A 72,089-nucleotide genomic window follows, 5' to 3' on the forward strand; every position below is an offset into this window, starting at 1 on the left:
CAACCTCCCTCTCATATCCCGCCACCGGAAGTCCAACTATAGGCCAGTTGCTTAACATCTGTCATTGGGAAAATGTCAGAGTCCATTATAAAGGATGCAATAGCAGCACATTTAGATCATAGATCATAGAATTTAGTGCAGAAGGAGGCCATTCGGCCCATCGAGTCTGCACCGGCTCTTGGAAAGAGCACCCTACCCAAGTTCAACACCTTCACCCTATCCCAATATCCCAGTAACCCCACCCAACACTAAGGGCAATTTTGCTCACTAAGGGCAATTTATCATGGCCAATCCACCTAACCTGCACATCTTTGGACTGTGGGAGGAAACCGGAGCAGCCGGAGGAAACCCACGCACACACGGGGAGGGTGTGCAGACTCCGCACAGACAGTGACCCAAGCCGGAATCGAACCTGGGACCCTGGAGCTGTGAAGCCATTGTACTATCCACAATGCTACCGTGCTGCCCACTGCCCATGTATTTAGAAATACATAGGGGTAAATATTCCGTCTGGCAACTGCGGGAACCATTGAGGAAAGGACGGACAGATTGGTGGACCGTTTAAAGGTCCGTTGACCTCGGGTGGGTATTTCCGGTCTTTAATCCTGCCTGATATAATCAAGCACTGTCAGCATGGCTTCCTGAAGGGGGAATCATACCTGACAAATCAGCTACACTTCTTGCTGCTGGAACAATTCTATTCAATTGAACTTGTCAGGGGTTGCTCAGTAAAATTCCAATCTTGGGTGGGGTTAGTCCAGGGGTGGGCAAACTTTTCCGTGCAAGGGCCGCATTCAGAAATTCACAATTCACAAAGGGCCGCATAGTATATTAAGTAAAATAATTACTTCACCCGGTTATGATTCTGGGCGCCTCATATAGAACATAGAACAGTACAGCACAGAACAGGCCCTTCGGCCCTCGACGTTGTGCCAAGCAATGATCACCCTACTCAAGTCAACGTATCCACCCTATGCCAGAAAGTAATCCAACAGCCCCCCCACCCATTAACCTTTAAAAAAAAAATTTAAAAAAAAAAAAAATTTTTTTTTTTAGAAAAAAAATTTTTTTTTTTTTTAATGACTTGGTGGGCCGCAGAAATACCTTTGGCGGGCCGCATGCGGCCCGCGGGCCGTAGTTTGCCCACCCCTGGGTTAGTCAATTTGACTGAAAAGTGATACTTGAAACACAGCAGTCTGTGGGGAGAGGAGATTTCATCCTGAGCTGAAAACCTGAATCTACTTTCAATATTTGTTAGCCAGTTTGTGTAAAAAAAAAAGCTACGGCCAAAAATATGAGTCGGACAGTACAATGGTGTGGAGATAGAACATAGAAACATACAGTGCAGAAGGAGGCAGTTCGGCCCATCGAGTCTGCACCAACCCACTTAAGCTCTCACTTCCACCCTATCCCCCTAACCCAATAACCCCTCCTAAACGTTTTGGACACTAAGGGCCAGTCAGCATGGCCAATCCACCTAACCTGCACATCTTTGGACTGTGGGAGGAAACCAGAGCACCCGGAGGAAACCCACGCAGAATTGGGGAGAACATGCAGACTCCACACAGGCAGTGACCCAGTAGGGAATTGAACCTGGGACCCTGGCGCTGTGAATCCACAGTGCTAACCACTGTGCTACCGTGCTGCCCCGCTGAGTGCAGGGTGATGAGTTCAGTTCCTTTTTAACATATTGATGAAATGACGCGACTGCAATAAGCAAGTTTTCATTATAATGAGTAATTTGCATTAAGACGTTCTTTGAAGTAAAGGAGCTTATCAATTTTTCTGTGACCTCGGCTCACCAAGTATTCTGTCAGTCCACCTTCAAAGAAATTGAAGAAGCATATGTGTGAAAAATACAAAGACCTGGTTCAATCCACAAGTCACTTTCCTGGGGTCTCTTCAGCTGTTCTGCTGAAGTTTAAGCAGCTAAATGGGAGAACCTCTTGGGAAATTGGGCAACTTTGATCATGTTCCCAGATAAACTACAGTTTCCATAAGAATTCATTCCATAATGACCAAAACTCTGTGGCCTTGGTTTCTGTATGGATTAGCAAAGCCAATGTCTGGAAATGACTTCTGAATGGTGGTATATTACCTACTCTGAGAATCGGAGTTTTCTATCGCATTCTCCCATTATCTCAGAAACTGGAAAGATGATACTCTGCTGATCAATTCCTTACTGCCTAAAACTTGCTCAGATCTAATTACAGTTAAAGAATATGTCGAAGCAAAAAGTGAGAGAAAGATATCAGCAGAATGTGTCATGAGAAATGGTTAGCTGCTCATGTTACTGAAGTGATGTCAGAGTGTGGGTGGAGCTGAGCTCCGGTTCTGCTTTTTAGTTTCACTTTGAGAAAAGTTTGGGTGTGTCTCTGTCTTTTTGGTTTCGTTTCTCAGTGTGTTGCAGCTGAAGTCAGCCAAAGCAGCTATACTGCTGTTCTCTCTGCCATGAAGGACTATCTCTTGATCATTTGGTGAATTCAGAAGAATTATAAATGTTTTCAGTCGTGAATGTAAACTCTGATGTGCTTATGTTTAAAGGTTTGTTAAGTCTTCTGGGTGTTAAAAGAACAGCTTAAAGGATTCCTTAGTGTTGTATTCTTTGGGGGTTATCTTTGAATTAATGGTTGCTAAAATGTTCACTGTATGTTTCAAAAGGGTTAACTTGAGTTCATAGAATAAACATTGTTTTGCTTTAAAAAATACTTTTCCATTTCTGCTGTACCACACCTGTAGAGTGGGCCGTGTGCTCCTCATACCACAATCTATTAAAAGTTGTGGGTCAGGTGAACTCCATGATACACTTTGGTGTTCTCTAAAGCCTGGCCCATAACAAATGCAACAGGACAAACATAGGTAATGATAAACTGGTTTGACTATTTGAAACAAGAAGACACATACCCATACACATACGCAGACACATGGGTGGGCAGCACAGTAGCACAAGTGGATAGCACTGTGGCTTCACAGCGCCAGGGTCCCAGGTTCGATTCCCCACTAGGTCACTGTCTGTGCGGAGTCTGCACGTTCTCCCCGTGTCTGCGTGTGTTTTCCCCGGGTGCTCTGGTTTCCTCCCACGGTCCAAAGTCATGCAGGTTAGATGGATTGGCCATGATAAATTGCCTTTAGTGACAAAGATGGGGTTATTGGGTTAGCGGGACAGGGCGGAAGTGAGGGATTAAGTGGGTCGGTGCAGACTCAATGGGCCAAATGGCCTCCTTCTGCACTGAATGTTCTAATTGGACAATTGTTTGTATCTAATTGGATATACCCAATTTTAACTCAAAGCATTGATCGGGTGGTGTTTCGATGCTGGCAGTAGCGGAGGAGGTGCAGGTGGAGAGGATGGAGGCAGCAGGTGTCTGAGGGGAGGGATGGAGCTCGAGGTGAATGTCAAAGCCCACTATTCTTGTAGTTTGAGATCCAGGAAATTTAAACTCCCGGGCCTCATCTGCATACTCTCTTCTTACTGAAAACTGGCACAAGTGGCAGCTGACAGGTGAATAAACTTGGCGGAGGCCACCAGCGAGGGCCACCACTAAGGTAAAATGAGGGGAGAAGGTGAGCAGATTAAAATAGAAGATAGTAGGAATGGAGCTAAGTCTCCCAGCTGATTTAAAGTCTGCCTGTCTGTTTTATTCCAGGCAGTTAGGGTTAAATTCACCCCTGGAATGTGAAATTAGTGAAATTTTTCTGCGCCCCGGCATATAAAATGGAGTGGCAAATACAGAACTGAACAGAGGGTCTCAGGAGATTGGATGTGTTCTTCTGAATATAAATGCAAATTGCAAAGGAACTTGCAAATAGTTTTAAACCCGTTCCTCATCTGTCATGAAAAATAGTTTTATCAGCTGGCTATTTTTCTGCAGGCTGAGTGTCTGTCTTCTGTTTTGTAATTTATTGATGAATTTACTGTTTCCATTTTAAATCTGTTTTTCCGTAAGATCCTCATAAAGCAATTAAAACAGAAATCCCTGTTTCCTCATAGATGTGATCTCACTTTCTCTTTTTCTAATCCTTTCAGAGCAACATCTGAACTCCCAACCTCTTCGACCAGTTTTGCTTCAATCTCCACCCATAGCATATCACTTTTTTACAAAAAGGTAGTAGTGTTCTTAGTTCCTTAATGATACGTTCAATAGATCTGCTGCTCATAAGTAGGTCTTCCAAATTTAAGATTATTCATCCACTATTACATCCTGTTTTATTAATCCTTGACATGAATTTTCCAGATTTCAATTTCCACACATCTTTTAAACATCTACATTTATAAGTATAACCTCTACTTTCATTCGTTACCAAATCTTATCCATCCTTTCACTCCTGACGTAACTGATTGATCCTGGGAGTCAAGCTGTGAAACATTTTGACAAAGATTGCAGCAATAGTTACCAATTGGTATATATAGAGCTGTGGGTGTAAGTCACTTGCATTTCTCTTGGTCAGGACTTTATAAGTGAAATAAAAGGTAAGTAAAATTAAAACATTTAAAAACTGAAAATGCAAACGATTAAATGTTGGGTGATGCAGCATTAAACAAAATGTCTCAGCTTTGGTCCTGCATGCAGAAGTTGCAGTTTAACATGAGTTCTGACATGTTTTTTTCTGGACACCAGGTGATCCATTTTATGCCTCATGGCTGTCCCAGGCAATTACTGCTAAGGGCTCTGGTTCCTGTCCAGCACTCTGCTTCAGCATGCACATTTTGTGAGTTTAAGCTTGGAAAATGCCTGCTGATAGAGATCTGGGCTGCCAGAGCACCCAGCCATGTGTTGCACATGCTCTCTGACACTACAGTGCTTTAGGAGAATTAGGGTGAAGGGGCAGAGGTCTATTAATGTGGAAAGAACATTGCAACTCCATAATTTCCACTGGATCTTTTCAAGCAGAGGAAACTTTAAGACATGTACACACATACACACACACACACGCGCAAAGGATTCGGCTTCACAACCCATGAAACCGTGAATCAGTCATCAAGCTCAACTTGCAGTCTAGTGATGCCAAACCTAACAAAGTTTAATAGGACAAAGACTTTTAGCACTTGCTTACTGCCCCTCATATAATTACTGTACTGAACCTGTGACCTTATGTTCACTGAAATGAGTTGGTAAGATAATGATTTGAAAATACATTGAAGACTGGACAGATAAATCAAAATGAAAGCTTGGCCCCCAAATTCCTGGGCTGCAGAAGGGCATAATTCAGTCCTTTTGACAGAAATTCAGTTCCGTGCCGGGGGACAGAGAAAGAAACGGCCACCTTCACAGCAGCAGTCAGATGGAGTTAGGACGGGATTATGTCACCTCTCCAAATTCCTAAAAAGGGAATTTCACTTTACATGATATATACACTGGAGAAAGAGGGGCAGCAGGAGGCTGTAAAGGAAGCCAGATTAATTAGGAAGCATCAGAAGAGAGCCAGACTATCCCAACATTATCCATCCAGCAGGATTTATCGACCTTTCAGAGGAGCTGCATTTCAGAAGGCTGCACTTTAGCCAGGAAGCTTTGTTCCATGTGTTGCCACAGCCGATTGCAACCATCTGAACCTCTGAAATCATAGCTTACCTTGAATTAGAAAGTTTGCGGTTGGTGGGGGGGCGGGGGAGGGGGAGGGGGAGGGGGGGAGGGGGAGGGGGAGGGGGGCGGAGGGGGGGGGGGGGTGGAATGCAGAAGAATGGTCATCTCCTGAGTCTGAGACAAATATTTTTTGAAATATATGTAGTGAGTCCCAAGACGGAGAGTCTCCACAAGAATTGCAGCCAAGGCCCACGAACATCTCTGAATTGCCCACTGCTCTCAAATCTTGGGCCCCGGCTCATTTTAGGGAGCCACCAGGAAACAGATTTGCCAATTTTCCGTAAAGCATAAGGCAAGTCATCAATGCCTGCTTTGCCAAGATAACTCAAATTGCACAATTTGACAGTATTCTCAGACAGAAATTGTAAGACTTCCCCTGCTTTTCTGAGGCCATTATTGCACCCCCGAGGCAGTATAGTCCCAAATGTAATCCGCCATAGTTCTATAATTTAAAAAGATTTCTATTCCCTAAATAAACAGCTTCTTACTTGTGAAATCAGGATACAGTTGGTGTTGTAAATACAAGGCTTTATAAGATGGTTATACTTTAAACTATCTCTTTTAATTTCAGGTCAAACAGAATGGTCTGGAATGGAGGGGCTGGTGTCAAGTTGTACTGAATTCTGCCTGGCGATACGACAACATGACCTGGTTGCCATAGAGACAGGGGTTCAGGTCAAAACCTATTCAAAGTCAGATGCAATTTTTAAAACCTGTACACTGTCATGTGAGTGTCCCTTTAAGAAACGTTTGGTCTTACCACATGACTTGTAGCATGGCTTCAGTGATGTCATTTGTGGGTGGAGCTGGGCTGTGGCTGTCAGGTGAGAGGGGTTTTTAGTGTTTGGGTTTCAGATTCGGTTTGTTGCTTTGGACTGCAGAAGAGAAGCAGTTTTTCCAGGTTTTCATTTTAAAGCTGTTCCAGGGAACTCAAAGCACATTGGGTGTGGCAAACTGCCTTGGTAACTTTAAAGATAGAGCTGCTTTCCGGAAGGAGTTTGGAATGTGCTGGTTGGAACTGGATCAGAATCTCAGGGAAAGGACCAGTCCCATTCAAGTGAGATTACAGCGTGCTGGGCCATACCCTTTGGTTTATTGGATTTTGTATTAGAACATAGAACAGTACAGCACAGAACAGGCCCTTTGGCCCAAGGTGTTGTGCCGAGCTTAGTCCGAAACCAAGATCAAGCTATCCCACTCCCTGTCATTCTGGGGTGCTCCACGTGCCTATCCAATAACTGCTTGAAAGTTCCTAAAGTGTCCAACTCCACTATCACAGCAGGCAGTCCATTCCACACCCTAACCACTCTCTGAGTAAAGAACCTACCTCGGACATCATTCCTATATCTCCCACCCTGAACCTTATAGTTATGCCCCCTTATAACAGCTACATCCACCCGAGGAAATAATCTCTGACCGTCCACTCTATCTATACCCCTCATCATCTTATAAACTTCTATTAAGTCGACTCTCATTCTCCTTCGCTCCAATGATAAAAGCCCTAGCTCCCGCAACCTTTCCTCATAAGACCTACCCTCCAATCCAGGCAGCATCCTGGTAAATCTCCTTTGCACCCTTTCCAATGCTTCCACATCCTTCCTATAGTGAGGTGACCAGAACTGCGCACAATACTCCAAATGTGGTCTCATCAGGGTCATGTACAGTTGCAGCATAACCCTGCGGTTCTTAAACTCAAGCCCCCTGTTAATAAACGCGAACAAACTATAGGCCTTCTTCACGGCTCTATCCACTTGAGTGGCAACCTTGAGAGATCTGTGGACATGAACCCCCAAGATCTCTCTGTTCCTCCACATTCCTCAGAACCCTGCCATTGACCCTGTAATCCGCATTCAAATTTGTCCTACCAAAATGAATCACCTCGCACTTATCAGGGTTAAACTCCATCTGCCATTTTTCAGACCAGCTCTGCATCCTATCAATGTTTCTTTGCAACCTACAACAGCCCTCCACCTCATCCACTACTCCACCAATCTTGGTGTCATCAGCAAATTTACTGACCCACCCTTCAGCCCCCTCCTCCAAGTCATTGATAAAAACCACAAATTGCAGAGGACCCAGCACTGATCCTTATGGTACACCACTGGTAACTGGTCTCCAGTCTGAAAATTTTCCACCCACCACCATCCTCTGTCTTCTATGTGATAGCCAGTTACTTATCCAATTGGCCAAATTTCCCTCTATCCCACACCTCCTTACTTTCTTCATGAGCCGACCATGGGGAACCTTATCAAACGACTTACTGAAATCCATGTATACGACATCAACTGCTCTACCTTCATCCACACACTTAGTTACCTCCTCAAAGAATTCAATCAAATTTGTGAGGCAAGATTTACCCTTCACGAATCCGTGTTGACTATCCTGGATTAAGCTGCATCTTTCCAAATGGTCATAAAGCCTATCCTTCAGGACCTTTTCCATTAACTTACCGACCACCGAAGTAAGACTAACCGGCCTATAATTACCAGGATTATTCCTATTCCCTTTCTTGAACAGAGGAACAACATTCACCACTCTCCAGTCCTCTGGCACTATCCCCGTGGACAGTGAGGACCCAAAGATCAAAGCCAAAGACTCTGCAATTTCATCCCTTGCCTCCCAAAGAATCCTAGGATATATCCCATCTGGCCCAGGGGACTTGTCGACCCTCAGGTTTTTCAAAATTGCTAATACATCTTCCCTCAGAACATCTACCTCCTCCAGCCTACCCGCCTGTATCGCACTCTCATCCTCAAAAACATATCCCCTCTCCTTGGTGAGCACTGAAGAAAAGTATTAATTCAACACCTCTCCTATCTCTTCTGATTCCATGCACAAGTTCCCACTATTGTCCTTGACTGGCCCTAACCTCACCCTGGTCATTCTTTTATTTCTCACGTAAGAGTAAAAAGCCTTGGGGTTTTCCTTGATCCAATCCACCAAGGACTTCTCATGTATTGAATTGGAACAGCTACTAAGGGGGATTCATTAAGAGTTATATACATAGATTACTGTAGCTGTTTGTAATTGATACCAAATGTTGTTTTATATATGTTAACTACATTCTTATAATAAACTTTGTTTTGATAAAAGTGTCTAGGAAGTCTAATGAACCACAACTGAAGGGAAGGCTCTTGTGCTCATCCTAGCCAAATTCAACATAAAGGTTATAGGTCAGGTGAACTTCATCATACACTTTGTAGTTTCTAAGCCCTGGCCCATTACAACACAAAGTATCAACAGTTGTTGCTGCGGCAGACCGATAGGCGGAATTCTCCCGAAAAATGACTAAGGCCAGAATTCTCCAATCATTCGTTGGCAGCAGGATTCCCATGTCCAGCCGGCACTGCAGCCCCGCCCATGGGTTTCCTGGCATAAAGGGACGGTTTCAATGAGAATTCCCAGTGACAGCGACGGGAACAGAGAATTCTGCCACCAGCGAATGACACGCCGCCTGCCTCCGATGGGAAATATGTGGCTGGGAGGCTGGAGAATGCCATTTTGTACGAGGAAATCAGTGCAAATCACGTTGGTTGTTCCAGAGTGATTCCTATTGTGATCTTCCCGCACGGAGTCATTTTTTTGGAGGGGGTGTGATTTGGACCGGCACAGAAAGGGGTGGGGCATAGCTATGCCGGCAAGCCCGGCTTCACAGAGATCAGGGCATCGTGAATAAAGGGCACCCCAATCTCAAAGGGACATTAAAGGCTCCTCCAGCATTCTTGCCAGCTTCGGGGCTTCAACACCCCCTCCACCATCCTCACCGGTATCAATCCCCTCTGTCTCACCCTCAATAATAGCTGGTTTTGAGGCTCTCCCTATGCGTCCACCTTCAGACCCCTTCCTTGAGGATTCAAGTTCCCCCCACAGGTGAGTGACACCCCGCTATGTGGTCGCCAAATTACCTCTCCTATTTCATGACCCCCCTTCAGATCCTGTCCTTGGCAGTGCCAACTTGGCACTGCCCTGCTATGTCCCTGACTCTGGGGCTCCAATATCTTCAGAGCCACCCAGCATGGTCATGACGTCTGGCCTCCGGTGGTGGAGACCAGGGCCGAAATTCTCCAATTGTTCATTGGCAGCGGGATTCATTCAGTGTTACATTTCTGCTAAGGGCTTCAACTGATGATTTAAGCTCTCTTGAAAAAAATCAAGAGGTTTGTCCTCTTAGTCTTCAAATGTTTTTGACGTTTTGAGGGTTTAATCTTCAATTTGACAGTACTTCCCTGCACATAATGCACATGGGCATTGCAACCTGAATTGCATTGGCACAATTAATAAAGCTGTACCTCAAGAAATAATCGTTATACTGCTTTGTTTCTGATTTCAGCTTCTTTTTAATGGGTTGTTCATCAGAGGCCCTGGAGCTCACACCAGCACTGCCTTGTGGCGTGGAGTCTTCTGTGAAGCTCTCTCCAGAATGGTTCAGTTGTGAATTCCTGCCCTATTTGGGTCTCTGGCCCTCTCTTCCTTCTTACAAACTGATCCATCTTTAGTTCTTTTCACAACCCTGGTGCTTGCTTGCTGGCAGACACAAATGGAGGAATCTCTCCTTCAGGATTTTGAGGTCAAAACATGGATCACATGACATCAGTGTACGTGCCGGGAGAGTGACCTGCTCTGTCGCATTAAGACTGCCATTTTTAATAAGAAATTTGGTCCTGGAACGACACACTGACATCAGGAGGAGGCGGTACAGGGACAACACGCTTACCTGAGGTGGTGGCATTCTGCCCCGGTGGGCCCCAGGCCTGCATACTGCCAGATCTGCTTGACGGGGCATGCATGTGGACAGCATTCTCTTTAATTTTAAACAGTACATGGTGTTCCATGAGTTTTATTTGTGACAACCGATAACTTTTAATGCACCGTTATAGTGACACGATTGCAGAGGTTTCAAACATTCACACAGATTTCACATGCTGGACCTTAAATTCCACTTTTCCACTTGGCCTGTCCCAGAAGAGAACCACACATCATTTCTTTTCTGGTTGCTGCTGGTGCCTTTTTCATGGATCTCAGTGTAGTGATCTGCATATCTGTATATATACAAGGGGTCAATGTAAATGCACTACAACTAAGCAATCACTAGAGGGAGCACGGGAAATTAAAAAATACAGACAGACAGGAAGTCAAGGGCACACTTCACAGGAACGGCAGCAGGTGAGCAGCACACAGAGGCAGTTCAGATGCAACATAGTATAAACGCTGGAGAGAGAACAAACTCATACAAATAAAGCATCTACTTCAACTGTAAGACTATGAGCTTTATTCAGACACAAGGAATAACACCCTCAGTTTGAAGAACAAATAAATGACTGCAATCCTGGTTTATGTAGCTATCACATATTTCCTCCTCCCTGTGATAGTGTCGGCATTGAAGTACTTGTGGAAGCCAGTGAACTGGTGCTGACTGCCAATATGGTGACCCGCCATTCGCACCCCTCACACAAACTTCACTCAACCTGTCCTTTAAGGTCCCGAACTCCAACAGTCCACCGCCGGAAATACTGCATACCCTCCTCCTATTGGTTAACGGAACAATTGGACGTCGGATGTGACGTTGGAAAGCTAACCACCCACCGGATAACCTCTGTGTCAATCGGGTGGAGCAAGGCAAAATGATGAGGCTGACGGCAGATACGGCCAGCATTCTCAACCTAAAAGTCGGTCGCAGCTGTCGGGTGCTTCTCCCCAGATTGGGAGCGTCACAATCAATCCCTCCCGAAACTCGCCCATGACCCACCCGCAGGTCGCAACCCTTAAAATCCCTGGTTTAAAGCCTTGTGATGTGATTTTGGATTTCTATTATGTTACAGTTACTGCTTTCCAGACCATCTGTCTGAGGTAGCAGGTGTAAGGCACTGGTTATTGAAAAAGAAGTGATTCCTTTTCACTGTTTCTGCCTCGACTGCTCTTTAGCTTCAGGCAGGGGTGACTCATGGGGTGGGGGGGAACAATGTTCTCTGCTATGGGGGGGGGGGGGGGTTCTCTGCTGTGAGGGATTCTCTGCTATGTGGGGGTTCTCTGCTATGGGTGGGTTCTCTGCTATGGGGGGACGGGTTCAATGCCATGGGGTGGTTCTCTACTATGGGGAGTTCTCTGCTATGAGGAGGGTTCTCTACTAAAGGGGAGTTCTCCGCTAGGGGGGGCGGGGGCGGGGGGGGGGGTTCTCTGCTTTGGGGGAGTTCTCTGCTATGGGGGGGGGGGGGTTCTCTGCTATGGGGAGTTCACTGCTATGAGGAGGGCTCTCTGCTATGGGGAGTTCTCTGCTATGGGGGGGGGGGTTCTCTGCTATGGGGGAGTTCTCTACTATGGGAGGGTTCTCTACTATGGGGGGGGTTCTCTGCTATGGGGGAGTTCTATGCTATGGGTGGGTTCTCTGCTATGGGGTGGGGGGTCTCTGCTATGGTGTGATGGTTCTTTGCTATGTGGGGGTTCACTGGAATTGGTGAGGTTTTCTATTATGTTATGTGGGGTGAGTTCTCTGCTATCGCAGGGTTCTCTTCTCTGGGAGGGGTTCTCTGCTCTGGGAAGGGTTCTCTGCTATGGGGGATTCTCTGCTATGGGAGGTTCTCTGCTATGGGGGGGTTCTCTGCTATGGGGAGTTCTCTGCTATGGGGGGGTTCTCTGCTATGAGGGAGTTCTCTGCTATGGGGGGGGTTCTCTGCTATGGGAGGGATTCTCTGCTATGGGGGGGGTTCTCTGCTTGGGGGGTCTCTGCTATGGGGGGTTCTCTGCTATGGGGGGTTCTCTGCTATGGGGGGTTCTCTGCTATGGGGGAGTTCTCTGCTATGGGGGTTCTCTGCTATGGGGGGTTCTCTGCTATGGGGAATTCTCTGCTATGGGGGGTTCTCTGCTATGGGGGGTTCTCTGCTATGGGGGGGGGGGTTCTCTGCTATGGGGAGTTCTCCGCTATGGGGGGGGGGGGTTCTCTGCTATGGGGGGTTCTCTGCTATGGGAAGGGTTATCTGCTATGGGGGAGTTCTCTGCTATGGGGGAGTTCTCTGCTATGGGGAGTTCTCTGCTATGGGGGGAGTTCTCTGCTATGGGGGAGTTCTCTGCTATGGGGAGTTCTCTGCTATGGGGGGGTTCTCTGCTATGGGGGGGTTCTCTGCTATGGGGGTTCTATGCTATGGGGAGGGTTCTCAGCTATGGGGGCGTTCTCTGCTATGGGGGGTTCTCTGCTATGGGTGGGTTCTCTGCTATGGGGGGAGGGGTTCAATGCCATGGGGTGGTTCTCTACTATGGGGAGTTCTCTGCTATGAGGAGGGTTCTCTACTAAAGGGAAGTTCTCCGCTATGGGGGGGGGGGTTCTCTGCTATGGGGGGGTTCTCTGCTATTGGGGGTTCTCTGCTATGGGGAGTTCTCTGCTATGAGGAGGGTTCTCTACTAAAGGGGAGTTCTCCGCTATGGGGGGGTTCTCTGCCATGGGGGGGTTCTCTGCTATGGGGGGGTTCTCTGCTATGAGGGGGGGGTTCTCTGCTATGGGGGGGGGTTCTCTGCTATGGGGGGGTTCTCTGCTATGGGGGTGTTCTCTGCTATGGCTGCGAGGAAGATGGCATCCAAGATGGCGGCCCCTATGAGCCCCACGTGGCGGGCCACGTGGGGGAGGATGGCCAAGATGGCGGCCCCCGTGAGTCGCACACATTGTGCGGGCTTTAAGGTGGCTGCCCGCATGGACAACACAAGGCCGATGACGCGTCCGGGGGGAGGGGGGGGGGGGGGGGGTGGCGGAGCCGGCAGGCAAGCTGCTACACTGCGGGATCTGCGGGCCTGTGAGTCCGAGAGTCGGGCCTGTGATTTTGAGGGTTTGGACCTGGCCAGGCAAACCTTAGCGAAATGTTGTTTTTTCCCCGCAGTCGCTGCAGTTCACGTTCCGGGCCGTGCAGCGCTGCCTGGGGTGCTGATGCTGGCCGCAGAAATAGTTGTGTAGCCCCCCATGTTGGGCGGGCAGCCGCGCGGCACAGGCCTGGGGTACTCTTCGGTCGGGGGTCCACGAGGGGGTCGCGCGATCAGACGGGATCTAGTTGAGGCTTTGGAACGCTGCATCTAGGGAGGAGGCTAGTTTTACCGTCTCTTCCAGATCCAGGGCACCCTTCTCGAGTAGGCGCTGTCTCACGTAGTTGGATCTGACTCCAGCCACGTTGGCGTCCCGGATGGCGTGGTCAATATGTTGAGTGGCCACAACGGCCTTGTAGTTGCAACTTGCAGCAAGGACTTAGAGGCCACGTAGGTATTCCTCCAGCAATTCCCCAGGGCATTGGTGGCAAGTAGTGAGGAGATGCCGCGCAACATCTCGTTCACTGGCCTTATGTGTAGACGCTTCAGCATCGCAAGGGCGTCTGCATAGGTGGAAGCTTCCTCGAGTTGTACAGAGATTCGATGGCTCACCCGGGCGTGGAGGAGGCTCAGTTTCTGATCGTCGAAGATGGAAGGCGAGGAGGAGGCGGCGAGGTAGGCCTTGAAACAGCGGAGCCAGTGCGAAAAAAATCACTTTCGCCTCCGCGGCTTGTGGGTCGACTTCCAGTCGGTCAGGTTTGAGGGCCGATTCCATTGTGGTGTTGTAGTCAATTAAACTGATGCAACCATCAATTCACGTGAATCAAGGAGTAGAAGTAAACTGTGGCTTTAATCGACTAGAACAGTGCCTGCCTGCGACTGCTCTGCTACTGAGAGCCGCCTACAGGGCTACTGCTCTTTATACCTCCCCTCAAGGGGTGGAGCCAGGGGCTGAGCCCACAAAGGCACCAACATGATACATTACAGATAATACCTTACAATGGTCCATAGGTGGAGCCCTCATGGGTACCAGCGTGGTACAGTTACATACATGGTGAATGGTTAATGCAATACGTTCACCACACCATGCTTTACCAGTGCTGTCAAGTGACACCACCATAAAATTCAGGCTCCTTCCAAGAAAATGTAAGAGTTATTTGTAGGATTTCACATGTTGCCTACTTATGCGTGAACTGGTGACTGATGCAGACTTGTCAGGCCAGGCAGTTATGTACACTTGGCCACCGATGATCCTCTCAGATTGATTGCAGGTCGAGTTTGCGCCTCTGACTGGCTTTCCGCAGGGGCAGTGTGACGGCAAAGATGTGGCAAGCAAGGCATCTTCAGACCACTCGCGACTGTATCACAACAGCTAGTCTGTCACCAAATTAGATGATTATGCAAGCATCTGCATGATTCCAGAGGAACTGCCATGATACATTCACCGTGTGCCTGTCCACCCTTCCTGAGCTCAATACACAATAACCCGGGTCTCCTGAATTATCACAGTCTCCCGAATCCAAAGGTGGTTTGAATTTTCTGCTTCAAGTTATGAAACTGAGCTGAGTGAACGTTGGAAAAGAGAATGGAAGTTCAGTGCAATGAACCAGGAGCACAATAGAGCATGCAACAGGAAAAGGTTATTCACCCTATCATGAGCTTTTGTTCAGTCCAGTTGTAATTTAACTAATCCCAGTCATTCAGATTCCTGAGAGAACCAAACAACCACATCTAAATGACAATCATGTTAACCAACAGGTGTCTCCCCTTTACAAACCCTACTGATCCTCCCCTATTACCCCCGGCACTCAATATGTGAGGCCATGATCTTGCCAGCAACTTAGCATCCACATTTAGTAATGAAATTGGCCTGTAAGACCCACACTGCTCTGGATCCTTATCCCTCTTTAAAATTAAGGAGATTGAGGCCTGCGATAACATTTCCCTTGCCTCATTGAACTCCCTTACCAGCAGGGGTCCCAGGTCCACCGAAAACCTTGTATAAAATTCCACCGGGCCCGGGGCCTTTCCCGCTGCATCGCCCCCATACTCTCCAACACCTCCAGCAGCCCAATGGTGGCTCCCAGCCACGCCACCAGATTCTCCTCCACCTTAGGGAACTCTAGCCCATCCAAGAAACGCCTCATTCCCTTCACCCCGGCCGTACGTTCCAACTCATACAATCTCTTATAAAAGTTCTCAGATACCCCATTTACCCCCATCAGGTCCAAGACCGCATTCCCCCTCCTATTCTTCACCTTTCCGATCTCCCACGCCGCCTCCTGCTTCCTCAATTGGTGTGTCAACATCATACTCATCTTTTCCCTGTATTCATAGACCGCCCCTCCAGCCCTCCCCAACAGCCCTACCGCCTTTCCCGTACATATCTGTCCAAACTCCATCTGGAGTTTCTACCGCTCCCTCAACAACCCCACCTCTGGGGCCTCCAAATACCTCCTATTCACCTGCAGGATCTTATCCACTAACCTTGCCATTGCTGCCGGTACCGTCTTGTCGCTATGCGCCCCCTCACCACTGCTTTCAGTGCCTCCCGTAGCGTGGTGGTCGAAACCTCCCCGTGTCAGTCAACTCCACAAGTCCCCGAAAGCAGTCCTCAGCCGCTCAGAAACCTCCTCATCTGCCAATAGTCCCACATCCAACCTCCACTGGGGGAAATACCCACCCCACCCCCCCCCCCCCCCGATTCACCTGCAAGTCCACACAATGCGGTGCATGGTCTGAATCCACAATCACTGAGTACTCCGAACCGACCACCCTAACAACGTCCTGTCCATCACAAAATAGTCGATCTGGGACTACACCGTATGTACATGGGAGAAAAATGAAAATTCTTTCACCCTCAACCTCCAAACCTCCATTGGTCCACCCCTCCCATACGCTCCATAAACCCTTTCGATTCCCTTGCCACCGCTGCTTTCCTCCCCGACCTCGGACTCGACTGATCCAATTTCAGCTCAATAACCTTAGTAAAATCCCCCCCCTCCCCCCCCATTATGAGCTGGTGGGAGTCCAGGTCCGGGATCTTCCCCAGTGCCCACCTCATAAACTCAACATCATCCCAGGGGCGTAAACATTCACCATATCACTGGCAGCCCCTCCAATTTCCCACTTACCATAATGAACCTCCCCCCCAGAATCTGTAGCTATGTTCCCACTTCAAACGCTATCCGCTTATTAATCAAGACCGCCACCCGCCTCGTCTTCAAATCTAACCCTGAATGAAAGGCTTGACCTAGCCACCCTTTCCTTAGCCTGGTTTGATCCATGATCTTCAGGTGCGTTTCCTGCAAGAATGCCATATCCGCCCTTAAGCTCCTCAAATGCTCGAATATACGAGACCTCTTCATCGGCTCATTCAACCCTCTGATATTCCATGTGATCAGCCTGGTTGGGAGACCCACCCACCCACCCGTTGATCAACCATAGCACCTCCTGCAATCCCGCAATCCACCAGGCCCACTCCTGGATGTCCACCTCATACCATATTTCCAAAGTCCCTCTCCTGTCAGCGGTTCCCCCCCCCCCCCCCCCCCCCCCCCCCCCCCGCTCTCACTCTCCACACAAAACAATCCCACCTCCATTAACACATTAACCACCTGCTCACCCCCCACTGCGCTTCTGTGAACTAGCCTGCCCAGCTAGCCTGGCAGCCCCCGCTCATGGCCCCTAGCATCCTACCTCCCACTGATTCCCCTCCCCCCTGCTCACACACTACCTTGGTGCAAATAACAATATCAACAATCAAAGACAGAGAGAAAGAAAACCCTGAAGAACAAAGGACAATAGCCCCCAGAGAATAAACAGAGCCCAATGCACTCACCCACGACCCTCCCCCATCCTCTCAAAACAGCCCTGAGAGCAGTCCACAAACAAACCCCCCCCCAATGAAGGTTCCCCCAAATGCCCCACCCATTGAGATAACACGTTACAGCCATAACACTCACATCAGAAAAAACAAACAATCCCCCTGCTCCCCAAGGGAAAAGATAAAGAAAAGAGCAAAAAAACCCCAAACCCCGACCTCCCCGGCAAGGGCGACCAAGAGAACCAATCTCCCCAAACATCTACTGCAAAGTTCAATGTCCTCCCTCTCCTGCCAGTCCAGTGTCTCTCGCAAACTTCATCGCTACCTCTAGTGTCCCAAAATAATATTCCCGATCATTGTCGGTCACCCAAAGACAGGTCGGGTACAACATCCTGAACTTCACCCCCTTCTTAAAGATTACAGCCTTCACTCTGTTAAAGCTCGCTCTCCTCTTGGCCAGCTCCACACCCAGGTCCTGGTACACCCAAAGCTCACTGCCCTCCCAGGTACATCGCCTGGTCTGTCTGGACCACCTCAAGATCCTTTCTTTATCAAGGAACCGGTGCAACCACACCACCATCGCCCTCAGCGGCTCCTTACCCTGCGGCTTCCTCATCAGCGCCATGTGCGCCCGATCCACCTCCAGGGGCCGTTCAAAGACCCCCTTCTGGCTCATATGCATTTTGGCTGCATATGAGCCAGCGTCCGCTCCCTCAATGCCTTCCGGCTACCCCACAATCCTCAGATTCTATTTTTGGGAGTGATTCTCAAGATCTTCCATCTTCTCTTAAAGCCGCTTCTGGGTGTCTTTCAAGATCCCCATCTCGGCTGCTTATGAAGCAAGCTGCTTCTCAAGCTCGCCGACAATCCCTTCCACCTTCTGGATCATCTGGCTTTGAGACTCCAGCCTCAGGTCCATGGTGTCAATCCCCTTCTGAAGTGGATCCACCGTCTTCGCCAGGTCCTCCATAGACTCCTTTCTCTGCTGGCTGAATTTCTCATTCAAGTAGTCCACCAGCTGCTCCATCGACCACTGAAATAGTAGGGCAGACCCCTTGTCCTCCGCATTTTTCCCTGTGTCACAGGAAATGTTTCTTGCTCCGACAACTCTTTTTTGCCTAAAACCACTTCTGGTCCAGGGATCCATCCACCAGTGGATTAAACTCTTCCTTCACCACTCCTGCACCCTTTTCCACCAAAAAATACGCCCGTTAATTGGCGGCCCAGTTAACAGTAGTGAGCATTGTTGCTTCACAGCGCCAGGCACCTGTGTTTGATTCCTGACTTGGGTCTCTGTGCGGAGTCGGCATATTTTCCCCTGTGACTGCGTGGGTTTCCTCCGGGTGCTCCGGTTTCCTCCCACAGTCCAAAGATGTGCAGATTAGGTGGATTGACCATGCAAAATTGCCCCTTAGTATCCAAAAAGGTTAGGTGGGATTACTGGCTTATGGGGATAGTATGGAAGTGTGAGCTAAAGTAGGGTGCTCTTTCCAAAGGCCGGAAAGGCCCCAAAACACCGCCACAGCAAAAGCTGCCAAATATTTAACCACTCACACTATGACCACCACCAGAACTCTGGTGTGCCATTTTTAAATGGCACCCTGATCTCTTCCTGCACTGGCGAGTGGAGCTCGTTAGTGCAATAAATGGGACTGAGTTCGGCCTCGATGGGGCATTCCTTGCCGAGACCTCGAAATGAAGCAGAGTTCCGTTCGATAGTGGGGTTGTTTTTGATGTTCCTGGTTAAACACGCTTGACACAGGTCTCTGTTTCATTTCCATTAAATTGCGCCTGTTAACTCTGTTTCTCCCTCCACTCATGCTACCAGATCTGCTGAGCTTTCCCCAATGTCTTCTGTTGTTATTTCAGATTAGCAGCGTCTGCAGTAATTTCCTTATATTCATATGTCTGCACTTACTGGTTACATCATATATTTTCGTGTCGAGCATTAGGGTTGTTCCCTGTGCCCATTTCATACTGGTCACACTTTTAAGTGGTAATAATATAAGTGTTGAAAGATGACTACACGAGCGGCGCAATTTTCAAGTATCAAACCAAACTCTACGCCTACAATGACATGGGTTTTCATTCACATCTTTTTGATCCTTTTGTAGTTTACAGACTGGGAAAGAACAACACAAAAATCTTTGGGAATTTTGATATTCGCAATCAAAGGTAGGTTTTGTTTGTCATGTTTCAGGTATGGTTCCCTGCCCAGCAAATGTGTTGATAAAAGCGAACACTCTGGATGCAGATTGTTAAAAATATGGTCCATTCCCGTTGAATTAAGGATAACTTCGGGACGATAGTGAGACAGCATTTCAGGAATGTTATCATGAACCCAGTTCTGATGCTTTCTGTGGGAACGATGCTTGCTGTTTTCCGTGGGAACGTTACTTGCCGCTCCATGTGTGGATCTGGACTTAATTGTGGGGCAATTTTTGAAGTGGCTAATCCACAACACAGAAACAGGGCTGGTTCAAAATTCCTTCACAAAATAATTTGCTTATTTTAGGAAAACAAGGTTCGATTGCCCAGGAAGATTAATCGCTAGAAGCAGTTCAGCAAGAACACTGAGACAGTTGAAGAACATACGTGTTTTCCTTTGGTTCCACAGCAGTGATTCTCTTTTTCTTTCAGGTAGGGAGACAGGGTGGGAGGAGGGATGTGGAATTTCTGAATGTTTCCTGCATTTCTCCAGAATATTCCCCCACATGTTTGAGTGATCTTGTGGTTTTGTTTCACCGTTAGGAGTCTTGCCCTTGTGGCTAGTCATGTTTTCCATCCACATTTTGAGCCCTTTGCATTAAATGATCTTCCAGGTTCAACTACGCTGATCACATGTTGCATGCATTCTCTTGTCTTTGACAAAAGGCAGTCGAGAGAGATGCGGCCTGAATGCCGCTGAATACATGGCAATGTTCCGGCTGAGTTACGCTCTCGCTCAAGTGAAACGAGGCCGGTGTTTGCGATGCAACCGGACCCCTTCTGTAGGCGAAATTGGATTCTCGCTGAAGTGTGGCGAGAAACCAATTATCACTACTTAAGCCCAATTGCCATACAATTGACGAGAGCCACACCATATCCAACAGACTCCTGTCATTCAGCGGCCTCCTCAGCAAGTGCTCACTCTGGCGCCGATTAGTACTCCTATTGAAAAACGTGAACCTGGTGGAAGTGCTCCTATGGGGAGTCAAGGAAGTGAGTAGCCATCTTTGCTCGCAGGCAAAGAGGCCGGGAGTGCTGGGTTGGCGCCCCTGTGCTTGGTGGGGTACCCTCGGCTGGGGGTGGGAGACCCTCTGCAGGGGTGGGCCACTACCGGAGGGTGGGGGGGAGGCACTGGGGGGAAACCGGTGGGGGGGGGGGAGGGTGGGGGGGGCAAACATTCGCGACACCGCCATGACAACCCCTGGGTCGTGTTTACCCGTTCCGGCGGCAACCCTTGTCTCTGCCCGTCTGCCCCATCGATCACCCATAACCCCCACAGACTGCCGAGGCCTCTGGCTGTGCGGGTGACAGCTGTCGCTAATTAGGAATTAGCAATCGTGGTTCAGTGAGCACTTCACACATCGCATGTGGATTCCCGTGCATAGGCGGGCCATGTAGCATGTGGGTGTCATTGCCTAGCATCCCAATCAGACCATGATGCCTGGACACTGTGTTTGAACACTGCGGGAGCAGCCAACACATGCAGCAGTCAACATCCAAACACCCAGGGGATGGGACACGCTCCTGGGACATGTCCATGGCCAGAGGATGGGTGGGTGCCCCAGGGAGGGGGAGATGTCCGGAGAGATGGGCCAAAGGTTTGGAGGTCAGCCCACATGGCAGAAGAAAGTGACAGAGGCATCATGCTGGTTGTACACAAGGGTATTTAATATCAAATACAAGTCCCCACTCTACTGATGGTGCCACCCACCCCTGCCCCCCACAACCCCCACCCCACTACCCCAGCTCCTACCTATCCCATCACCCGTTTCCCCTCTCCCCCGGTGTCCTCAGAGATCCTTAACGAGCTTGGCGCTCATAGCTCTACCCTTATGTCTCGGTGTGGTCCTAGGAAGCACATCAGAGGTGGAGGCAGCCAGCTGCTTATCTCATCCAATGGCCCTTGATGCCCGTGGCGAGCGTCCTCTGGAGCCAGAGGGCTTCACTTGTCGGCGGCACATGCACAGCTGTGCCTCCCTGTCCCGTGTGTTGACTTTGAGATGTGTCCTCATCAGAGGAGTGGAACTCGTGGGAGCTGGTGGCCACCATCGCCACTCCATGGGATGAGTCCAGGTTGGCACTCAGCGCCCTCTCCTTCCGCTCAGTGCCCATAGTGCCCTGGGGTTCAACTTGGGACAAGGGGCAGATGGTTCAAGCTCTGGCAGCCCTTCATCATCCTGGTGTTCCCCATGGCCCACACCATGATGTTGACGCCCTCGGCAATGCTCCTCAGTGACTAGGACAATCTCTGCAGTGCCTCGGCAATGCCCACCTGCAACTGGGACAAGGCCCGCAGTGCCTCGGCCATTCCCATCTGAGAGCAGGACATGTTCCGCAGAACCTCAGCCTGGTACTGGGTGCATCCCCCAGTGAGTGAGACTCTCAGCCATGGCTGTCACCAACTGCACAACGCCTTGGATACTTTCACTAATGAAGCCGACGTTGTACACCAGGCTCTCCACTGCAGTCGCCACCCTAGCAGTGTTGGCCTCGTGCTACACATTGCCGGCGACATCTCATGTGCCCCGAGCCTCTGGGACTCCTCCAAGCAGCTATGGATCTGCTGGAGTAACTCTGACATCCCCCTTTGAATGTCCCGGCTGCTCCCTATCGTCTCCAAAAGCTCTGCGTAATTCTGTACCACAAGTTCAGCATCAGGCTGGGATCCAATTGGGTCCTGGCATCCAGCAGCCCTCTGACTGCTGTCTCACCTGGGGGTTCCTATTGTTCTCCAAGATAGCCAAAGTTGTAGTTTTGACAAAGAACATAAAGCATGCTCTACTAAGTAACAGTTAACAAAATACTAGTATTGAATCTATGATACAGTAATTAATTAGCTCTTTAATACATAACCTACACTCTAACTCAACTTCACACTGTCCTTCAACATCAACGTCTCCAACAGCTTCTCCCAGAATGCCAAGAGACTCAGCCTTTTCTAAGACTACTCAGTGATGCCATCTAGTGTTGATATACATGAACATCATCATGTTAACCCTTTACTCTCATTAGATTATACATATCATTACAACACAGAGGGGGTATCGTTAGCCACACGCGTGGTTCACAGTGGTGGGAAGGGGGGTGTGGAGGGAGAGTTGGGGGGGGAAATAAAGGGGTGGGGGCAGGTGGAGGGGGTCACATGGGGAGTTGGGGGTGGATGCTCCCTTGAGGGGGTGGGGGATGGGGGGGTTGGTGTCTACTCACTTGTGCTGTCCGGTGTAGGTCGTTGACCTTTTCCCGGTACTGGAGGCCAGTCCTCCATGTTACACTCCTCGAGTTCACAGTTGCTGCCACCTTGTCCCAGGCAGTACTGGCTGCCCTCTGGGACCCTCGGGAAACAGGATATCCCTCCTGGCCTCAAGTGCGTCCAAGAACGTTCCCAGGTCAGCATCCCCGAATCTTGGGGCTGGTCTCCTCGGCACCATTGCTGCGAGCTGGCTGGGGTTGGCTGAGCAAGTGCAGCTTAATCCTGCTCAACCTTGTTAGTGGGCGGCTGATGAGCGCTGTTCCGGCAATTGAATCCTTTGTACTGTCTCAAAAATCTGTGATTGTCCCATTTCAATTTGGATCGTTCACAAACATTTCAAATCACCCTAACCTCCATTTAATCTTGGATTTTCAATGAGCCTTAATGTTAAGTCCAAGAATGGAATATTTCCTTGCACAATCACCCCTTAAATACTAATTATAGCTTGAGGCAATATTCAACAATATAGTTCAAACACAATCCTTTAAGGTTTTATAAATAAAAGTCCCAAAATCCTGCATGCAAACTAATCTCTGAATTCAATTAATGATACGCTTAGGCAGGGAGACTTTGTACCATCTGTGTATTGATGCTGATCAGAGCATCACAAGCACATTGCTCAGAACTCATTCATTTTTTTTTTAAATTTAGAGTATCCAATTCAGTTTTTTTTCCAATTAAGGGGCAATTTAGTGTGGCCAATCCACCTACCCTGCACATCTTTGGGTTGTGGGGACGAAACCCACGCAGACACGTGGAGAATGTCGGGAGAACACACGGACAGTGACCCAGAGCTGGGATTGAACCTGGGACCTCGGCGCCGTGAGGCAGCAGTGCTACCCACTGGGCTACCGTGCTGCCCTAGAACTCATTAATGCTGAGAATTTAAATTCCAATTAACCCCTAATTCTAATGAACAGATACAAATGAACATCTTGGAAAAGTGACATGGTAAACGTGGCATTAGAAGTTGAGAACACCATTGACAAACAAATCACACTCAGTGGCAGGATTCTCCATTCCTGAGACTAATAGGGCTGCATTCTCCAGCGTGGGAACCGTGGTGTTTTAAGACAGTAAAAACGGCGCAACAGCTGCACCGATTCAGCTACATTAAATGGGCTGGCACCATCGCCACGTGGAACACAACCAATTCCATGCAAAATGCTACTGGATTTGCCGGGTCTGTGATTGGCACACGAGGCGCACACGCCGCAGCCACACCTAAATGATCCACCTCCCCCACACACACACACCGTCCCAGTCAACAAGATGGCTGGAAGGAGAGCAGCGCCACAGTTCAGGGACGCTGAACTGGACACCCTCTACTTCTGACAATCAAAATTCTTATTATTATTCATGCACGCTGTGGAGGAGAGGTGGATAACGCTGTATCCCGGCCTGGGAGGAAGGCTGCCAGGCGCCGCTGTTTTCCGTGCCTGGGCACAGGTGGCACATGCGGTCAGCACCGTGGGCAATGTCGCCTGGACTGGCATGCAGAGCTGGAAGAAACTCCACAACTTCCTCAGGGTGGTCAGGGTGAGTAGGCAGTGCTGTGCCCCTGGCACTATCCCCACCCCCCTCTCCCACATACCCGTAACCCGGCCCCTCCCTACTGGGGGACAGCCGAACCCACACCCTACCACACATGCCATCGCCCTTGCCAGCCGCAATAGCCGGGTGCCCTGGCCACTGAGGCCACCGTCTACCCAACCCCTGGCCACATGCATCGGAGCATCTAACAATTGTGCTGTTTGTGCCCCCCCTCCCCCCCCCCTCCTCCACCCACCCCCAGGAGAAGGCCTTGCACAACCGCCGGGAGCGGGAGAAGGACCACCAGAACTGCAGCCCCTCGCCATGCCCAAGCAGTGGGCACTAGATGTGGTCGACAGCACGGAGGAAAAGGAGGTCACCGACGCTGATTACGGCGGCGGGCGATGAAGTGAGACACTGCTTAATTGCAGACCCCCATGAAACATGTGTGATCCACCCTCCACACTCCCCTCATCCCACCCCTCCGCCCCATCCCCCCTCCAGCCCGTTGTCTAATCATACATGTTGTCTTGTGTCTTCCAGCACCTGCTGGAGATGGGCCTGATCCATCCGGAGTCCCCCGCACCCAGCCAGTGACAGAGCCGGTGCCCCCCAGACAGTCAAGCACTTAAGGGGAGAGCAGCCTGAACACCAGCCCTCCGCCCGTGACTTACAACACCCCGGAGTTCAGGTCGGAGGAGGACACGGACTTTCCGTCACAGCTGCCTCCTACACCCTCGGTTGGGCACATTAGTGAAGAGGCTCCTGGGACACTATCTGGTGCGCACCACACATTGCATCTGGTACAGCAGGTGGAGGTAGGAGCAGCCGAGGGGCCGGACAGTCGGAGGGCAGGTCGGCCTCAGGAACAAGCTGCTGTCGAGACGGGTCCCGGGCTCCTGGAACGTCCAGTCCCAGCCACAGTGCAGATGCAGCCAAGGAGCCAGGAACCACAAGAGGAAATGATGGCGGGAATCCAGCACCTGCAGGCGCAGGTGGAGGAGTCCATCCGCGTGCAGGAGTAGGGGGTCATGCCGGCCTTGCGTGCCACCCAGGCCGACACCGCACTGGTGGCGTCCATGGTGGAGGCATTGGGGACGACTGTTTTGGCCATGAATCAGCGTGTCGAAGGCCTGGACATTCTGTGCAGGTGGTGGCCGAGGCCCAGGACAGGGTTGCCCTCTCACAGGCAGCCATGTGTCAGAGCCACCTGGACATTGCAGAGGTGCTGCTCGGTCCCCGAGGGAGGTGGCACAGTTGCAGCATTATGTGGTACAATCCCAGATGGAGATGGTCCACTCCCTGTGCTCTAGGGCCGCAAGTGTGCAGATCCTGGTTGAGACCAGAGCGGGCCTCCAGGACTGGCACCGCCAGGTGGCAGGGGAACTCAGGGGATGGCTCCGCTCACACCCCTGTGTGGTGGTATGATTAGCATAGCTGCCTGCCATTGGTGCAGAACACTGGCTTACCATTGGCCCTGGTCGGTCATGTGCCTCTCGACCGATTGGTTGAGACCAGTCATGTGACGGCTCCCCGATTGGTCGAGCGGCTGAGTTAACCCCGCCTCCAGGGCGGGGTATAAATACCCAGTACTCCCGGCAGTCGTCCTTATACTGTAATCGACCGCAGGGCTAACATCTAGCTGATTAAAGCCATACTTTTCTACAGCAACGCGTCTCGCGTTCAATTGATGGTACATCACCCTGTGTGATGGAGTAGCCCGAGGGCCATCAGGCACCGCAAGGGAGAAGGAGGTGATGGGACCCGTGCAGGTGACTCCCGCAGGGGAGGTGCCGGAACACCACAGCAACTCGGACTCCCCTCCACCCCTCCTCCTATCCCTGGTGCATCTGGTGGGAAGAGGGAAGAACAGGGTTGCACTCACAATGCCTTATGCGGTGCCTCCTTGGCACCTCCTACTTCCAGCCTGTTGGGTAGCAGGCCCTCAAGCCTGTGGGGTCGCCACCTGCCCGTCTGCAGCCCGGTCCTTGTCAACTCAGTCCTCTGCTGGCCGTTCCGCTGCCATTCGCTCTGCAGCTTCCCCCTCCTCTCCAAGTCACTCCCACTGGTGCAGCCACAGGGCATCGTGCAGGACTGTGACCATCACCACGGCGGCCAACATTGCAGGTTGAACGGCAAACGTCATTGTCTGCAGGGGGTGGAAGGCCAACATGTTAGCATGGCGCATACTCTGTGTCCAGCTATTTTCCAAGGGCTACACGGTTGGCACTGCGAGCCCCGCCCATGCATGTCCCTCCACCACCCTTGTACTCTTGCCCTGTTGGTATCCGGCACCATCATGCTAAGATCCTGGAGCCCATACCTGCTGCCAGGGTTACCGTTGGCTGGCACTGTCCTCACTGGTGGCTGTTGTGGGTGTTACCCTTGGTGGTCTCCCGGTGAGTGGCAGCCAGTTGCTCAGGGCATTTGGGGTCGGGGGGGGGCACGCTATGGCGGGGTTGGGGTGTGGGGGTGGGCACACCCATAAGGCTGGTGTCACTGTGTAGAACTAGGGGCTGAGGCGGGTGGTCAGTGGGTGCGCAGCAAGGTGGCCGCTGTAATAACGGTCGGTACCCTTGCTGCTCGGCCTGTCTCCCCTCCACCTCCTCTCCCCCAGCCATGGCAGGGCCCTCCACCACAGCCAGCACGGCCAGTGTCCTGCCCGGCAGCCCGCAGTCACTCCACGGCATTTCCTACCTCCTCTCTCTCTCGCCAGATTCACGACTTTTGAGAGCACAAGTGAACCACAGTGTCGGGAACTCGGCCCATCGGTGGTGGTGAATCTCAGAGGGTGTCAGGCCCCGACAATGTTATGCCTACTGTACTTTTACCCCGCGTGGCAAGTGATGCATGTACCCCATTTTTGGGGTGTTGGAGTATCCCGATTTGGCATCAAACCGGCCCCTACCCCGATTTTGACATTGGAAGCTATTCTCCGCTCAATCGCGTTTTGCGATTTCGGTGGTAGCAATCGGAAAATCCTGCCTGTAGCCACCTGGGGTGGCCACGTACCGATTCAAAATGGACACTCGCAAGGAGTGCAGGGAAAAACGGACAATACCAGAGATAACAAGCAGGTGCAAGGTTTCCTGTGTATTAAGATTTGCAGAACCCAGACAGAACTGAAACCAATAGCCATTAACATATTAATGAGCTATTTCCAGGGACAAAGGACACTGAAACAATCGGGACCAAGACAGACTCCCCGGCGCAGTGGGAGCTAAAACAAAGGCAGGCCAACGCCCAACGATCAGGGAACAACTCCGGTATTGGAGAAAATCGATAGGAACGATTGGGACATGGTCCAATTAATTGGGACCAAGTCCGGGGCCCGCCCAGAAGGGCGCGAAACCCCTGGGGACTATAAGACAGCGTTCTCAAGTTCAGTTCGCTCTCTTGGCCTTAGCTCTCAGCGAGGAGAGACCTGCCTAACAGCTGCATCAACCACGTAAGTCTAAGGTCAACGCACGCTACGAGATAGACACTCCTAGCTACTATTCCGTACCAAGTTCGAAGCCAGCAGTATCAGAACCGGACAACGGCCATTGTTCCTCTGACCTGCTGGGCCACTCGAAGCTAAGTATAGGCTTTTAGTAGAAGTTGTAGTTTAGTAAATAGAGTTTATGCATGAGTAGTAATTGACTGTGTGTATAATAAATGTGTATTGATTTCAAACTTACTAACTGATGTATTGAGTTATTGATCAGTACTTGGCTTTGAACCTCGTGGTGATATCAGAAAGATACCTGGCTACTCTAGAGCAACGGTTATTAAAACAGAGCAAATTAAGGGAAAGCATAACGAGCAACATTTACTGGCGAACTCTGACGGGACTCGACTTAGAAGTTGCCCCCCCACTCCGAGAGAACCCAAAATTTGAATTAGAAATCCAATTGGAAACGAAAAAACTACAAGAGTTTAAGCAGTACTGATCAATCCTCCAGAATTCGGAAGTGTGTTAATGCATGTGTACTAACAGGGATATGAGGTAAACCTGAGAGATTTTGTTGCGTAAAACTATCAGGAGTTTTGTCGGCCAGAAATTAGCGTAAACCGCACCAGTGTTTGCATCACCACTTTATTACCCCCTGTTCCAAATTTAGTAACGAACCCAGATATAAACAAAATGGCAATGAAGGCAATGGAATGCCTTCTGAACCCCCAGGAATTCGAGGTCGCAGCGACCAGCAGAATAGGACAGTGCCCCGTTTGGGAAGAAGAAATAAGGAAGTACCTCAAAGGGAAAGGATGGCCCCTTTGGAGCGAATTTTGCGCAAATGAAGAAACAGGTCCCGGGAGTATAGGACATACTTGGTGGGAGAACCTGACAGAGATTCACAAGAAGAGCTTGGGAAAAGCTCGCAAGCCGATGGCAATGGTGTCCTGTCTGGCACAATTGCGAGGCACAGAGGAGGTCGTTAGGACGCTCCGTAGAGAGATAGAGGAGAGAGAAACGATGAGTAAGGTAGATGTGAGCGAGATAGAGAGAGAGAACATAGAGTTAAAAGGGAGGTTAGCAGCAAAAGACAGAGAGGTGGATGATGCCAAGAGGGCACACCACTCTTGTCTGGCGCACTAAAGCAGCTTCCAGACCCAGTACGACAAGGCCTACCAGGACACACAATGTGCGGTCTTGGTAAGACAAGAAACAGAACAACAGGTAGAGGCATTGCAGAAGCAGTGCAGTGATTTAAAGGCAGCCCTACGAGCACTCCATGCTTCCACAACGGAACAAAGGCAGAGCTCGGTAGACCATGCAAAGTGCCGGAAGCAAATTGCAGAATGGCAATCTCTGCTTTCAGTCCAGAATGGCTTTCAGAGCACATTCGGATCCCAGCTAGATGAGGAAAACGGCCCCGATTGGCAAGAATTAAACGAAACAGCCCATAGGTACATACATGGACCATGTGCGCACGAGAAGCCCCAGAAAAGAAGAGCACCCCAACCCCCCACAGAACAGGTAGAACACAACCCCATGAATCCGGTAACCACACACCGCAGGGCCGCAGCAGAAGGAGACACGGATTTCATGTATAAAACCCCCTTTAACCGTGACCCAATTACTGGACGCGTTCGAGAAAATCACACCGCTCCTCCCCACTTCAGACCCCCACCAATTCTTTGCAAAAGTTAAACAACAGGCCACTATGTACGGCCTGGACGAGAGAGAGAGCAGGTAAAGCTCACAGTTTTGAGCCTAGATCCTTCCGTAGTAGCAGCCCTTCCCGACCCACAGAATGTAGGAGGAGGCACCCAGAGATGCACACAGCGATCGTTGATGCGATCGGCTATAACAGAGGAGACCCGGTAGAAGGCCTTAATAGATGCAAGCAAAAGAAGACAGAGCACCCCACAGCGTTTGCTGGATGCTTGTGGATTCATTTGACTGCAGTTTTTAGAGAATTTGTCCTCAGATAACATGGCAAAATGGACTTGAATCCTGATCTCTCATGCCACAGAGGCAGGACAGAGAGCTTGCGCAAATTATGACCCCTCAGATGAGGCCCACAACGAGAAATGGGTTTTAAAAAGGTTGTCCCGCGCATGGGAGCAATCCATACAGAACAAGACCAATTTTAAGAAACCTGAGGAAGAGCAGGCAGATGCAGATATGCATGCAATTAAAGCGCACCAGAACCCCGCATGGATAAATGAGAGTATGAACAGCCCACCCCAGCCCAAATCACAGGAGTGTTACAACTGTGGACACCCAGGACACTTTGCACGAGAGTGCAACGCCCCACAGAAAGCACAGAGAGCCCAACAGACAGGCCCCCTAAATAGGAATAGGACAAAGCCTATTCACAGTGTAAGCACCCGTTCAGACCATGGAGACATGAACGGCACAGACTGACGGTGTTCGGACTCCCCAACTTGGGTCTGCGACACCCTTTGGGATAGGTCCGGCCAACCGGTCGTTGCAGCAAAAGTACGGGGCAAGCCCATTGAATTTCTTTGGGACACAGGAGGGTCCCGCACCACACTTAATTCCTCCACCATGTTTCAGAAGGACACGTGGCCCACTACAGACACCATCACCCTCAGCGGCTTTACAGGTCACTCACAGCAGGGACACATCACAGCCCCTGTACCCATACAAATCAGCAATATAATGACCAAACACCCCATAGTTTTTGTTGATCTACCCCACACAGCAGAACATATTTTGGGAATCGATTTTATGAGCTCCCACAACCTTTCATTCGATCCAGTAAACAAATGTGTCTGTAGAATGGCAAAAACAGCAAAAGCCCCCGCCACGCTCACAGTAGGAGATTATGCTAATAGGATTAGCACAGTAGGCGAATACTGGTTTGATACAAGGACAATTAGTTCAGACAAACAGGTTAGGGCGGTCCTGAAAGACCACAAAGCAGCATTTGCACAGCACAAGCACGACTGTGGCAGAATGGCTGGCTCTGTGCAGATTACAGGTCCTGACCCCAGACCCCAGAAACAGTACGGATTTCCCCAGGAAGCAGAAGGAGAAATCTCAAAGGTAATAGACAGCTTATTAGAACAGGGCATACTAAGATCAGTAGCCTCCACTAATAATGCTCCGATTTGGTCAGTCAGAAAACCTGATGGATCATGATGACTTGCCATTGATTACCGGGAACTTAACAAAGTAACCCCAGCAGTAGCCACAAGTCCCGAGACCATGCTCAAGCAGGGACTCCATTCACGATTCTTTATGGTTTTGGACATTAGCAACGGCTTCTGGTCCATTCCATTGGCTAAAGCGTGCCAGTACAAATTCGCATTCACTTTTAAAGGGCAGCAGTACACGTGGACATGCCTTCCACAAGGATTCCACAACTCCCCCTCCATTTTCCACAGACAGCTGGCAAATGGATTAGCTAAATTTTGCCGTCCCGAATGGCTGGTCCAGCATGTAGACGACCTGTTACTACAGACAGACACAAAGGCAGAGCACATTTTGCTTCTAGCAGAACTCCTAGGACTCCTCAAAGAAATTGGATGTAAAGTTAACACCAAAAAGGCCCAGATTTTGGAAGAAAAAGTGATATATTTGGGAACAACTATCACGCATGGTAAACGTGAGATCGAGCATAAAAGGATTGACTCGATTGTCAAATTGCCCCTTCCCCACAATGTCTCAGCTCTCCGGTCATTTTTAGGACTGGTTGGCTACTGCCGAAACCACATAGACGGTTTTGCCACTAAGGCAGCGGCCCTATCCGACCTTCTTAAGAAAAAGGTACCTTGGGAATGGCTTCCGCAGCATACAGATGCCGTGGATGCTTTAAAAAGAGCACTCAGCACAGCCCCCGCACTACAGGTCCCAGACCCACTCTCCCCCTACGCTATTGAAGTAGTAAGCACAGACCGCACCCTTTCGGCCGTGCTCCTCCAGGAACGGCATGACCAGTTAAGACCCGTGGCATACGCCTCAAGAGTATTAGACTCTGTCGAGCAACGAATTTCTGCCTGTGAAAGGCAGCTGCTCGCAGTCTTTTGGGCAGTTCAGTATTTTTCATACATAACAGGACTCAACCCCATCACCATCCTCACAGAACACACCCCAACACAGTTATTGTTAGACGGACGACTTAAAGATGGCACAGTCAGCCAAATAAGAGCAGCCCGTTGGATCCTTCTTTTACAGGGACGGGACATCACAGTTAAAAGGACAAAGACACACACATTCTTCGCAGACAATTTACAATAGCCAGGCACCCCTCATAAATGTGAGATTATCTCCACACATCACAACACAGGCCCATTCATCCTCAAAACACCTTCCAGGTGGATAGTTAGTTCACCCCAGAGACCCCAGCCGACAGACACGTGCGCACCCCTGAAGATATATGTGGATGGCTCCTCCACAGTTTTAGACGGAAAACGCATAACAGGATCCGGTATTTATGTAGAGGATGCGCAGGGACGAGCCCTGGAAGAGGTTTCACTAAAGTTGCCAGGACACTTAGGCTCGCTGGCAGCAGAACTGGCAGCAATTGCTTATATTGTAGATCACCCCGATTCGTTCCCCACCCCAGCAGACATCTATTCAGACAGCCTGTATGTCTGTAATAGCTTAATGGAATTCCTACCCCTGTGGGAAACAAGATAATTTGTTTCCGCAGACGGAAAACACCTACCATCAGCCCCATTACTCCGCCATATTTTAAATCAGGCAAAGGACTGGAAATATGGCATTATAAAGGTTCGCAGTCACCACCGTTCTTCCCCACCTGGAAATGTAAAAGCAGACGCCTTAGCAAAAGCAGGTTCCAGGCATGGTTATTTTTGGAACCCCCCCGAAAGCGCCCCAGTACACGCAGTTCAGGTCTACAGACTAACATACAAGATTTAACCCAGGCACAGAAACAGGACGAGAAGCTCAGGGAAGTTTTAAAGGGAACCTTCCCAGCCCCTTACGACAAATTTAAGAATTCCATGACCACACATGACGGTGTGATTCTAAAAGACATCGTTTATGTAGTTCCAGAATAGGATAGGAACCAACTCATTTGTTTTTTCCATGACAATCATGGACATCAGGGAATTGAACCCACTTTAGCCCACCTCAGACCGCTCTGTTGGTGGCCAGATTTGAAAAACTACATCACGCACTACATTGAGAATTGCTTGATCTGTGCCCAGAACAATCCAGACAGAAACGCAAAGAAAGCTCAATTTAGCCAAACCCGCCCGTTAATGGCCCATGGACTAACCTCCAGATTGACTTTATAGGACCCTTACCCACTTGCAGAAATGGATATAAATATGTGTTGGTCGTCATCGACACATTTACAAAATGGGTGAAAGCATTTCCATCGCGCACTAATACGGCAAAGACCACAGCCAAAATACTAACCCACCACATCTTTACAAGATGGGGACTCCCCCACAGCATAGAGTCCAATCAAGGCTCCCATTTCACAGGACGCGTTATGAAAAACGTCCTGACAATATTTGGAATCACTCAAAAGTTTCACATCGCGTACCAACCCCAGTCAAGTGGTATTGTTGAAAGAATGAATAGGACACTAAAAGCCACCCTTAGGAAGATGGTTCAGCAGAACAATAGCACATGGGACTCAGTTCTCCCATTTGCATTGATGTTTTTACGAAACACGGTATCCACGTCCACAGGATACACCCCCCACACTCTCATGACCGGACGCCCCATGAAAGGCACAGAAAATTTATTAGGATTAGACTTGACCAGCCCAGAAGTGATGGCCCTCACCCACGAGAATGCTGTGCAACAGCTAATTGAAAATGTTAAAACGGCACAACTAGCAGCCGCAGTAAGAATGGGCACCAGAAAGGAACAGAGCAAGGCTTGTTTCGACAAGACAGTGCATGCGACTGAGTTTTCAGTACGGCAGCAGGTTATGTTCTCCCTTTACAACCCCAGCACATTCCTGTCACCTAGGTACTTAGGTCCGTACTCCATTTCGGACAAAGTAAGCCCCTCTGTCTACAAGATAAAGTACCCCAATGGAAAATCTGCGTGGTTTCATATAAACCAGCTCGAGGCTTATGGCTCGCAGTCCAACCACGCACACCACATCCTGCTCGCCGTAGCAGACGAACTCGCCCCGCCCACAGGAAACACATTCCTACCCTCCCCCAGCCACTCCAGCCCATCCACGGACTCGACTTCGACTCCGCCCCCTGACACACGACTCCACCTATCCCCGCCCCCAGACAGCAGCGACAGAGACAGTGACTGCGAAAGCACTGACGGCAGCTACAGCACACCACGATACTATCCCCCTGCAACAGGCCCACTCCCAGCGACGCTGAGAACAACTCAAGTGTTCCCTTCGAGATCACATACATTAAAGCCCCTGACCCAGACCCACCGCCCGACGATTATGGACCAATCTCCAGTACCTCCCAACTTGACTCACGAATCTGGCACCGCGACAATTCATTCAGGCTCATCAGGAACAATGAGATGAACCCCAAGTCACCCCATGCTGTTTTAGCAAGACTTATCCAGTCACGAGTATGGCAGCCGGGAGAAGATGATGACATTAAGTCTGACTCCCACTACGCGAATCCCTTTGCGACCCTGTTCGCAACTGAAAACTGAGGTGTCCAGATGATGTTTAAAAGGAACCGCTAGAGAGATACGGTGTCCTTTCTGATGGAACCTGCACGACATTCGTTGCATGTTTGTTTGTTTGTGTTTGTCTCATGTTCAGTCTTTGGAATTTAAACAGGTTTGTCACAGCCCCACGCCTAGTTTGTCTGCAGATACCTCTGAAAACTTGCCAGCAAGCTCCTCAGCCGAAACCGCTGAGATCTTGCCAGAAACCAGTTCGTAACTGCTCTTCCGATTTGACGGTAGAGGCAGTACTGCAACACCCACTATGACTACATTCTTACCCGTTCTTGCCGGTTACTCAGGCAGTGGAGAAATGGCACTGATCCCCGCCCTGTTTGAGGACACTCCCTCTGGTCAGCCAAGCTCGGGCAGAGCACATCCCGTCCTACCCGGGGATTCCATCCAATTCTTACCCGCCGCAGCCCATACGCACCTCAATTTGGCTCTTTCATTTCAAAAGTTTTTGTTTTGTTTTATAGTAACCCTTCGGTTGCTTCCCCTCATGCTATTTACATCCTCAAACATTGGGATGGTAAATCGCACAGGCTGCGAGACGGCTCGCACTGTTTCAGTATTTTTCAAGCATGTCTTGTCCAGAAATTCGTTTTTTTTTTAAATGAGGGAGTCACAGATGGTGACCTATTATAAAGGGTAATTGGCACTAAAGGACAGACAGACAAACACACGAGATGTTAAACAAGATAATAACAGATGTTATGCTTGTATTCACCGAATCCCAGGAGCTCTTGGAAGACGAGAAGAGAAGAGAAGAAAGAGAAGAGAAGAGAAAATGAAAATGACCTCCATCTTTGTTGTATGGATCATAGGATCCATTTGGTTTTGCGCGAACGCGAACCCCCTCATCCCCACCCCACAGGCCGTCAATAATTCACTCCCCCATAGCACACAGAGCCCAGTAACAGTCACCAGTACCCTGACATAGTGTGATACATTTATCACATGGTATTCCCTCTCGTATGTTGTTGAAGCACTTCTAGCACTGGCGATACTTTGCAGTATTGTGCAAACCATTCGCATGAAGAAATGGCAAAGGAGAGCCCGCCGCTCTCGCACTCCGGTATACAGAATAAGATCCCCCATTTTCGGTTTCCACCAGGCCCCCGAACCCCTTGACATGTAATAAAGTACATTTGTTTTTTTGTTTGTGCGTCTTCGTTTGTGAATAAAGAATTGTGATAGTTTATGGAATGAAGGAATGTGAACTCTGCGTTTGACTGCCAAACCAGAGGAAATTTGAATGCTGCTATTTTGTAAAGTTAAGAAGTTAGTATATTTCTGAATGGTGTAAGTGAGAGTAGTTTATTGAGGATAGTTAGAGGTTCCAGTTTTTTATTTTGTAATGCATGTCCTTAATGACATAGCGCCCCATAGAGTTTTGATGATGGGTATGTAAAATTGTTTAGTTAAAAATTTATTGCATAGCTAGGGTCAGAGCCTAGTCATGAGTGCCCGCTTGGTCAGGGAATGAAGACATCGCAGTAATGTGATCCTTCATGCTTCGCATTGAGGAGCACAAGGAGGGAGTGTAGCCACCTGGGGTGGCCACGTCCCAATTCAATATGGACACTCACAAGGAGTGCAGGGAAAAACGGACAATACCAGAGAAAAAAAGCAGGTGCAAGGTTTCCTGTGTATTAAGATTTGCAGAACCCGGACAGAACTGAAACCAATAGCCATTAACATATTAATGAGCTATCTCCAGAGCCAAAAAGACACATTGAAACAATCGGGACCAAGACAGATTCCCCGGCGCCAGTGGGAGCTAAAACAAAGGCAGGCCAACGCCCAACGATCAGGGAACAACCCCGGTATTGGAGAAAATCGATAGGAACGATTGGGACATGGTCCAATTAATTGGGACCAAGTCCGGGGTCCATCCAGAAGGGCGTGAAACCCCTGGGGACTATAAGACAGCGTCCTCAAGTTCAGTTCGCTCTCTTGGCCTTGGCTCTCAGTGAGGAGAGACCTGCCTAACAGCTGCATCAACCACGTATGTCTAAGGTCAACGCACGCTACGAGATAGACACTCCTAGCTACTATTCCGTACCAAGTTCGAAGCCAGCAGTATCAGAACCGGACAACGGCCATTGTTCCTCTAACCTGGTGGGCCACTCAAAGCTAAGTATAGGCATTTAGTAGCAGTTGTAGTTTAGTAAATAGAGTTTATGCATGAGTAGTAATTGACTGTGTGTATAATAAATGTGGATTGATTTCAAACTTACTATCTGGTGTGTTGAGTTATTGATCAGTACTTGGCTTTGAACCTCGTGGTGATATCAGAAAGATACCTGGCGACTCTAGAGCAACGGTTATTAAAACAGAGCAAATTAAGGGAAAGCATAATGAGCAACATGCCCTTAGTGTAGATGCCGGGATAGGATTCATGGACGTCTATGACAGCAAAACTGGCGCTGCACCTGGATCGATTCAACGACCATCAAAGGGCTAGCACCTACGTCACATGGAACACAATCAATTCTAATGATAAACGGTGCGGGATTTGACACTCAGGAGGCTGACAAGCTGCAGCCACATATACTCACTTCACTCCCCACACACACCATCCCAGCCAACAAGTTGGCAGTGAGGAGGGCAGCCACACAATTCACCAACGCCGAGCTTGAGACCCTGCTAGATGCCGTGGAGGAGAGGCAGGCGACCCTGTACCCCAGCCTGGGAAGGAGGCTGCCAGCCGCCGCCGTTTGCTGGCCATGGGCACAGGTGGCAGACGTTGTCAGCCCCGTCAGCAACATAATAATAATCTTTCTTAGTGTCACAAGTAGGTAGGGCAGCATGGTAGCACAATGGTTAGCACTGCTGCCTCACTGATGGATCTCTGTGTCTCTTCGGAACCCTGGATATCCGGTATCCCTCCTCAGTTCCCAAATAACAGAGGTCAAGTCTGTGTTTTTTGGCAAGTTCCACTTGTACTTTATTTGTTAGATGTGCCACTGGTAAACTTATTTTCAATGCAAAATTTAGAAAGTTTCCAACTAGCCCGAGCAAGCTAGTCAGATTGATTGTCTTTAGCGAATACAGTTGTTGAGTTTTCATTCGATTACAGAGCGTAGTAATTCTTCAAGTCATAATACACAGGGTAAAATAACTAAGTAATTTAAACAAAAGAAAGATGGCAATTAGCAAGCAGCAAAGGAAATAGGTTTTAGGAATATAGATGGGATGATCCCGGGGCGAGCTTTCCCATCCTGGTAAGTGATTCTTAAGGAGATTATTATCTTAAGGTTTAGCCTTCTTTTTACTTCTGATTGGCTTTAAATAATATATAATTTACTCAATTCGGACAAAATGTCTTTCCATCAATTTAAGAGATATATGTATTTAAATGTACTGGTGCAAATTTCCCATTCCATCGCTTGCCAATTTTCCAAATTATCCACACCTGCATCCAACATTAATTAGAAAAACACAGCTTTTGGTAAGACATTATCACCCTAGACTGGCTGTTACCATAGAAACGGGACTACCTGTTCTTAGGACAGCAGCATCAGTTCTTACCATACAATAGAGCCTTTTAGCTAGTTGACGTCACTGACCTTGCAGCCTCAAGCAACTTGCAGAAAGAAAGACCCTGAGTGGAATCCCAGCTATTGTTGCACTCAAGTAATGCTTAATACGATGATAGTTAATTATTCTTAATGAGTTCTCATTTAACGCCTTTACCTCTATCATTTTAATGGGCAGCACGGTAGCATTGTGGTTAGCACAATCGCTTCACAGCTCCAGGGTCCCATGTTCGATTCCGGCTTGGGTCACTGTCTGTGCGGAGTCTGCACATCCTCCACGTGTGTGCGTGGGTTTCCTCCGGATGCTCCGGTTTCCTCTCACAATCCAAAGATGTGCAGGTTAGGTGGATTGGCCATGATAAATTGCCCTTGGTGTCCAAAGTTGCCCTTAGTGTTGGGTGGGGTTACTGGGTTATGGGGATAGGGTGGAGGTGTTAACCTTGGGTAGGGTGCTCTTTCCAGGAGCCGGTGCAGACTCGATGGGCCGAATAGCCTCCTTCTGCACTGTAAATTCTATGTAAATCTATGTAAATTTTCCCTTACTCTCATGGTTATCGCTGAGTAGAATAGTCAATTTCTATCACTCACACCACCGAGGTCCCAAGTTTGGTCCCGGCTCTGGCTCACTGTCCATGTGGAGTTTGCACATTCTCCCCGTGTTTGCGTGGGTTTTGCCCCCACAACCCAAATATGTGCAGGGTAGGTGGATTAGCCATGCTAAATTGCCCCTTAATTGGAAAAGTGAATTGGGTAGTCTAAATTTTAGGTGAAAAAAAAGTATCACAAGTGGGCTTACATCAACACTTCAATGAAGTTACTGTGAAAATCTCTTAGTCACCACATTCCAGCACCTGTTCAGGTACACAGAGGGAAAATTCAGAATTTACATGACAAGCACATCTTTCGGGACTTGTGGGAGGAAACCGGAGCACTCAGAGGAAACCCACGCAGACACGGGGAGAACATACAGACTCCGCACAGTAACCCAGCGGGGAATCGAACGTGGGTCCCTGGCGTGTGAAGCAACAATGCTAACCACTGTGCTACCGTGCTGCCCATGTCCGGACCGGCCAGCAGTACTGGAAGAAACTGCACAACCTCTTCAGGGCAGCCAAGGTGAGTAGGCAGCATGGTGCCTCTGGCATTAACCCTACCCCCCACCCACCCGGAAGGAGGCCGAACCCCTAACCTGCACGGCATGTTGGCACCCATACGGGCCGACATGGCCGGGCTGCCCTGGTCAATTAAGCCACCAGCTACCCACCCCCTGGGCTGCATGTGCTGGACTGTCTAACGCTTTTGTTTTCTGCCCCCCCCACCCCCCACCAGGAGGAGGGCGCCCATAACCGCCGGGAGTGGGAGAAGACTGGAGGGAGGCTACCGGACTGGCAGCCCCTCACGGCAGCAGAGCAATGGGCCCTGAATGTGGTTGGCGGGCCCGAGGAAATGGCAGTCGCTGGGGTGGAGGTCAGCATCGTATGAGGAAGTGAGACCCCTGCTGAGTTTTGGTTCCCCACCCATCCCCACACCAATACCACCTTCACCCCCCCACACCATCCTCACACCCACACCACACCCAGCACTACCCTCACACCCGCTCCACCACCACTACACTCCCTTCCCACAGTCTAATCATGCATCTCTTGTGTCTTGCAGGATCTGCTGGTGATGGGGTGGGCCCTTCTCTTGTCCCCACCCCAGACCCAAGCCACAGCCAGAACCCCAGGTGCCGACCAGTGACGAGGGCGATATTGACACGGACGGGAGCCATTAACCTGAAACCCAGGACACCCTGGTCTCGCATCCGAGGACGAAACTGACGTCCCGTCACAGCTGTCTCCGACACCTTCCACCATCCCAGTGACACTCACCTCAGTTGGGCATGTTCGTGAAGAGGCTCCTGGGACACTCTCTGGTTCACACCACACACATGCTCAGGTACAGCAGGTGGAGGTAGGAACTCCCAAGGGGGTGGATAGTCAGAGGCAGGCTGACCCCAGGGACTCTCTGCTGTCCAGATGGGTTTCAGGCACCGGAGATGCTGTTGAGGAGAGTTGCGATTCAGTGTGAACCCGCCGGCCGCCATGATTTGTGCGTCAAAACTGATTCTCTGCCCAATCGCATTTCCCGATTTCGGCGTCAGCCAGCAGAGAATCCCGCCCAGAGAATTTAGAGATGGATTGATCTGCATATATTAAAATAAATTTGGGAAAGGGATAGCATAAGCACTATTACATGTATATATAAACTTGTGGGACGGTGGTGCAGTGGCACTGTCATTGGATTAGAGATCCAGAGTACTCTGGAGTCCCAGGTTCAAATCAGACATTACGAGATGGCACCAGAGCAACGCGATTTCTTGCATGCTGTGCCCAACATACCCTCTTATTCTCCTTCCTTCCTTAGGTACAGTGGGGGCGATTCTCCGCACTCACAACGGTGCGGAGAATAGCGGGGGTCGTAGATTTTTACGGCCACGCTGGTCTGACGCCCTCCCTCTATTCTCCCCCCCCACGCCCCCCTCCCGACACGAATCGCTGCCCGCCGTTTTTTTTTTTTTTATAAATTTAGAGTGCCCAATTAATTTTTTCCAATTAAGGGGCAATTTAGCGTGGCCAATCCACCTACTCTGCACATCTTTGGGTTGTGGGGATGAAACCCACGCAAACACGGGGAGAATGTGCAAACTCCACACAGACAGTGACCCAGAGCCGGGATCGAACCTGGGACCTCGGCGCCGTGAGGCAACAGGGCTAACCCACTGCGCCACCGTGCTGCCCCTGCCCGCCGTTTTTTTTACGGCGAGCAGCGATTCTCAGCTGGCCGATGGGCCAAAGTCCAAGCCCTTTACGACCGTTTTTAGGAACGTCAAACACACCTGGTCTGACCGTTCGTAAAAACGGCCGTAAAGTTGGGATCTTGGGAACCATGGCACCGATTGGCACGGCCGTACCACGGCCGTGCCAAGGGTGCCATGGGCCCGCGATCGGTGGGTACCGATCGCGGGCAGCGGGTACTTACCCCGCGCACTCTTTGTCCTTCCGCCACCCCACTGTATCCATTTGTGGGGCGGCTGAGGGGCATCCCGGCCCGCGCATGCGCGGGTTTCGCGCAAATGCGCGATGACGTCATCCGCGCATGCGCGGGTTGGAGTCTTCCAATCCGCGCATGTGCGGTTGACGTCATGTGACGCGTCAGCCGTCGCAAACTCTGGCAAGTGGGCTTAACGAAATTCGTTAAGCCCGCGATGCCGGAGTTCACGGCCGCGGCATGCTAGCCCCGACCGGGAACCAGAATCGGTTCCCGGTCGGGGGGGCGGAGGCTGGCGTCAAACCCGCCCGTTTTTGACGCCAGCCTCACGATTTCTCCAGGTTTCGGAGAATCACGCCCAGTATGCGTTGTCTGTATAGCATGCAAGAAACAGTACTTTTCACTGTATACTAATACATGGGACAATTATAAATCAGATCAAATCCCACCAATGCGGATGGTGAAATTGGTCGATGAATGTGAGAGGGGAGAAATCGATAAATGTTAATGAATGAGAATGGTCGATGAATGTGAGAGGGATGGGAATAGTGGATGAATGTGAGTGGGGAGAGGTTAATGAATGTGAGAGGGGCCAGATCGATGAATGAGAATGGTCGATGAATGTGAGAGGAATGGAATAGTTGATGAATGTGAGAGAAGAGAAGTTAATGAATAGGAATGGTTCATGAATGTGAGACTGGACAGGTTAAAGATTGATAATGGTCGATGAATGTGAGGGGGAGAAATTGACAGATATGAGAAGGAAGAGGTTGGCAAATGGAAGAGGGTACAGGTTGATGACAGTCAAAGGATGAGACTTGCTAACGGGAAGGGGAAAAGTTGATGCTTGGCAGGGGAACTGTTTGACATTCAGTGGTGTGGGCAAATTCAGTGATGAGAGGAGGGAGATGCCTGCAATGGAGAGGGGGCTGATGGTGGCTAGACAACATTTGCATAGGGGGGAACTCATAGAACATAGAACATAGAACATAGAACGATACAGCGCAGTACAGGCCCTTCGGCCCTCGATGTTGCACCGACATGGAAAAAAACTAAAGGCCATCTAACCTACACTATGCCCTTATCATCCATATGCTTATCCAATAAACTTTTAAATGCCCTCAATGTTGGCGAGTTCACTACTGTTGCAGGTAGGGCATTCCACGGCCTCACCACTCTTTGCGTAAAAAACCCACCTCTGACCTCTGTCCAATATCTATTACCCCTCAATTTAAGGCTATGTCCCCTCGTGCTAGCCACCTCCATCCGCGGGAGAAGGCTCTCACTGTCCACCCTATCTAACCCTCTGATCTGGTGTGATCAGAATGGGAAAGATTTTTGTAAAAGGACTGAGGGAAATCTTTATGATCAGGAGCAGGGAGAGGTCAATGAACTATATAAGGACGGGATAGGGATCGAGGTGGTGGAGAGACTCATAATCTGGAGGGAAGAATTGGGAGTAGATGAATTGGCAATCAGGAGGGAGTGTTCAATGATTTGGAGGAGCTGAGGTTGGCAATTGGGTCTTCATTGAGGGTTTCAGATCGAGCACTCCTGGTTTTGATGAAATCAGGCTCTCAATTGCACGATGAGAGTCCAATTTAGTTAGGATAATTAAGTGGCCTACCTCTCCACAGCAGGACACTCAGATGCCCTGTTCTAAAGCTGGCCACATGCAGAGCACTGGAATCTTGCCATGTATATTTCACTACTCACCAGCCACCACAAACACACTCCTGTCTATAATAGATGAGGATAGATTTAACACTGAGGCCTCATTGCCTGGGCTTATAAATGAAGCATTCCTTCCTCAAGTGTCCATTCTTTACATGAACACCTTTCTGAACAGTTACTTATTGACAGGCTATTCATCCACGTCAGGCATCACAACCAAGCCTGCTTTTTGGATTCTTTAAAATCCATGATGGACTTTGGGCCCAAGAGCCCATTGAACAGCAACCAGAAACAAAGCCAGGCTGCTTTCCCCCCTCCATTGCAAATAAACACTTTTACCCTACTACAGGGTAAAACTGGACAATCATGTTACCAGCCCCACGTGAGGAATGCAGTGAAAAAAAAATTGAAGAGGAATGGTAAGCAGGACTAGAATGTGATTTTAATACTGTGGTAAAACAGATAAGAAAGCATGGGACAAGAAAAGGTCATGAATCACAGCACCCTCAATTTGTCAGTTACTGGAATTCCTTGAGTCAGAAGTTTCATGGAAATCACATTGGGTTAAATTTGTGCTCTGTGATAATAATGTTTGCTTTCATGGGTTTGGATCAATTTGCTGTCTGTTACGTTGACAAGGTGTGGGAATAATTTTAGGAAATTATGTTCTCAGCACAGAACCACATCTGCTGTGACTACACAACAGTAATATTCGAAATGTGCTTTTGATTTGACACCTATTATAACCATTGGTTGAATAAAATCAAGTGAAGTACACGCTGGTTTCCTGTTACATTGTTCCAGGGAATGCGATTTCATGACTGACCGGGATAGCAGAGATGTAAAATGTTGGTTTTGAAGGCAATTAATAAATAGCAGCTACCAGAATATGTATAAATGGTCTAAATTTAACTTCGCTGATCTGCTGAAATTGGGGTGTAGTGTCAGTATAGCACGGGGGATCCGGAAGTCAGGATTTCCCCTGAGACATCACTTCCTTACCTGGAAGGCAGCCAGATTGGTAGACTTGCTGTGGTTTCCAGTCAGATCAGGAACAGGGCATTGGAGGCTGGAAGAACATTCGGCCTGTGCACGGGGCAAGGAAGGGGAGGGGAAGGGGTCAGTTTGGTAGATGTCAGATAAAGGGAGGTTGCTCTCAGTGGGGGAGCCAGAAGTCAGTCAGGAAGGGAAAGGGAAGTTGAGCCTCGTATTATGAGGAGGGAGTGGATTAGAATGCAAAAGGGAAAATTGAGATGAAGGATGGGAATCAATACCAGACAGGAGGATGTGCCAATCAGGGATGGGTGGGGGTGTGGAGGGATAATTGAGACAGGAGGGTGCATTGACCTCAGAGGCCTGACTCGTAGGGGAGGAGGGTGTTTTGAGTAGGCGATATGGTGATGGTGTGGTAATTAGTGGGGATCAGAGGCTTTTGAAGTGGGTGGTCGGTGATGAGAAAGAATTGGAAGCCTGGGAATTGAGGAAGGGGATGGAAGACAACAGGGGCTAGCAGGCCTACAGGATCAGAGGTCAGGTGAGGTTTAGGTTGAAGGCAAGAGGCCTGGGAAGGGGATTGGAGGCCTCAAAGAGTGGTGAAAGCAGGGGAGGGGAGGGGAGGGAACACATTGGAAACTTTGTGGTGAAGGTCAGGTTGGTTAGGCCTGTTCACAGGGGTTTCTCAAGAAGGCATATGGGATCCAGCAGTAGGTGGTAAAGGCACTCGCCTCTTGGATCAGACAGCCCTCACTTGACTGCAGGATTTCCTAAGGCATGGGAATCTTGACCTCCCTCATTAAATTTAAAAATGTGATTAGCAATGAGACAAGCACAGTGGGGTAAAGAGCTGGCTTGTAGCAGAACAAGGCCAGCAGAGACCTCCCTGTACAGGCGCTGGAATGTGGCAACTGGGGGCTTTTCACAGTAACTTCATTGAAGCCTACTTGTGACAATAAGTGATTATTATTATTTTTATTATACAATGGGTGCAATTTTCCGGCAGCATCCTGCCGGAATCGGGAATCCCAAAATGGGCAGGACCCAGACTTGCATAATTAAGTGGGCTTAAAAGCCTCGCCAAGGAGACTGTTCAGCACTGGTCCCCACAAACGGAGACCAGGTGGAACCACACTTCGAGGTGTCTCCCAGACGATCGGAGCCCCCCAGGTGGTCGGCCTCTAGGCAGGGTGCTACCTGGGCATCTTGGCATTGCCACCTGGCATCTGCCAGTGCCATCCAGATGCCACCCTGGCCCTGCCAGGGTGAGCAGGTGGCACTGCCAGGCTGCCAGGGGCACTTCCATGGGCCCAAGCTGGCACTGCAGGGGGCCTGAGAACCCCCTTATAGGTGAGTTGGAATATTGGAGGGGTCCAGGGGTCACGTCGAGCGATTGATGGATCAGGATGCTATTAATCTCTTCTTGCACTGAGCAGCTCCACTCGTCGGAGGACCTCAGTGCTGAAATGACCAAGTGCAGTCTTGAGGGGATTCTATGCTGGGGGGGGAGGGGGGGCGAAATAGCAACACAATGCCGTTAGGTCGCAGGGTAGTTACCGGCGCCAGGAACGATCCCGCCCAGAACAAACTCTGATTTTTGAAAAAATTAAATCACGCTTTATAATATTCAAAGTGCCAGCCTGTTTCCTAGCAGAAGGTTGGTCACCCATCTTCCTGCCTCAATTAAAGCTGGAAGTGACTGGATTGGTAGCAGTATTTTGACCCATAAGACTTTAATCCCCCACCCAAGCTAAATTGTGTCATTAAAATTCCCCCCCCGATGTGTCTGTTTATTTTATTCCTATCTTAAGCCTGCAGACGTGCAGTCGGCCCGAAGTGATGACTATGTCTTCACTTTTTTTTCCAAACCTAATCTTATCAAGTACGAAGAATATGTACTTAATGAATTGGGCGTGAAGCTAATTGTTTACATGTGAATCCTGCCTGGTTTGCAAGTATCAGTGATGATCATAGTGAAGTGTGCTAAAGAATGAGAAACACATGCTGTTTATCAGTAATCAATGAATAAAACTGATTGAACTCCAGCAGTGTAAACATTCTGAGGGTGAAATCTATCACATAGTAATGGCATCCTGACACTAATATGTGAATCAGCACAACAGAAACAGTACTCTCATTAAATAAATGGATAGCCACAGCCACTGTCCTACCTATCTGCTAGGGATTTTTAAAGCAAGTTTTCATCAAAACATGGGTGCTGTTGGAACAAAAAGAACTAGCTGAATAAATCTGATGAAGGGTCACACCCTAAATGTTAACCTTACTTTTTTTTTCAGGTGTTGACTAATCTGTTGGCTTTTATCAGAATTTAAATTTTTTATTTCAGAAGTGCTTTGTTTTCATCAAGATGACATTTAGTGCAAGTAATGCAATAATCAGAGGACCTTAATCTGGAATTTCTTCTGTGCTATTCTATGAGACTGCAGCGTCCTTCCCTGAATTACAGAAATCAAACAGAGCAGAAGGTGTTTCAGATCAATCTTCAGTTTGAACTGAGCTGCTTTTAGCAGCGGAAGTGACTGTAAACTCGAATATGGCCTATATCTTCCCAGGGGAAAATCAACCAGGATTTCCATTCCCAATAGTTGACCAGTAATCAGTGCTGGAAGAACAATTGTGTCTGAGTGTTGGGTGAGGTTCACCTCTGTTCTTCTTTCTCTTCCCCCAATGTTTCAAAAAAACAGCTAACAAGCAGCGCTAAGACTCAAATAATGGTTATTGGGGAAGCAGACTTAAACAATAGCCTGTATCTGTGGAAACATACCCAGAAGGGAAGGATAGATAGAAGGATAGATAGATAGATAGAAGGGAAGGATAGGGAAGTACTGGACTGATAGATTCAGTGGCTAGAAGGTCTATTCTCATTCCTGATACCTATGTTGTTCAGTAGGCTATAATCATATAGAATTTACAGAATTTACAGTGCAGAAGGAGGCCATTCGGCCCATTGAGTCTGCACTGGATCCTGGAAAGAGCACCCCACCCAAGGTTAACACCTCCACCCTATCCCCATAACCCAGTAACCCCACACAACACTAAGGGCAATTTTGGACATCAAGGGCAATTTATCACGGCCAATCCACCTAACCTGCACATCTTTGGACTCTATAATAATGAATTCTGTTCTATAATGGCAACAGGGAATTTGAATGTTTTTCATTTTCTTCCACAGTATGTGGGTGTCACCCGCTGGTTCAGCATTTATTACCCATCCCTAATTGCCCTTGAGAACGTGGTAATGAGCTGCCTTCTTGAACTACTGCAATCCATGTGGTATCGGTAGACCCAGAGCACTATGAAGAATGGAGTTCCAGTGATGTTCCAAGGCAGGAAGGGGTGTAGCTTGGGGGGGGGGGGGGGGGGGACTTACAGATGATGGTGTCCCCATGTATCTGCCTGTGTCCTTCCAGATTGCAGAGGTCATGGGCTTGGAAGGAGCTGTTGAAGGAGCCTTGGTGAATTGTGGCAATGCATTTTGTAGATGGTGCACACTGCTCCCACTGTACATTGGAAAGGGAGGAAATGAATGTTTAAAGTCATGGATGGGTTGGCAATCTAGTGGGCTGTTTTGCTATGGAGTGTGTTGAGCTTCTTGTGTGCTGTTAGAATTGCACTCATCCAGACAAGTGGAGCGTATTCCATCATACTCCCACATTCTGCTTTGTAGATAGTGGACAGGCTTGGAGGAGTCAGGAGGTGAGTTACTCTCCACAGAATTCCCAGCCTCTGACCTGTTCTTGTTGCCCGAGTACTTATACGGCTGTATTGTCCAATTTCTGGTCAATGGTAAGCCCCAGGATGTTTATAGTGGCGGATTCAGTGATGGTAATGCCATTGAATGACAATGGGAGATGGCTGGATTCATTTGTGTTGGAGATGGTCATTGCCTGGCACCTGTGTGGTGTGAATGTTACTTGCCACTTATCAGTCCAAGCCTGAATGTTGTCCATGTCTTGCTGCATATGGGCACAGAATACTTCAGTAAAGGAGGAGACAGGAATGGTGCTGAACATTGTAAAATCACCTGTCAACACCCCACTGGGTCGGAGAATCCCTGGGGGACGGCGTGAATCCCGCCCTGCCGCTCCGACACCGGCTGCCGTATTCTCCAGTTTTCGGGTGGGGGTGGGGATCACGGTGCGCTGGTACCGGGACGTTTGCAGCGGCCACCCCGCCAATTCTCCGGGCCCCGATGGGCCGAGTGGCCGTCGGTTTCTGGCCAGTCCCGCCGGCGTAGATTGGACATGGTCCCACATGGTGGGACTTGGCTGGTAGGCCAGCTGGTGCTGTTCTCGGGGGGACGCAGGGGGATCCGGCCCCATGGGGTTGGGGGGGGGGGGGTGCTCCACGGTAGCCTTTTCCACGATCGGGGCCCACCGATCTGCGGGCGGACCTGTGCCCGGGGCACTCCTTCCTTCCGCGTTGGCCAATGTAGGGCTCCGCCATGGCCGGCGCGGAGAAGAGAACCCCCCTGCGCATGCGCTAGAATACGACGGTCAGTCTGCGCATGTGCGGAACCACACCAGCGGTTCTGCGCATGCGCTAACCCGTGCCGGCCCTCCGGCGGCAGTTGGTGCGGCGCCAACCCCTCCGGCGCCGGCCTCATCCCCGGAAGTGCAGAGGATTCCGCAATGTCAGGTCGGCCCGATTCGGGAGAATCCTGCTGAAGGCATCGGCACATAGGAGCAGGAGTAGGCCATTTGGTCCTTTCAATAAGATCATGGTTGATTTGGCTGTAGTCTCAGCACAACTTTCCTGCCGGCCACCAATAACCTTTGACTCCCTTACCTAACAAAACTCAGAGTCTAACTCTGTCTTGAATAAATTGAAAGACTCATAATTTCCTGATTTCTGTCTCCTTCCTTTGTGAATAAAGGTGATACATTATTTATTTTCCATTCCACTGGAGCCTTTCCAGAATCTAAGAAAGCTTGGAAGATTAAACCATTGTATCTGCTCTTTGTGCCACCACCTCTTTTAAGTCCCTGGGATGCAGGCCATCAGGTCCTGGGGGTTTTCCAATCTTCCGATGTCATGGTTTTCTTTGCACCCTTTCCCTGGTGATAGTAATTGTATTAAGTTGATCCCTGCCTATCATCTCTTGATTTTCAAGAATTATTCGGAAGTCCTCTACCATGAAGGCAGGCACAAAATACCTGTTCAACGCCTCCACCATTTCTTTGTTTTCCATTATTAACTCCCCAGACTCACTCTCTAGAGAACTAACACTAGCTTTAGTTACTTTTCCTGTTCAAATACTTGCAGAAATGTTTGCTATCATTTTTAAACCACTAGCTGGCTTTCTCTTATACTCTGCTTTCTGTCTCTTTTTTTACCTTTTTAGTCATTCTTTGCTGGTTATATATAGGTGAGATGCTGCTTACCTATATTCAGATTTGTACAGTGTTTCTTTCAATTTACTACTATCCTTAACTTCCTTATTTCGCCATGAATGATGCATCCTCCTCAAAGAGCCTTTCTTTCGCACTGGGATAAATCTTTTCTGAGAATTATTAAATATCTCCTTAAAAATGTACTGCTGCAACTTTACTGTGCTACTTTTTAACCTACTTTCCCAGTTCACCTTGGCCAGTTCTGCCTTCATACTCTCATTTTTACCTTTATTTAGGTTTAAAACACTTGTCATAGACAGTACCCTGAGGAACCCTACACTGAGGGACTGAGATGATAAATCTTCAACAACCACAACTATCTTTCTCTGTGCTCTCTGGTAAGTGGAGAATTTTCCCCAATTCCCATTGACGATGGGCGGGATTCTCTATTAGCCGTCATCAAAATTGGGAAATGCGATTGGACGGAGAATAGCTGCCGACGTCAGAATTGCGACAGGAGCCGATTTGATGCCAAATCGTGATTCTCCGTCACTTTGAAAATGGCGCCACTGCATTTCAGTCCACACGTACAGAAGGCACCATTTGCATACCATTAGCGATTCGACCCGGTACTCTCCGGGGCCTCTGCGACTCTCCGCCTCCGATGGGCCGAGTTCCCACCGGCGCAGTTTACTTGTGCTTTTAAAAATCGTGAAACCGGCGTGGAGGCTGCTGAGGGAGAGAGGGGTTATGGAAGATGTCCAACATCACCATAGTTTGCTGACAGTTGTGCCGCTGGCAGTTGTGCTTCTGCCAGGGTTGGGGGCGTATTGGGGGGCGGCCAGGAGGTGGGCTGTGGGGTCGGGTTGGATGGGCATGGAGCATTATTGATGCAGCTGGCAAGGCAGCCATGCAGCTGTTCATACCGCTAATAGTTCATTTTGAACCTAATGCCATGGGTCATATGGGTGTCCCACCAGGGCACCCCCCGGGTGCCCTCTGGCCGCAGCCGACCCATCAGCTGTATGGGCGCGCTCCAGCACAACCAGTGCCATCTTTTTGGCTGGGATAAGTGTGTGTGGGGAGTGTAAATTGTATGTGCGGCTGCAGCTTGTCAGCCTCCTGAGTGTCGATCACAGACCCGGCGAATCCCACACCACTTTTCATTGGAATCGATTGTGTTCACCCAGCATCAGTGCTAGCCCCTCAATGGTAATGGGATCAGTCCAGGTGCGGCACCAGTTTTTCTGTCATAAAAGTTCTTTGCTTCAACAGTTAGGGCCAGATTTTCCGAATCTGAGGCTGTGCGGAGCATCCGTGGAAAAAATTGGCGCCGCCCCCTCACCAAAGCTGCGACCGGTGAGGGGCTGGCAGCTGTGCCACATAAAACTCCTGGCTTCCACAAAATAAACAGCCGGAGAAAGGCCGGGTCCGTGGCCGGGCATGTGCACGGCGAAGACCTGCAGCGGTCGCGCGTAAAATATCGCGCCAGTCATACTCGGACCCGACCTGCCAGATGGTGCCCCTGGCCACCTCCCACCAGTCTTCCCATCCCTCGCGGAAGCCCCCTCCTTGCCAGCAGCACGGATCCTGTCTGACTGTGGCGGCGCTGGACACAGTCCAGCGCCTGGCACTCGTATAGATGCAAACATTACTTACCACTTGTCAGCCCAACCTGGATATGGTCCAAGTCTTGCTGTACTTGGATATGGACTGCATCATTATCTGAGGAGTCGCAAATGGTACTGAACATTGTGCAGTGATCAATGAACATCCACACCTCTGACCTTATGAAGCAGCTAAAGATGGTTGGGCTTAGGACACTACCCGGAGGAACTCCTGCAGTAATGTACTGGAGATGAGATGATTGACCTCCAATCGTCACAGCCACCTTCCTTTGTGCCAGGTATGACTCCAACCAGTGGATAGCTTTCCTCCTGATTCCCACCGCCACCTCATCCCAGGCAGCACTGGCTGCCCTGTGGCTCACCGTCCGAAACCCTCGGGGGAATTGGACATCTCTCCTGGCCTCCCCTACATCTCGGAGCATCCCCAGGTCCGCATTGCCGAATATTGGGCCGGTCTCCTTAGCGCCATTGTTGTGAGCTGACTGGGGTTGGCTGTGCAAGTGTTGCTTAAGTGCTGCTCAACTTTGTTAGTGGGGGGCTATGGAGAGCGGTGCCAGCGAAATGGCTGGTGAGCCTTCATTTGCGGTGAGAAGCTCGTGGGGCATCAATGGGCTGAGCACCGGGAAGCTTGCGGCAGTTCCTGTTTGATGGAACCATCAATTCACTAGACACGTGCTTTAAGATATGAACAGTGGTTTTAATCTACTTACAACAGAGCCAGCCTGTTCCGCGTTGAACTCTCGATGAACTGAACGACTGGCTCTGAGCATTGGTATTTATACAGCAGTCCAGGGGGAGGAGTCGTGGGCGGAGCCAAGGGTGGAGCCCTGTACAAACTTCTAAGCATTCCCAGCGCTACTCCCCCGAGTGGTCGGGCAATGCAACTGCGCTTACAAATGCATGGTCCCATGTATATACAATACAGTGAATTACAGAGTTACATTCACCACACTGTTTCCTACCACAATTAGAAATCTTTCCGGAGAATCGTGCCATTGTAGTTTTGAGCTAGGCAATTTTGTCCTCAGATGTCATCTTAAAGGTAAATAAGGTCGGTACGGGTATGGAAAGGGATGATCAGGAATATTATTTCAACTAGTGAGACCTGGATAAAGGGTGACAAGATCAAACTAACAAAGGTTAATTTAGGACCAATATCATAAATTCTTCACATTCATAGAATCCCTACAGTGCAGAAGGCGGCCATTCAGCCCATTGAGTTTGCACCAACCACTCGAATGAGCATTCTACCCACGCCCACTACCCCCCATCCCTGTAACCTGATTAACTAACATGCATATCCCTGGACACGATAGGGCAATTTGTCATGGTCAATCCATGTAACCTGCACATCTTTGGACTGTGGGAGGGAACTGGAGCACCCGGAGGAAACTGTAGCCATCTGACATGGCCACTTCCAACTAAGCACAGAGCAACTAAGCACAGAGCAACTCGCGAAGACTGTTGGGTGAAATGGACAAGCCAAGAGTCAGGCAGGTTCAGAGCATGAAATGCATATTTGTCAGCCAAGTCCAGACGGTATTGAAACTCTGTCCCATTAGCATGTTAATCAGGCCGATTAGCAGGTGATGGCCCATCTTCCCAACACAAAGGACTGGTGCTCCAGCTACCGGGACAGTCCCAGACATTTTGGCGCCACTCCCTGTCCAAGGGAAACACAAACAACGGGGTCAGTGACCGCTTGGGACATGCCCAGCCACCCAGATCCCCACCCACTTATTGGCTAAGGAATTGAACGGAGTGATCAGGGGTCACCCAATTAGTAAGGCCCAAATTGAAGGACCGCCTAAAAGAGCGCTAAAGCCCCCAAGTATAAAGGAAGAGTTCTCCATATGCTCGCTCTCTTTTGGTCTTGGTACCTCGGTCACGGTCATCGCCAATTGCAGCAACACCAGAAGCAAGTTCGAGTTCAACAATAACTACCCGAAGGACGAGCCCAGCTGACCAGCAGTTACCCCCTCAAACCCAAGAGATCCAGAATTGAACAGCGGCCACTGTTTCCTGACCTAAACCGGGTGCCCGAAGTTAAGTACAGATTGCCTTAGTAATAGGTGTAATTAACTAGTAATGTTTATGTTGCAAGACTGATTGTATGTAAATGAAGTACCCTTGACCTTGAACCAACTAACTGGTGTTTGGCTCCTTGATCGATAGCCGGTTGAAACTTGTGGTGGTATCATTCGATACCTGGTGACTCTAAGCATTCGGACATAGACAATATAGAAAGAAGGCAAAGTCACTGATTGACCTAATTGGAACAGAGCCAGAGTAAAGAGCATAGTAAAGAGAAATCGGCAACAAAACCCACACAGACATGGGGAGAAAATGCAAACTCCACACAGACTGGAATTGAACCCGGGTCCCTGAAACTGTGAGGCAGCAGTGCTAACCACTGTGCCACCGTGCCACCCATAATTGACATTTGGAACAGACTTATTGATATCAGTGGCAAAGAATTGTTTATGAAATGATGTGGATTTCCTCATCCGTGAATATTGTTTGAGCAAACCACGAGGTGCGACAGACTTCTGACAAACTACACCACTCTTCCACCCCTCTGCTATGAACTCTCCCAGTTACTTGCAGCAGCAGATTGAAGGAGCAGGGGAAAGAAATGCAGTTGGGTTTAGCAAAACACCACTGCGGATCAGCAAAAATGAAAGACATAATCTCTGTCTGGAATCCAAGAAAGCTCACAGTTCAAGTCCCGTGCAACTCTTGTTCTCTGACCCTGCATATACACGGTAATATTAATCTTTCCCTGGGAAGAGAACTGAATCACAAGAATGTGGAGCAGGCACACCGTTACACAAAAGTATCCACACCGAGCAGCTACTTTAAAGAACCAAAAATGCATGTAGTTTATTTTATTCAAACCCATAAAATGTTTTGTAAGAAGACCATTTTAAATTAATTATGATCCCAAAGTTTTTTTTCCTCAACTTGCCTGCGACTATTGGGTCAGATCAGAGACATTGGACTATTTGAGTGTTCTTCAAAGAGCCTGCCAGGCCATGATGGGCTAGATGACCTCTTTCTGCACATACTTCTAAGACATTTTTTGATTTGAATGTGAATGAATGGATTTTAGCTGTAAAAATCAATTTCAAAAGCATAGGGGGAGGATTCTCCATTGGCTGATGCTGAAGTCGCAAAAGGCGATAGGTGGAGAATAGGTTTGATGCTAAAATCGCGGTTGACGGTGATTTGACGGCAAATCCCATGCAGCGTCAATGCGGTCAGGTACGCACGTGCAGTAAGCACCGTTTGCATGTCATCAGCGGGCCCGACCTGATATTCTCCAGGGCCTCCGTGATTCTGCCCCTCTGATGGCTGAGTTCCCGATGACTTGGTTCATTTGTGCTTTCGAAAATCGTGAAACCGGTGTTGTGTCTGATGATGGAGAGAGAGAGGAGGTAGGGCATAGGGAGGTGCGACTGAGGAAGCCGGACCGGATACTGGCTGGGCTGGCTGGGGCGGGGAGAGGGCCCTTCTAAGGCCAGGGGAGGGGGATTGTGATGGCGAAACAGGCCGAGTGGCCTGGGCGACCCCCCATGGGACTGGGGCGATGTCCATTCATGGACCACCATTGCTGCGCCCTGCAAGGCAGCCACCCTGCTGCACATCCCACTGACCATCCCCTTCGGCCCCTGGTTCTGCAGAGTGACACCGGCGCATGGATCCCCCACTCCGATACCCAACCCTCCGCCATACGCACCCCCCACCACCCCGGATGCTACCCGCCAACAGCTCATGCAGGGCAACGCCCACAAGGGCAGTGCCAGCCGACACTCCACAACATCGTGCAGCAGAGGGGCGACATGCTGGAGGAGAAGGATGAATGCGAGGCCTCCTCCGATGAGGAGGATGCGGGGGAGGGGGAGGATGGGCAGGACATGGAGCCCAGGCAGACCAGAGAGACTGCATGATGTGTGTACCAGGGCCAACGCGTATGGGACGCTCTGATCACCTCCAGGCTCAACAACTAGGGTGGGGGTGGGGACTGGTTAGGGGCACAGACTCCGCATCCCACCCCCACATACCTCCCCCAGCCTGACCACACCCTCACCTGCAACTCGCTCTGTGATATATACCTGCCACGCTATGGGATGGGGGCCCCGGGTTGGCAGTAACACTGGGTCTGGTCCATGGAATGGAGGATGATGACAACCGGCTCTGAGACGAGCTCTGGTGCTCCGCATCATCTTAGCTGCTGCAGTGTTCCGGCACTTCCCCTGCGGGGGTCACTGGCACTAGCCCCATTACCTCCCCACCTCAGGGTACCCGATGGCCCCTGGACTACTCCGTGGGATGGGGCTGCAAGCAGAGCTATCCCCTGAGGCTTCCCTGCCCCTTGCCGCGGCCAGTGCTCGAGGCCTGCTCTTGTCTTGACCAGGGTCTGCCCGCTCGTGGCCATGGAACACAGGGAGTGGACCATTTCCATATGGCACTGCACCACATCACCCATTGACTGTGCCACCATCTTCTGGGTTTGTGTCACATTAGCCAGTGACTGGGCCACCTCAGTCGGTGACTGGGCCACCTCCCACTTTGTCTGCGCCACGTAGGCCAACACCTGGGCAATGCTGTTGACGTTCCCACCCATAGCCAGCTGTGACTGGGCCACGCTGAGGAGCGCCGCTGTGATTTCCAGATGGCTCTGGAACATGGCTGCCTGTGAGGTGGCAACCCTGTCCTGGGCCTCGGCTAGCACCTGCACAGAATGCCCCAGGCCTTGGACATGCTGATCCATAGCCAAAGCTGACACCCTCAATTGTCCACCACGGATGCCACCTGTTGGGTGTTGACCTGGTGGCACTTAGGTCTGCACCCCCTTTCAGTTGGACTCCTCTAACTGCGCCTGCAGGTACTGAATGCTTGCCGACAACCCCTCATATTGCCCCTTGCTCTACTCCTGCATCGCCACAATCAATGGTACTGTTGGTTCCAGAAGCTCGAAACCCGTCTGGACGACAGCTAGTCCCTGGGGGGCTGCCCCCCCTCCCCCACCCCCCAACTGTCCGCCCCCTCGGGTGTTCCTACCTCCACCTGCAACACCTGAGCAGCTGTGTGGTGAGCATCAGGAGCCACATCACTAACATGCCCAATGGAAAAAACTGCACAACTTCCTCAGGGTGGCCAGGGTGAGTAGGCTGCACTGTGCCCCTGGCTCTAACCCCCATCCCACACACCCATTTCTCTGTGATGGTGGAGGTGTAGGAGGCAGATGTGACAGGAAGTCAGTGTCATCCTCAGACTTAAGCTCTGGGGTGTCCTGCATCTTGGGTGGGGGCTGGCGTCTGAGCTGCTCTCAACGTCGCTACCCGGCTCACGGGGTGGGTGGGGTTCTGGCTGTGGCACTGGCTGGGGCTGGGGACACCAGATGGGCCCATCCCTTTTCCGGCAGGTCCTGGAAGATACAAGACAAGGCGCATGATTAGATCCCAGACCGGGGGTGCGGCTTGTGAGGGTGAGAGTGGGGATGAGGGTGGTGTGGGTGTGGAAGTAGCGTGGGGGTGAGGGTGAAGATGAGGGGAGAGGTGAGGGTAGTGTGGGGGTGAGGTTGGGGGTGGTGTGGGGTTAAGAGTGGGGTGGTGTGGAGGGAGAGGGGGCAGGGGGTTGACAGACGTCTCACGGGGGAACCGCAACTCAGTAGGGTCTCACTTCCTCGCCTACGGCTGAACTGCACCCCAGCAAACTCCCTTTTCATTGGGCTGCAGATCACGTCTAGGACCCTCTGCTCAGCCATGGTGATGGAGCGCAGGTCTGGTAGTCCCCCTCCTGTCCTCTCCCGCCCCCCGGCAGTTGTGGGTGGCCTTCTCCTTTGGGGGGGGGGGGGGGGGGGGCAACAAGAAATGACACTGTTCAACAGTCTGGTGCAGGCAGCCCAGGGTGTAGGTAGCTGGTGACCTCGATGGCCAGGGCACCCGGCCATGACGGCCATTATGGGTGCCGGCATATGGTGCAGGGTGGGGGTTCGCCCGCCCTCTGAGTGAAGGGCGTAGGGTTACGGGCGTGTGGGATGGGGGTTAGAGTCAGGGGCACAGTGCTGCCTACTCACCCTGGCCGTCCTGAAGAGGTCATGCAGTTGTTTCTGGCACTGATGTCCGGTCTGGACGGTGTTGCCCACGCGCTCACCCCTCTGCCACCTGCACCCAGGCACTACGCGGCGGCTGCCAGCCTCCTTGCCGGGCCAGGGAACAGGGCCATCTACCTCTCCTCCACCGCATCCACAATGGTCTCCAGCTCGGCATCCGTAAAGTGTGGAGCTGCTTTCCTCGCTGCCATCTTGTTGGCTGGGATGGAGTGTGTGGGGCGTTCAGTGTGTATATGCGGCTGCAGCTTTTCAGCCTACTGAGTGTCAATCACAGACCCGGTGATTCCGGCATGATTTCTCATTGGAATCAATTGTGTTCCACGCGGCGCCAGTGATAGCCCCTTAACGGTCGCAGAATCGGTCCAGGTGCAGCGCCAATTCTGCCGTGATGGAAGTCCACAAATCCTGCACCGGCGTCAACACTTAGTCTCAGAAATGGAGAATCCTGCCCTAGATATTTGAAATGACAATATGTTTTATCGAACAATGATCTATTAAACAAACTGGGGGGTGGGGGGGAGAAATTTGTTCATGCACTACAACATCCAAGCACTATGATGACTACATTGATTGCTCATGGATAGGCTGCACCACGGGCTGAAACCTGGATGGCCCATGTGGTTTCTTCAATAATATCAATGACCAACGATTGTGGACAGTTTAGGTTGTACTCCATGGCACTCCCGATCACCGGGAATCCATGTACATTGCGGTGCTACCTGAATGGCATTTTCTCTCAGAAACTTTGTAAGATCGCTCTACCACAAATGTTGCTGGAGAAGCTTTAAGGAAAATTCCAGCCTCGGGCTTCTTGCTTAATTTTAAACTCTATGACCACAGCTGTCCATTAAAAAGTAATCTGCAGTGACATAAATGGGCTATCTGGTTCATTGAACATACCAACAGTTAAAATACATTTTCGTCCAGACATTACTAATTAATCAAGGGAAAGCAAATGTTTCCATGTTGTGAATGGTATGCATAAATTTTTATATCTTTGATCAAGTAATAAATCTGGGGCAGGATTCTCCCACACCGCGGCAGTGTTTCCACGCCATCGTAAAATGCGACGGTGTGAACGGGCTGCTGCCAGGAGTAATTCTGGCCCCTACAGGGGGCCAGCACGACACTGGAGTGGTTCACATAGCTCCAGCTGCCGATTCCGGCGCGAACAGTGCGCCGTGGGATCCGCGCATGCGCAAAGGTGCCGGCGCCAATGCGCACATGCGTGGTGGCCTGATTCAACACGCCGGCCTCGACGCAACATGGTGCAGGAGTACAGGGGCCGGCTCATAGGAAAAGGTGCTGGGGATAGAGAGGCCGGCCCGCCTATCAGTGGGCCTCGATCGCGGGCCAGGCTGCACGGAGGCCCCCCCCCGGGGTCAGAGCCCCCCTCCCCCCACAGGCCGCAACCCAACCCTTGCACCAGAGTTCCTGCCGGCTGCGAGCAGGTGTGGACGGTGCTGGCGGGACTCGTTTTTTTTTTCACGGCCGCTTGGCCAAGGCTGGCCAGCCGCCTGGAGTGGCCTGCGACCGGCGCGGCACCAACCACGCCGGCGCCAATGGTGCCGATACTCTGCTTTGCGGGGAACCGCATACCGGCGTCAGGGCAGGGTGGCCCGTTCGCAGGGATTCTCTAGCCTGGCCCAGGGCTAGGGCTGGGAGAATCCCCCCCTAATATTTTTCTCTTTAAGGAATTTATATGTGTTTTTTCAACCACAAAATCTTATAAACAGGTTTGAGGATGGTATGATTTTGATGCTGTTGGGATTGAGCGAAAGGGACACACTGCCTGATCAGTTAATGGTCGTAGAGTAATTGCTTCAGTCACTTACACCCTACTGATCAGGAATTCCCAAATTTATGTTTTACAAGGTCATTTTTCATTTTAGCCACATCTAAGGGGCGGGATTCTGTGAAAACTGGTGGGGCGGGCAACTCCGGCACAAAGGAGTGGCGTGAACCACTCCAGCGTCGGGCCGCCCCAAAGGTGCAGAATCCTCCACACCTTCAGGGGCTAGGCTGGCGGCGGAGTGGGTTGCGCCGCGCCGGCCAGCGTGGAAGGGGCTTGGCGCGAGTTGGAGCAGCGCGGGAGCACCAACGTGTGCTGGCGTCATCCCAGCGCATGCGCAGGGGAGTTCATCTCTGCGTCGGCTATCGCGGACTGTTACAGCGGCTGACGCGGAGGAATAGAGTGCCCCCACGGCACAGGTCCACCCGTGGATCGGTGGGCTCCGATCGTGGGCCAGGCCACCATGGGGACACCCCCCGGGGCCAGATCCCCCCGGACTCCCCCAAGGACCACGCAGGCCACCTGCGGAGCCAGGTCCCACCGGTAAGTACCTGTCGTAACATACGCCGGCGGGACTGGCCGAAAATGGGCGGCCGCTCGGCCCATCGCGGGCCGGAGAATCGCCGGGGGGGGGGCTGCTGCCAACGGCCCCCGACCGGCGCGGCGCAATTCCTTCCCCCGCCAAATCCCCGGCACCGGAGAATTCGGCAGTCGGCGGGGGTAGGATTCACGCTGCCCCCCCCCCCCCCCGACGATTCTCCGACCCAGCGGGGATCGGAGAATCCGGCGGGGGTTCGGAGAATCCCGCCCAAGATCACAGAGGTCCAAAAAACACTAAAATAGGAAGAAAACCTTGTGAACTCCAGAGACAGTTACTGACGGTTAATTGGCAAGGGTAGAACTTTATTTTCACCACTAAGTGCAGAGAGGAAAGTTTGAGGAGGGGTTTGCAGGCCCCCTTCCAAAAACCAGCAGTTTGCATTTCTATTAATTTAATTGGATGGAAAATCAGAGGGGTTGAGTTACCGGTCAGCATTCCTCTCAGCCACATTTTGCTCTCTGCATTTCCTCAGGTGACGCTTAATGCCCAGGTAACAAAGAAGAATGCACCCAAAACTGTCTTCACTTTATGCTGCAGCTCACAGATGGTCTGTGAGAATTATTCACACAACGCTGAATTAACACAATTGATGCAGAGAACAGCCAATTTAATCGATGCTTTCCAGATGAGGCAGTGATGACAAAAAAATGTCAGTCTTACTTATCTTTAAGTGGTGCAAAGTAAAGCCCCACTCTTGTAGTAACAAAGCACAAAACTATTTGACGTTCCATAAAATTTTGCATGAATAATAATGCTGGTGTGTTTCAGACACATGTCACCATGTGAGACTTATGAATTAGTGGCAAGAACTGAGACCTGGCTCAAAGAAGGGGAGGATTGGAAATTTAATATCTTGGCTCCAAAGTATAAAATAACAAATGGAAATAAAAAGGGGAGACCAGTGGGAATATTGATCAATAAAGTGAAGAGTGTTGATTTGGTTGAGGAGTCAAAGGCAAAGCCTGTCTGATTTGAATTAAGGAATAATAGCTCTTCTGGAGCTATTGTGCTACCTGGTGTATAAATAGTGGGAAAGAGTTAGGGAAAAAAATTCATCCACCTTGTACAGATTGTATGGAGTACAGGTAGTATTATGAGGGGAATTTAGTTTTCCTAACATGCACTGGGATATTAAGAGTGTGAAGGACAAAGGGCGTGATCTTCCGGCCTCGTTACACTCGCAGTCAAGCGTTATGAGGCCATTGAATAGCGGGAGAGGCCAAAAATGGGAACGGCGGCAGGCGGCAAACTGTTTGCGATGCACCCGGCCAGCTCCCGTAGGCGAATTCAGAATCCAGCTGGAACGTGGCGAGAAACCAATTATCAGCACTTAAGCCTCATTTCCATACAATTAATGAGAGCCATCCGTCATCCAATGCCCTCCCGTCATTTAGGCCTCCTCAGCAAATGCTCACGCTGGCACCGATTAGTACTCCTTTTAAAAATGTGAACCTGATGGAAGGGCTTCTGTGGGGAGACGAGGAGGTGATTAGCCACCTCTGCTCACAGGCAAAGAGTCCGGGGCATTTAGCGTGCTGCCCCTGTGCTTGGTGGGGTGTGGGGGACCCTCCGCAGGGGTGTGCCGCCATGGGAGGTTGTGGGGGGGGAAAGCTGAGGGGGAGCAACTGAGGGGCAACCGTTTGCTGCACCACCATACTAATCTCTGAATCGTGTACCCGTTTTGGGGGCAACCCTTGTCTCTGCCGTTCTGCCCCCGGACCACCCACAACCCCCACCGGCTGATAAGGCCTTTGGCCGTGCAGGTGAAGGCGATTGCCAATTGGAACTTGGCAGTCGGGGTTAACTGAGCACTTCACTCAATCAAAGTATACTCCCATGGATGGGTGGGCCATGTGGCAAGCAGGAGTCATTGCAGGCACCCCAAACTGACCGTGGTACCTGGACAGCATACCTGAACACTGTGGGAGGCAACACCACATACGCAGCAGCCAACATCTGAACACCCAGGGGATGGGACACACCTCTAGCGACATGTCCACGGCTGGACGGTGGGTGAGTGCCACAGGGAGGGGGCCAGCACCCGGTCCGGGTGATGTTGTGAGTGGGTGTCTGGGGTACAGGGTCTGGGACCCGGTGAGGGGGGCCTGCTGCGGCCTGTGGTACGTGGGGAGGTCGTTCCGAGTAGTGGTGGTTGGGGGGGAATCAGTGGGCAAATGGAGTCACCGCTGTTTGTCAGTCTAACACCCTCTCCCAATGCCGTACAGATATTGAATGCTATGGCAGAGATGTTGGATGCAGAGGTTGCCCTAGTGATGTTGATGCTACACAATGCTGCCAGACGCCGGAGAAGGCTGCAGCAGCATCAGCGTCTGCAGTTGCTCGAGGCAGCGGCCCATGTGCCATTTGCCGGCCCACATCCTGAGGACCTGGCCACCCATCAGGTTAGGGGGGGGACCCAGAGTCCCGTGACGGCCAGGGTGTTCAGGCGCCCCTGGTCATTTGAACAATTGACAGCAGCACATGCCGCAGGAGGCTCCGCCTCAACAAGAAGGCGGTGCAACACCTATCCTATATCCTCTCGGACTTGGCACCAGATGGAGGAGGACACCCGCTCCAGATGGCCATCAAGATCACTGCAGCCCTGAACCTTTATTCCATGGGATCATTCCAGGGCTCGAGTGGGGACCTGTGTGGTATTTCACAGGCCACAGCCCATAGGTGCATTGAGCAGGTCACGAATGCCCAATATGCCCAGGCGGAAGACTACATCACTTTTGACATGGACCAGGCGCAAAAGGATGCCCGGCAGCAGGTTTATCCACCATCGCAGAGATGCCCCAGGTCCAGGGAGTCATAGATGGCATGAACATTGCGCTCACCAGGCCATCTGGGGGTGCCCTTGGGGGATATGGGATATCCGCTGTGGACCTGGCTAATAACCCCCCCATCCCCTCATCCTCTACCCACCCCTCACCCCCTACCTACTCTGTCCCTCTTCCCCGGTGCCCTCAATGTGCTTTGCCATCCTAGCTTTACCATTACGTCTAGTGTGTCCCCAGGATGCACATTAGAGGTGGAGGCAGCCAGCTGCCTACCTCATCCCAGGCAGCACTGGCTGCCTTGTGCCTCAACCTCTGAGACCCTCGAGGGAACAGGACATCCCTCCTGCTCTCCACCGCGTCCAGGAGCCTCCCCAGGTCAGCATCCCTGAATCTCGGGGCTGGTCTCCTCTGCGCCATTGTTGCGAACTGGCTGGGGTTGGCTGCGCAAGTGCAGCTTAAGTGCTGCTCGACCTTGTTAGTGGGCGATTGGTGAATGCCGTCCCAGCGAATCAGCTGGCGAGCCGGTATTCGGGGCGAGAAGCCCATGAGGCCTCGTTAAGTGGACCAATTAACGTTGAATAGTGTTGCTGGCTTCGCTGGGCCGAGCGCTGGGAAACTCATGGCAATTCCCACTCGCTACAGCACCTGGATATTTTTCCAAAGAAAGGAAGAATTTCTTAAATATGAACAAAAGAACACAATTCATAGCCAGGAGTTTCTATTCCATTTCCAGGGTGTAGGCTGTGAGGGCACCAGCGAACAACATTAAAGACATGCCTGTGTCAAACTCCGCTCTGGAGGGTGCTGCCCAAGAACCCTTGTGGACAACCGGCAATGCATCAATCAGATGACGCATAATCCAGTGGATTATCTGTGAGTGGGGAAGGTCGACAAGGATACCTGAAACCCAATTGCTCTCAACCCTATCTTCTCTCTTTGTGCAGGAAAAGTTACTGCACAACAGGAGAGGGAGAGGGAGAGAAGACAGGGGTGGGGCGGCAGGACACCTGAACTGAGGAACATTACAGTGTTTGAGGAGCGGGCAGCCCATCTGGCAGGAGAGAAACTTGACTGAGCTTGTGGGAGAGGTCGGTGGGCAGCGTCCATCCACTAAGAATTTACGTGTAATGCAGTCACATAGTAAGGGTTGTGTGTTCGTTCATGTAGAAAGCAACTCATGCAGTCACTCACTCTTTCGCTTACTGGTGTCAGCAGGAAGAGAAGAAGGTCAGGAGAGGAAGCTCTGTTCAGCAGTAGCTCCAGCCCAGAGAGGACCGAAGACATTGGGGAAGAGGAAGGAGATGCACCTGTAGAGCCATTGTGGCAGTGAACATTCTCCACCAGCCCAGGAAGACACACCTCGCTGGGCTCTCAATCTAGTTCAAGCAGGGACTCATATAGACGCGTGTCCACAGCAGAAGGAAGCACTCTCAACCAAATACACAGGTGCTCGGAGGACTGCTGGGGAAGAGGCATCTGTAATGCCTGAGTTTGGATGATGAGCTTCTGGGATCAGCCCTGCATGGGGTATTGGAGATACTGTGAGACGTGGGGAAACATCAGGCAGAAGTGGGGAGGCCCTCAACAAAGTGGCACATGAGGCAGAGACATCTGCCCGCCTGCTCTCTGATTAAGTGATTCTGACCTGTTCATGCATGGAGGTCTCCATGGGGAGGGTGCCAAACACCATGGAGAACCTCGTCCAGCTGAATGCAAAGTTTCTGTCAGAGATGTGTGCAGACCTGCACTATCCATCGCTGTAGCCGTAGGTGAGATATTGAGGCTATGTGACAGGGGGACAGGACACATTCTTGTCAAGGAGTCAGGCAGGGAGCCTCGGGCATCCAAAGGGAGAAGGAATGGCTGCGGAACACCCATGGACCTCCACTCAGGAGACTCTGAAGGGTCCGGCCAACCTGCCTGTGACTCCTTCAGCTTCGTCCCCTGTGACTGCAGAGGGAACAGCTTCCCCACAGCAGGACAGCCAAAATAAGCCTTGGTCATCCAGTCCTCCAGAGGATGCCCACCAAGGTTATTCAAGTCAACAGGTCAGCAGGCTACCTCCACCCCTGCTGCAGATGTCGGGGGAGCACCTAGAGGAAGTGATAAGGAATGAAAAGTTGATAAGTTATGATTTTACATGTGGATGCACGGGCACACTATAATTGTTCATGTTCTTACACTTTCATAAATAGAGTACACTTACACTTTAATGAGGTCTGATGTGGTTTAATTGCAATTCATTGACATTAAGCCTGTGCACCTCTCCCCATCTTCAGGGGGAGGCCCAAGGCTGGGTCTGTGCCCCCCAAATCATGAATATGCAGGGAGACAAGGATCTTTGTTAGGGCCCTTATGATCCATGTGCAAGAAGCCTCCAGCACATGCTAAACCTTTGCGCTTCACACACCTCAGCATTATAAGCACCACATGCTGGGATTTCCCTTAAATTGTCCAGTTTAGCTGACCTGCTGCCTCAGCCACTCCCATGCAGCATCTTGAGATACCCACATTGAGGCTCCGGATAGTTGCAAGTTGCCATAGTGCGTGTGACAGATAAAGTCCAACACCTTCCAACCTCCCCTTCATGACTCACACATGCAAATCTCAGTGTCGCTACACTCGTCATCACAGGACATTCACTTTCCCACCCTACCAACTCCCACTGTCTCCTTTAACACTCACCATCCCTTCCAATCAACATTTCCCTCATTATGCCACCCAGGACTAATCAGTTGACACAATGGACCCCTCCCTGTGAATCCTTTCTTCTCTTGCCCCACCAATGCCCAATCACACCTGTACATAGCTGTCTGCATTCCACCAAGGCCTTTCACACTCTCCCACTCCATAAAACACCTCACCCATTCTTCAAACTGCACAGCATATCTCTATTTTCCCTAATAATCCCCAACTCCCCTGTCACCCCTCCCCCTTCTAGGATTCCACACCTTCCCACATCCTCATTCCTGTCCTTCCACTCTTAATCCGACCCTGCACCTAGCTCAGACAACCGCCGCCCAACAGTGCCTCATGAAGCCAACCACCTGCAGTGTGAAGATCCACATCCTGGAATCTCCAACAGTGTGAAGACCCACATCCTGGAATCTCCAGCAGAGTGTAGATCCACATCCTGGAATCTCCAACAGTGTGAAGACCCACATCCTGGCATCTCCAGCAGTGCGAAGATCCACATCCTGGAATCTCCAACAGTGTGAAGATCCACATCCTGGAATCTCCAACAGTGTGAAGACCCACATCCTGGCATCTCCAGCAGAGTGTAGATCCACATCCTGGAATCTCCAACAGTGTGAAGATCCACATCCTGGAATCTCCAACAGTGTGAAGACCCACATCCTGGAATCTCCAGCAGAGTGTAGATCCACATCCTTGAATCTCCAACAGTGTGAAGATCCACATCCTGGAATCTCCAACAGTGTGAAGACCCACATCCTGGCATCTCCAGCAGTGTGAAGATCCACATCCTGGAATCTCCAGCAGTGTGAAGATCCACATCCTGGAATCTCCAGCAGCATGTAGATCCACATCCTGGAATCTTCCACAGTGTGAAGATCCACATCCTGGAATCTCCAGCAGTGTGACGATTCATATCCTGGAATCTCCTGCAGTCTGAAGATCCACATCCTGGAATCTCCAACAGTGTGAAGACCCACATCCTGGAATCTCCAGCAGCGTGTAGATCCACATCCTGGAATCTCCAGCAGTGTGACGATTCATATCCTGGAATCTCCTGCAGTCTGAAGATCCACATCCTGGAATCCTCTGCAGTCTGAAGATCCACATCCTGGAATCTCCTGCAGTGTGAAGATCTACCTCCTGGGTGCTCGTGCAGTGAAGATCCACATCCTGGGAACTCCTGCAGTAAAGAACAACATCCTGGAATCTCCTGCAGTGTGAACATCCACATCCTGGAATCTCCTGCAATGAAGCTCCACGTCCTGGAATCTCCTGCAGTATGAAGATCCACATCCTGGAAGTTCCTGCAGTGAAGATCTACGTCCTGGAATCTCCTGCAGTGTGAAGACCCATATGGTTGTTGCTCCACTCACTGCTGCATGTGGGTCCATGGTCGCTGGAGGCTTCCATCTTCCGATTGCTGATCAAGGCCTTCTTCCAGGTGAGTCCTGACATGTCCATGTCATGTTGGTCTGGACATGTTCTGGATGGAGAGATATCCCACTGACGGTGGGATTCGGTTTTACAATTCAGGTTGGTGCTTCACCTGCATCCCATTAACGAATTGCTGCAATTTCAAACCCCCCAGCCCTCCCCCATGACACCTGCCGCTGTTGAGAGTGGTAAATCCCGGCCTATGTTGTGTAGGGGGAGGAACTTGAAAAGAGAATTCAATACCAAGTGACTAGATCATATGTTCAATTACATAATCCTGCACCGAGCATGTTGATAACATATATATACATTACGATACTCTGCTTTGCCGTGTTACATGGCTATACAACTATACAAGCAAACACATTTTTGAGAATATGCACACTTGGCAAAATAACAACTGACTCCTTTTCTTTTTTAAACTATATCTATAAATCACGCCCAACAACTATTTACAAAGTCTTTTTGATCTCACAGGTTTTGATGTGGAGTTGGGGTTGGGGTTCAGTTCAGGACGTACTGAAGATTTCGCTTCTTTTTTTTAAACATCTGCTATATTTGCTTTCTTTCAAACCACTTTTATATCTTTGTTCTTCATAATCACAGAAAGTTTATTAACAGCCTCTGTTTTCTATGTACATTCCTGGCTAATAATCTTTTTAAATTAGTGTTCTTGTTGCTTAAGTCCTCCTCCCTTTCTTGGTTCAATTCCAATTGCAATCTTTTGTTTTCCTTTTCACAAAGGTTTATATACACTCTTTGAAATGAACAAGTCACCCATGACCATGGTTGTAACAAGAGTTTGTGGCAGCTTATTCCTGCAGTTTTGACAAATGGTTCATTTGCTAAACAATGATTCTTGATCACTGTCTGGGCCAGGCTAATAAACAAAACTTCTGGCTGTAGATTTGATACTAACTATTCCCGTGTGTTCAGTAACTAGTTCTGCCAGAACCTCATCTCTTAAAAAACTAGGTAGTCCCACTTTATGACCCCACTTAATGCATCCCTCTTCACATGACAACTCATTAGTCAATTGTGGGATGGTTTTATTTGCTAAGTCTGTCCACCAGTCAATTTCTGTTCAACAGTTCAGTGAGTCTGTAGGCTATTTTTAAAAGAGGTCTTTCTGAGTCTCAGCTGAAATTTCAGCTGTACTGACTGGAAAACCGCCATCCACAAGCACTAGTGTGATGATTGCACCTTCTCAGCCTACTCTTGAGTCTTCGTGCGGCAAACATGACTTACTAGCAGAAAGTTTCGACCCAGTGAAAACTGAAAGCACTTTTTTGATTCCTAAGATTATTATAAGTGCTTTATTTTCTAGGTTACGTGACACAAATACCATGAGCTTGTCTTAACTGTCGCCCACGACATGACTGGTTACTGCTCCAATTCCATAGTCTGAAGCATCACATACTGGCTGCAGGTCACAATTACTGCCATAATGAATGAGTAGTGCATCACTGGCCAAGCTCGTTTTTATCATTCCCGTTCCACACGTTTCTTCAACAACTCAGGTTAGAACATAGAACATACAGTGCAGAAGGAGGCCATTCGGCTCATCGAGTCTGCACCGACCCACTTCAGCCCTCATTTCCACCCTATCCCCAGAACCCAATAACTCCTCCTAACCTTTTTGGTCACTAAGGGCAATTTAGCATGGCCAATCCACCTAACCTGTACGTCTTTGGATTGTGGGAGGAAACCGGAGCACCCGGAGGAAACCAACGCAGACACAGGGAGAATGTGCAGACTCCGCACAGGCAGTGACCCAGCAGGGAATTGAACCTGGGACCCTGGTGTTGTGGAGTTAAATTGTTACAAACTCGTGAAGAAATCACCAGCAATATTGGACCTTACGTAGAAAATATCTAAGCTTAAACAGACCTTTTGGTTTTGGAGACTACAGTCTCTAGGTCTGATTGAACCATTTAAAATTCCATGTCCAGTTTTGGGTGCCTTTAGTGGAGTGTTTTGCAGCGCTGAGAAACACCCTGCTATTCAACGCCACTTTTGACCTCTGAGAGTTTCTCTTGTCCAAGTTGGCGCTTAGAGACATTTCCGACTGGGAAAGGCTCCTTGCAGATCGGGGCGCCACTTTGTCTGGCTATCCCGATCTCTCTCTCCCTCCTGCTTCTTTCAATCCTCTCCTGTTTTTGACCCCCCCTCTCACCCCAACCACAGGGATGCCTCCAGGAATACCCCCTCAACAGCACCCCCTCAACCTGGTAAGGCCCCTCCCCGAGCCCGATCCCTAGCAGTGCCAACGTGGCATGCGGGCACCTTGGCACTGCATTTGATTGGGAGCAAAAAGATGTGTTAGCATGCCATAAACTTTGGGATCATTTTCCATGAGCAAGATTACTTCTTGCACTTAAGCATTGCCTTATTCAGAGATTTGACGTTTTCATTTTCACCTATGAGTTCTCATGTGATATCAGCAGCCCTGAAGAACCGATCCATTTTCTTAGCATTTGAGCTGGGTGTCTCTCAAGCTCTATCATATTTCCGTAACCTTTTGATGCATCGCATGAGCACAGTCTTATTGTCTTATTTTCAAATTTAGTGACCCGGTAAATACTTAACAGTAACTGCCTGATATAGAAGTTATGTCAGCTATGTCAGAATAACTCACCAAACCTGAATCAGATGGACACTGGTACCCTGCAGCAGCCTATGTAATTGAGTACAGCTGCATGTCTTCAGGAACAATTAGACCCAACACAATTTAGTCAAAATCTTCACCAGCCCAGCAGGTAGGGTCATTTTGTTCATCGTTTATTTTGTTCATCGCAGTCCGTGCCGTTGATGTAGTGGGAAAGTTTGAGGTGCAAGATCTCGAAGAAAATATGTTGGCTGTATCATTTCTAAATCTACAATTCTGTTGTTTTCCTATGTATTAATTATTAGAGACCCCAAACATCATTAAACTATGCATTTTAAATGAAAAATATTTGTGCCAGCCGGCATTTTATTTCAAAATTGGTCGTATTTTGAAGCATTAGTCTTTAGCATATCTAGAATTTCATTCCGGAACAGTTCAATTATTTGATTCAATCCTGATAAAACCTTAAATTACATAAAACTTCATTTATTTCCGATAGGGGGATGGCATATGGAGGGATCACTTATTTTCTTGATATATGTTTATAACATTGACTTGGGCCTATAGGGCACAATTTTAAAATTTGAAAATGATGCAAGACTTAAAAGTATTGTGAACTGTGAGGAGGATTGTGAGAGACTTCAAGAGGATATAGACAGGCTAGTGACGTGGGCAAAAATGTGCCAGATGAAATTGAATGCAGAGAAATGTGAAATGAGCTACACATCTTTGTTGCAATCTCTCCTTGCTCCCATCAATCATTGACACTCTACTCCAGGGGTGGGCAAACTACGGTCCGCGGGCTGCATGCGGCCCACCAAAGGTCTTTATGCGGCCCACCAAGATCAAGTCATTATTTTTATTTTTTTTATTTTTTTTATTTTAAGGTTAATGGGGTGGGCTGTTGGGTTACTGGTGTAGGGTGGATACATTAACTTGAGTAGGGTTATCATTGCTCGGCACAACATGTGTTTCATGTGAAGTTTCTACTTTAAAATATTAATTAATAAAAATTTATTGCTTTTTTTTCTTTAAACTGAGATACTTTGTTTTTCAAATAAATGTGTTTCATGTAAAGTTCCTACTTTAAAATATTAATTAATAAAAATTAATTGCTTTTTTTTTCTTTAAAAACCTTTTATTTTGGCTATTTTAAATATTAATTATTTTACTTAATATACTATGCGGCCCTTTAAAATTGTGAATTTCTGAATGTGGCCCTTGCACGGAAAAGTTTGCCCACCCCTGCTCTACTCTGTCCCAACTGCTCCACCCTCTCTTAAACAGTATATAAGCAAACACATTTCTCCCTCTCTTTAGCTCTGAAGAAGAACCATACAAACTCGAAACGTTAATTCTATGTTCTGTCTCCACAGATACTGCTGACCTACTGTGTTTTTCCAGCATTTTCTGTTTTTGTTGATATTCTATTGTTATGACCCATCTGGGTTAATAAGTGGTTAATTCCAGCCCCACTTGATCCTGAGTCACAACACAATTGGAATTAATAAATAATTCTTATAAAAACAAGCAAAGTCTTTGGCCCTTGGCTGCCCAATAATTGCAGTCGCCGGGGTAAAGATTCTCTCAGCCCGGGGCCGGGCCAGAGAATCCCCGTGACCGGCGTGAACCGCGCCATGCCACCCCGATGCCGGCACACAATTCTCCGCGGCGCCATTGGCGCCGGCGTGATTGGTGCGGCGCTGGTCGGGGGCCGCGCTACGTGGCCGGCCTGCCGATTCTTGAGCCGCGACGGGCTGAGCGGCCGTCATAAAAATGCCGAGTCCCGCTGGCGCCATCCACACCTGCTCTCAGCGGCGGGAACTCGGCGTGGAAGGGTCGGGGGCGGCCTCTCTGCATGGTGGTCTCCTTTCTTCTGTTAGTCCTGCGCCATGTTGCAGAGGAGCCGGCGCGTAGAAGGAAGCCACTGCACATGCACGCGTTGGCACCGGCGCCACTGCGCATGCGCGGACCCCGCGGCACCCAGTTGACGCCAGGATCATCAGCTGGAGTGGCGTGAACCGCTCCAGTGCCGTGCTGGCCCCCTATAGGGGCCTGAATTGCTGATCCTGAGGCTGTGTTGACACCGTCGAGAAATGCGACTGCGTTTCCAATAGCGTCAACACTTAGCCTCAGGATCTCAGAATCCCACCCCAGGTTTGTAAATTTAAATGCAATTAATTTTATTAATAACAATTATTGTGATTAAATATGCAGAAAATGCAACTGGTTAACTATTATATAATTCATAACCCCCCCTACTTAAACACCCCCCACCATCTATACGTACACACAATACAGACATACACAAGAGGGGAAAAGGTGGAAGTAAAATTATAATTAAAGGATAAGAGCCTTTCTTTCAGATGGTGGTCTTCGAGCATATCTTCCTTCAATTTTAGGTTTTCAGTTTAAGCTTCTTGTCTTCAGTCTGTAATGATTTTTACATTCAGGTCTCTGCACAGCCATGCAGCATCCCTGGGGAAAGAGAGAGAGAAAGAGAGACACACACAGCTTCTTTCCTCTGAGCACCCAGATCTCCAAATGTCCTTTTCTAGATTCACTGGAAATTATCCCACTGGGGTAGGATCCAACCACCCCCCGTTCCTGGGCAGAATGCAGCTTTCTGCCAATTCATTGGTCACTAGCCAACCAATCGAAACAAAGGTTTGGGTTCTGCTGTTCAAAGCTAGCACAGTGTACTATGTTGTATCTTATGAGTTCCCCACTTCCTCTGCTAGACCTAAAGATATATGCCCATTAAGCATCCATGGATCAAAATGATAACAGCAAAAATAAAGAAATGGGAACTAAGGGAATCAACGGGAAGGGGCCTTACACAATTCTATTGGGGGAGGTAAAGATGGAAATTGCAGAGCATTTGGCCATATCTTCCTATCCCCCTTAGAAATGGGGGTGATGCCAGAGCACATACAGAGGGTTGCAAATTTTACACCAATTTCAAAAATGGGAGATGGATAAACCTTGCAACTACAGCCCAGTTCCCTTAACACCGGATTATGGTGAAAAAGTAGGTAAAGGTAGTAACTTTGAAAGAGCTGGCACATGCATGATGGGTTGAAGGCACCTTTTTGTACTGCTTCATTCTGGTGAGGAAACTGGTAGAGATAATCAGCAATACAAACATAATTGACTTTTGAAAAGTATGTTTGAATTAAATGAAAGTTGACAGATTTGTTAATGGCATATCATGTTTGACTAACATGGTTGGGTTTTTGATGAACTGATGGAAAGATCTGATGAGAGTAATATGGATGATGTTGTGCATCTGGTCTTTTAAAAGATGCTTGAAAAAGTACCACATTGTCGATCAATAAAGTGGACAGAGGCAGCATAGATACAAAACTGGCTGTGGGATAGAAAGCAGAGTAGAATGTTTTTTATTCAGACTGGAAGGAGGTATACAGTGGTGTTTCCCAGGGATCTGTACTAGGACCACTGCTCTTTTTGATATATATTACAGTCATGGACTTGGTTACAGGAGATAACTTCAAAATTTGTCATTGATGTTAAACTCAACAGGTAGTAAACAAGAAGGAG

Source organism: Scyliorhinus canicula, chromosome 8 (assembly GCF_902713615.1).
Source record: "Scyliorhinus canicula chromosome 8, sScyCan1.1, whole genome shotgun sequence".
Lineage (NCBI taxonomy): Eukaryota > Metazoa > Chordata > Chondrichthyes > Carcharhiniformes > Scyliorhinidae > Scyliorhinus > Scyliorhinus canicula.